The 72,089-nt window shown below is 39.0% G+C and overlaps 1 protein-coding gene across 9 annotated transcripts; it reads right to left on the bottom strand.

Annotated features, from left to right (window-relative positions):
• Positions 1-17,876: 17,876 nt before the first annotated feature.
• Positions 17,877-68,046, bottom strand: ABCB5 (ATP binding cassette subfamily B member 5). 9 transcript variants are annotated; one of them, XM_069007087.1, is made up of 30 exons: positions 67,922-68,011; positions 67,514-67,571; positions 51,666-51,732; positions 50,533-50,620; positions 50,339-50,387; positions 49,196-49,340; positions 48,685-48,751; positions 48,261-48,452; positions 46,968-47,139; positions 45,846-45,970; positions 43,329-43,503; positions 42,920-43,033; positions 41,943-42,053; positions 39,514-39,639; positions 38,058-38,261; positions 36,662-36,832; positions 34,008-34,169; positions 33,299-33,532; positions 31,204-31,350; positions 30,531-30,635; positions 29,636-29,713; positions 29,052-29,135; positions 26,968-27,171; positions 26,165-26,265; positions 24,747-24,887; positions 24,123-24,279; positions 21,674-21,871; positions 20,551-20,757; positions 19,444-19,590; positions 17,877-18,924 (listed from the first exon to the last, which is right to left on the bottom strand). In XM_069007087.1, the coding sequence occupies exons 2-30, from the start codon at positions 67,523-67,525 to the stop codon at positions 18,739-18,741; spliced, it is 3,969 nt and encodes a 1,322-aa protein (XP_068863188.1). In that variant the 5' UTR covers positions 67,526-67,571; positions 67,922-68,011; the 3' UTR covers positions 17,877-18,738. The 9 variants fall into 9 exon arrangements, 6 of the variants coding, with proteins under 6 accessions (XP_068863188.1, XP_068863190.1, XP_068863189.1 ...); XM_069007089.1 differs by lacking the exon at positions 29,052-29,135; XM_069007088.1 differs by lacking the exons at positions 50,533-50,620; positions 67,514-67,571 and having other exon boundaries at positions 67,922-68,041.
• Between the last annotated feature and the right edge of the window lie 4,043 nt (positions 68,047-72,089).

Raw genomic sequence — 72,089 nt, 5'->3', positions numbered from 1 at the left:
GTCCTTCCTACCCTTTTTGTAAACGGGCATCACATTGGCCAGTTTCCAGTCATCTGGAACCTCACCAGTGAGCCACGACTCTTGGTAGATGCAAGAGAGCAGTTTTACAGGCTCATCTGCCAGCTCCCTCATCACCCTGGGATGGATCCCATCTGGCTCCATTGATTTATGAATATCCAAGTGTCTCAGCAGTTCTCTGACTGCCTCTTCTTGGATAACTAGAGGACCATTCTGCTCTCTGACACCATCTGTCAACCCCTGAGGACAGTTGTCTAGAGGACAAGCTGTCTTCCCACTAAAGACTGAGGCAAAGAAGGCATTAAGCACTTCTGCCTTCTCCTCATCTTTAGTTACTAGGTTACCTGCCTCATCCAATAAGGAACAAAGGTTGGTCTTACCCTTCCTTTTACCATTAATATATTTGTAAAAACTTTTTTTTTAACACTCTTCTGAAAAATGTTTCTATTTGAACCATCCTGAAGTATTCAAAAATGTGTGGATATGGCACTTGAGGACATAATTTAATGGTGAACATGGTAGTGGCACTAGATTGACAGTTAGACTTGATGATCTTAAAAGTCTTTTCCAATCTTAATGATTCTATGATTCTATGAAAATTCTGTAAAATTACTTTATTTTTTTTGTATTTGAAATGATGAACCTACTTACACTTACACTTTTATGTCTTTGCAATTAAATAAATACTACTACAAATTCATGATATACTTTTATACATGTAATATATTAAAGGTACTAAATGCATCATTGCATGTGATATATATTTATACACCATGTATGTATTATAAAACTAATATTTTCTTCTGTCTGGAGATATATATACATGTGTTTCTCCAGAAAGAGTAGAGAGATTTGGGTCAGTATATGGTATTTTCTTAATGAATTAATTAAATGCTTGATTTTATATAGTATAAAGAGTATTACTTTCTTGAAATAAGAGCTGTGATCTATTTTTGATGTTGTGCTTACTGGCTTGCTTTTCACTAGTGAGCATTGTTGTCTTTTTGCACTCTTCCTTTAAAATACCAGCAAATTATTTTCTGAACAGATTCCACCCAGACCTTACCTTTCCTCAAGATTAATACTCCTGACTCCTAGAGCAATTCTGCCAACTCTCCAATTGATGTGTTGAAAGGGTTTTCTTATTAGTATCTTACTGGTGTTTCTTGGTGAGACATTTGAACCTGAGCATATAATCAGTAGTCTGCCAAAACATAAGTTCGGTGGGATATCTTCTTAATTTTGTACAGAAACTTTCTTGGATTCAAATTTTTCTTTTTTTCCCCTATGGATTAGTGAATTTATAAGAAAATTCTGATGGAAATAAATATTCCCCTGTGGACAAAAGTGAATACAAAGCTCATGACCAGGCACCATAAAAATAAGCTTCATACTTTAACAGTAAATTTGAGATGACGGAAGAAACATGCCTGAGGACAGCATGGAGCTTGGAGCAGGAAGATATTTTCTGAAACAGTACAATTATTTTTAAATGACAAGCCTTTTCTCTCCAGAATTGTGAAAGTTGCAGTATTTGGATTAAGGATAGATGTGATACATTTTGAAGAAGAGTTGTTATTTAGTACATTTCTCCTGCAATTTTCTTTCATCTTAGCAAGACACATGGGTGAGCGTGGCTAGAGGGGGACCCTGTATTTCAATCTTATAAAACATATTGGAAAAAACATACTGGAAAAATCAAAGCAACCAAAAAAATACAAGAAGTTGCATGTCCATCTCTTCTTGCAATAATGTCCATCTTCAAGCAACCAGAGTCCATTCCAGCTCTCCAAATTCATCACACATGTCAATACCTGTCAGGATTTCATTTTGGGGACAAAAACCTCAGATTAGGACTTCTTTCCCTGTCCAAGCTCAAACTAGTAATGGCAAGGTTGTGGGTTTGATCCTGTATGGGCCACTCACTTAAAAGTTGGACTCAGTGATCCTTGTGCATCCCTTCCAACTCAGAAAATTCTGTGATTCTGTGAGCAGTAGTTTTACACCCCAGGAAAAGACACCAAGTTAAATTGGAGCAAAGTAGAAAAGTTGTTGGACTACCCTTTTATTCTGTGGGTTTTTTTCTCCTCACATTTGTCTCCATGTTAATGTTTCTTTAATATTCATTTCACTGGCTGGTCCCCCTAATCCTCATGCTGGTGACAGGATGCTTTGCTTGATGGCTCCCCAAGCAATGCTGTGCTGGAAAACTTTATCAAGGAAGAATGTGTGTAAGAAAGAAGCCAAGGAGGAAACAAGAAGGGTGTTTCTGGATCCCAGAAAATTGTCTTTGCTGCCAGATTTTTCTGGTTTTGCTGCAGAAACTTTTAAAAGCCAAGCTCGCCTGTGTAATTGATGAAGAAAGTATTGCAATTTAATGAAAGTCTTATAAAGACTTTTTAAAGAAATATAGGTCATTAACAAGGTTCCTCGCTGACTCTGACTTCCCTTTGCTTTATAATGGTGGATCATCCAATCTGTGTGTGTCACTGCAGCTCCTAAAACAGTGACTCAATCTACAATCAGGATCAAGGGCCATATGTCTGGATTCACAAGTATAAGCAGCTATGAGATCTGTAGAAAGCACTCAGATAAAAGCAACATTTTAATTTTAATATGAAAAAGAAGAAGGGAATGAAGCTTTGCAAAAAACTGAATTTGCTCTCCCTTGCTTTTGGCTCTGGCTCCAGGGACTCCTTAGCAAGTTGCCACATAGAAGGATGACTACTCATGGAAAGAGGGAAAAACTTGTCACCCATGGGGTATTATCATGTCCTGCATGCATAGAACTGTTCACTCAGGACAGCTCTGATGCCACAGACAGCTCTGACTGCTCAGTGGGGGGTTTCTTGCATTGCTGCATAGGAAAGTCACTCTCTTCTTCTAAAGGAAGAATTTGTCTCTGCTTGTGCTCTTAGTCATTAGCAGTAAATGCATCAGTTAGTGCTTCTCCTGAGAAAACAGCAATGGAAATCCAGTCTCCTCGCTGTGACTGCCTTCTCTGCTTTTGATACAGAAGATTTCATGAAGTTCATGATGTGTGGTTGTACTCAGCTCAGGTTTCTTTACAGACAGCTGGCTTGGAAACCTAAAACTCATTCACACAATAAAGCTTGACAACACTTCATTAGCAGAAACAGGTAAAATACAAATTAATATCTACCTTAAAATTAATTTTATAAGAAATGTTCTCTTTTTTCCCAGTCTTTTCTGCTGACACAAGGAAAGCAAACCCATGTTTCTTTGTTACAGTATACCATCCTTTAAGTTTTCCTTACATCTCTTCAGAGCCATGTGGTGGTAGGTAAATCCCTTGTGAATGAAATAATCACAAAATAATTTCACTGAAAGAAGTCTTAAAAAACCCTAAAAACCCTAACAGAACAGGAGATTTAAACTGACTTAACAATGATCCTGAAATACTTAAGCACACTTTATTCCAGGAACTCAGTTTATGCTCTTGCATTGAACCCCACAGTTTAGATAAAATTATGGGAAAAAAGAGGAAAGGAAAGATCACCAGGAGTTAATAATAGCCATTAAATCACATACTCATCTAGAATCATTGTTTTGGTGACGCAGTAAGGAGGCAGCTTCAGCTGGAAGTAAACCTCAAAACACTCAAAGCATGACACCCTAAATCAGAAAATTTGAGACTACAATGATAAGAAAGGGAATAAAACCACCTGCTTATTGTCCACCGTCAGGCAAGGAGCAGCAGATAAACTCTCTTATGCCCACGTTAACTCTTACCTTGACTAAATCTCACTTGCCCTCTCAGTGCACAGGCTTACTGGCAAATAGATGTAGTACGGGAACTGACTGCAAAATTCCCTGGGACTCTTCCTCAGGAAAGTTACTCCTGTGGTGCAAATTTTGGTTTTTGAACATACGGGCATGGCAAGTCAAGTGATCTAAAACCACCAACCCAGGGCTTTCAAAACTCACAGGCTAACAATTGCCTCTTGGGGTGGGAAATCAAGAGGTTGAAGAACACTCTACTATCCTGAGGCTGGACTTACACACAGCCTCAAGACTTTAGGCTAAAGAGAGGAAATAGTTTTATTAGCAGTCTTGTTTCTAACTTCCTAGCCCTTGGAGAGGCACTAGGTTTCCAAGAGAGTGGAAACTTCTTGAAGTGAAGTCTTTCCCCAGAATAAAGCATGATACAATACAATGTTTTTGCTACAAATGGATGTTTACAGAAGTGGAAACATCTTTTAGAAAAAACGGGCCAAAAAGAGGGGGCCCACTGTGAGCGGGGGTTGCAGAAGCATGGACTGTGCAGTTCATATTGTGCAAAGGGAATAGGCCATTCACAGCCTAGACTGAGTTTTTCAGTCTAATGGCAAGTTATGCCAGAAACTCTTTACAGGGCAGCCTTGCTAGCTTGTGGAGCTGTGCCCTGGAGTGGCAGCGTGCTATTGCAACAACGTGGGGTATGCACTCATGGCACCGCGAACACGGATATATAAATACTGCTGCAGAATAAACAAGCAGAGATCAGTACACAGTTTGTTTTCCAGTAGATGTCAGTGTTGCATATCTTATGTAGCTTTACAGTTCTGGCAAATGCTAGCTCTGCTGGGAAAGATCTGTGTATGTGTCCTGTTTTGTTTCATGGACTGTTGTCTATGTTTTTTTATATCTAAGCCTGTCCATATGACAAAGAGCAAGTAAACTGGGGCATCTGCTGGCTAGTCCTTCATCAGTTAGATCGTTATAAATAAGTTTTATCTGTCAAATAACAGTAAAAGCAGACTTTTATCATTGATCTGATTGAATTTGCAGGCCAGACAATTAGCATTAGCATCTGCAATCCAGTTGCTAATCAGGCTTCAGACAGAGAAGAGAGGTGAAACAGAGGAGCCTCAGAGCTGCGCAGAGCAGCCCACAGCTGCTCCGATGGCTCTGTTGGTGCTGATAGTAGCTGCTCATGTGCTGAGTTGTTGTGGGCACATGTAACTGAGAGCAGGACTTGGAAAGTATTTTTGGCAACCCCTGGGTCTGACTCATGCTCTAAGAGAAATACCAGAGCACTCCTCTGCTAAAGCACTGGGAAAAGGTGCCTCTTCCGCACTGGACACATCAGCGGGAGACTCCACTATGCAGGAAGGAGAATTTTTCAGGGGTTTTTGTTCTCTCACCACTAGTTTGTTTTCCCTAGTTTGCCACATCATCTCTCCTGGCCAATTCCTTTCCCACTGCAGCCCCCACTCACTCTCCTCCATCTGTGGTTACATAGCAGGGGAATCACAGAAAATGTTACTATAATTACTGTGTCGCTATTGAGCACAGGCAGGATCCTGTCCTGCCTGTGTTCTCATTCTTGACTAGTGACTCAGCCCTTCTTTTATTCCCCCTTATGGCAATCAACACACATCAGTGCCTTTACCCCAAATGGAAATGTTTTTATTAAGGACAGCTAGCATACCCCTTGCTTGACAATGTCAGGTAGAACACAAGCAGTTTTGATATTACCACCACAGCAGAAAATCCAAAGACATTTTTCGGCCTCCCAAATTTCCTGCATCTCATTAGACTGTCCGGTGCACATCTGTAACAGCTCACAACCAGGCCTGTCAGCACACGGTTCATTAAAAAGCCAGGGCTGCCAGCTCCTTTTGGCTGAAGTCCTTGCCTTCAGCAGTAACACAAACACTGCTCTGTGCATTGCGTACCTTCCTGGGAGCTTGGAAGGAAGGAAAGCAATCTCTTATCTGACAGTTCACTTCTCTGTGGGGGGTCAGTGTGTGCTGATGTGCAATAGCCTCTGCTCTTCTCAGGAGTGGGGAAGTGGAAAATCCCCAAAGATGAGACTCTGACCTGAGGAATTTGCCTTGTATATTACACAGAAATGCCCAACGGGCGAGAGGTTTTGTTCTCCTGAATTTGTTGTTTGTTTTCATTTTCTCTCCTTCCCCAGTCATATCATATCTCATGCAACTCACAAGATATATACTTGAAAATAAAAAAAAGGAAAAAAAGAGTAGATGAGAATTAAAGTCAGGGCTGTTATTTCCAATTCTCCTTTTCTCTGTCCAAATTAAAAAACCTTTCTGGTAAAATATTAGAATTTAATTCTTGGTGCATGTGAGCTACTAAACTTACATCAGAAGACAGAATTCCTTAAACTTAAGCTGCCTTGAAACCTTTCTCATCCCAATAACAAAAGCTGGAGGTGCAGACTGAGTATCATCACCTTGCTCTGTTAGTACTGCTCTTCTTCAGGAATCTCAGATGTATCCTGCATTGGGGATCCAGAGAATTTCTTGTGAAGACCTATTTTGGCTAAAAACATTGATTTATGACAACTTAAATATATTTGGCTATCTGTTGAAGCATTAAAAGGCACTAAGAGTTTTTGGGCCTGTGTTAAGAAAGGAAGAACATGGTGCTTTATTAATACTGGGAAGCTGGGTGTTGGTTTCTTTTGATAGCAAAATTGTTACAATCAGACAATCAAATGAAATCAGGATGAAAACATAGATGACACCTTTCCTCATCCAGACCGAGTGGGCAAGGCTTACTCAGAAGGCCCATACAGGGCACTGCCAGCAGCCCTGGACCCCAGCGGTCTCCTGTGGGAGAAGGGAGGGGAAGGAGTGTCCCACCTTGGACAGCACTGCAAGGGTTCCCTGGGAGGGTGCAGGGGGTGGCTGTGCTGGCCAGGTTCAGAGTGGCACAGACATCCTCATCAGGACACACCGGTTTTTGTGGGGCGAGCACTGGGAGAGGCACACTGACAATGGGTAGTGGCAGCCAGCTATCACAGCCAGAGGTTGGGGCAGCACTGGACAAAGGACAGGGGACAGGAAGCTGAGGCTTCCTGTCATTGTCCTCCCTTTCCTCTTCCACAAATCTATCTCCATCTGTTTTCCATAAAAATTTCTTTACCATCCTGCCTGAGGAGCTTGGTGAATGTAGGTAGGGTGATCATCAGGGTGCAAGGTGCTCTGCAGCTCAACTTGACAAGAAGGGCTCTGCAAAATGCACAAGCTCTTCCTGAATCCAACTTTAGATGCTGTGGCCCCAGCCCCACCTCCCCAGGTCAATGGAGGCATTTCAAGCACTTTCCTCCCAGCCCAGGTTCTTAAGCCAAACCCTTTTCTGCCGATGACACAGGCACACCTAGGGACAGAGCAGTCTCACTCAGGAGGTGAGACAGCACTTTGTGATGTGCTGCAGAGCATAATCACCACATGAACACTTTGGTTTGGTTCAATTACTCTGGCTTTCTTCTCCTCAGCCAACCATCCCCGCTTGTCATAGGAGCCACCTGCCACAGTTACATCTCCAGTTGTTACAAACAGGACAGTGTGATCAGCTTTGGATGTATACTTTATTCAATAAATAGAGCAGCAGAGGTTAAGTAAAATTATTCACAACTAAATATGGAAAATGTTTTTACTAATGAACAATTGCTGAAGATGCTGAAGCTCTTCATTTCAACACATCTAGAACAAAATAAAAAGAGATTTTTATCTCTTAAAATTGTTTCTACCCAAGAATTTTAAAGCCAGAAACAAACCCTTCAGTTTCTGCTTGAATGAAATATGCAAAACATTTGGCCTAGATGAAATAATTTTTTAGTGATTGAATTTTCACTCTGGCTTTCCCCAAAATAGTTTGGGGGAGAATGTCTTTGCAATGGTTTTGAAATTACATTTTACTAGGGAAGAATTTCCTATGGAAGAATTAATGATGTCAGGTGAGACACTGAGTCAGTTTTGAAAACCTTCTGATGTGCTATCCTAGCACTGATCCCAGCATATCTGGGAAAGTAAATGGTCCTATAGACATAGACTGCCTCCCTGTAGTCTCCTCAAAGGTTTTGGTGTGGTATGGTAGATCCTCATATTTCCAAACCTGTGGCTGGATGGACAGATTTCTTATCTTGGCTACTGCTGGGTGGAGAAAATCCTATCTTGTGAATTGAGCAGAATGAGGTTTTTTAGAAAAACAGGACCTGTTACAATTTTCATGTGTTTAACGTGTTATTATTGTGTTTCTTGTGCTTGACAGTATTCTGACAGGACTGAAGCTGGATGGTGCCAGTCATTTCATACACCACTTGGGGAAATTCCGCCCCCTCTCTTGATATGTTTGCCATTTATTCTGAAGCAAGATAGGACAAGAGAATATGATGAGCTGAAAGAGGGAAGGCCATGTGAAAGATGGATGGCTAATGTCCTTGTAGAACATAATTTATGCCTCAAGCCTCATGAAATATTTCCAGAAAACAGCCACATCTGACTATCATTCAATTCAACCTTGAATGGTGTCCAAGTTTTTGAAAGGTTTAAAACAGTGCAGAGTCCTGAGAAAGATTTGGAGATGCTTCTTTTTGTGTGTATTTACCTATCCATGTACTTCAATGTTTAAGATTTGGGGTTTTTTCCTGTTTTCTTTTCGTTAGATTGATCTCATTTGGGACAGGATTTTCCTTGCCTCGTCAGAACAAGGCTGGCACATTTTAGAGGCAATTGTCCAAATAATAAATATGATAACAATTATAGAAGTCCCATCTGACTCTGATTTGCCATCAAACCAGGGTTACATGTGGTAACTCCATCTCAGTATTGGAAGTTCCCAGACATTTCCAGTTCTAAGAGTTTATCAGGATATCTTTATCTCCCTGCCCAGTAAAAGAAACACAGCAAGCCACTTGTTGTGTGCCTCTGTTTCCAGAGAGACATTATTTCAAGTAACATGGTCTCATTACGTGGTGCCTTGCTAGACTTAGTGAAGGATGAAGCTACCAGGATACCTTAATTTCTTTCTGCATGGCAGCTTTTGCAACTGAGATATTGACTAAAACCTGGGGAAATCTGAGAAGAAATGGTGGGGGTGAAGAAAATTCCCTCATATTTTGGGGAAAACAAACAGAACTACTGGTATAAAAAAACATATATATATAATGCAGTTGGTAGTTTTTAACAATGTTCTGTTATTTACAAATCTCTTGTAATCAAAGAACACAACCTTTTATACGCAACATTAAAAAAAATCAATGTCTGTTCTTCTGCTTTTGGGGTTTTTTTTATTAAAAACCTGAGATTCAGACAAAATATGACTAGTGTTAGCACAAGTCTATTATAAACACCTGTGAATGTTTATGTGAACGTGCCCCTCCTGGTGGCATTATGATTGAGTGTACTTAACATGAAAGAGGATAAAATGCAGTTTTATATGAACTATGCTCCCCATAAAGATGAAAACAAGCTAAAGAAGTCACAGCAAAAGCTGAACTTTAATGAAATGCATTTTAAATGTCACCACACAACACAGTTCTTCACTGCTGCTTGGCAATACTGTGTGATGATGACTAGGGTGGGGTAAGCTGTGCTGCTGTTGGCTTGACATAGTTTTTAAGGACACTCAGTGTGAGGGTGTTGGCCATGGTGGGTGGCACTTCTAGGCTCCTTTTGTGTTGAGCAGTTTCTAACATTGAGTGGGTCCTGAGCAGCAGCAGGGCACTTCTGTTCTCCATTTTTCCAAGAATGATGTGCAACTGTAGGATGGATGGGGGAAGAGGGGAAGAGTGAAATATGAAACCTTCACAGGAAAACGATGCTTTCTGGAAGAAAGGAAGCCTCTGGCAAAGCAGGGAGATGAGGAAAGGTTTAATTTTGCTGTAAGTATTTTCAGAAAAACTGTTTTAAGTTGTGTAGTTTTTATTATACCCTCTCTCAGGAAAGCTGGGGGCAGCTGGACAGGCCCACTGCTGCTTTCATAGACTGAGCTGTCTGGGCTTTTCAAGTGCAAGGAGTTTAACTGCTTTCTCAGGAGGTATGGCTAAAAGGCCTAGACATAAAACTAACTATGGTTTATCTACTGAAAAATAGAATAAAAATGTGTGACTCACTGGCATCATGCGGGCAAGAGCAGTATGTGAGTCAAGGGAGGGCTTAAGAGTCTGACTAAGCTGAAAAGAGAAATTGCATCATCAAAACTTGATGAGAGAGATTTTCAGGAGAAAAAGCTAGTTTTGACTCTGCAAAATTGAAGTAAAATTCTGACAGCAAATGGAATTTTCCCATGATTAATTTGAATTTTTTCTTGGATTCTTTTCAAACTTCTTGTCATGAAGCAATTGATGATGTTTATAAGTATACAGTACCATATATTTTATAAATACAGAACTATATAACCATTCAAGTATACCCTCCTATATATTTATTGAAAAATGTATGCTCTCCTCTTTTCTATACATGTGGCAGATTAGACATTTTCCTCTTAGAAAAAGCATATTCATAACTGTGTATAATTGTTAAAAAAAATTACGAAGTGATAGATCCAAAGATTAAATGATGGTGGTGGATGCAGACAAATTTATCAGAATCCATACACACTGTCACACTGTGCATTTAAACTTATGAGTGTAAAATAATTGCAATGAGGCACTAAGATATAGCCTAAAAAAAAAAAAAAAGAGAGAGAGAGAAAGAGAGAAAGAAAGCATTAAAACATAACACTGGAAGAGTCCCAAAAGAATTGGCATCAATTCATGGAAAAAGTTGTTCCAGGTCTCAAGGTATGTGTGAAATAAGAAATTGAAGAAAAGTGTGTAAGTATGTATTGGGAATCCTATTTGTTCCAACTAAAACTACATTACTGAATACTGAAAAGTAAATCACATTACAGATACCTCTTCATACTGCTCGAGAATAACAAAAGTGACTCATTATAATTTTGTTTCCATATTCAATGTTGCTGATATACACTTCATTTGTAGTAAATAAAACACATACAGTGGGTTTATAACCAAACCTTTAAGTGCTGTATAAAGTGATAGTTGTTTGGTTGAGTTTGCTTTGAAGAAAGACACACACTGCATTGTCAGGGATATGTTCATATGAGTGAAAATGGAAGTTCTACTTATCATTTTTAGTGTGATGTCATAAAAGACAGGCATTATATGTGGATGTTAGAGACATCAACTGTTTTGATTCCTGAAAATGTTAACTCCTTGTTTAAAATTTTCCTCATGCCATCCAAGAGGGAAAAAATCCAGATTCTCCTAATTCAGTCATGATTACAAGCTGGTCTGGGTGCTTCTGCAACCTGTTTATCTCTTTTCCATTTTTTGCACATTCAGGATAAATATTTCCTGTTTCCTGAATGTTTTTCCTTCACTCCAAAGCTTCTTGCGCTGCTGATATCTAGGTGAAGAAAACTGACCCTTGTTTGGTGCATAGGCCCTTCCTCTTCCTTGGCTGCAAGACTGGGCTCCCCAGTGCCTATCTGGAGATGTCTGGAGATCCCAGGTAAGGATGTCCAAGAAGTATTTGCAGGACTGATAAACTCACCTAGCGATCTCCTTAAGAAAGATGGAACATTCAGAGTGGAACTCCCTTCACCTGATGTAAATGTAAATGTAAATGTAAATGTAAATGTAAATGTAAATGTAAATGTATACTCTGACTAAAAACTGGTACTCTTCATTTCAATTTATGGTAGGAAATAGGCACTTCCTTGATGTAGTTCACTGTCTGTTCAGGCAGACATTTGGAAACAGAAGAGTCATGTCCAGTCAAGAGCACTTTAAAGGCAATCTGATTGACAGCTTCAGACCCAAATGTCTGCAGTTAAGTGGTAGGTGCCCCACAGCAGTGCCTCTTCCCCCTTGTTACCTTCTTGGTAGAATAACATGTGCATTCTCCAGGAATGCTGCTTGTGGTGGATAAAATACTGAGGATATCCTTTTTTTATTGGAATGAACTTGAACAATCATTTCCAGAAAAATAGCCATATTCATGTAGTCATTCTTTGAAACTTCAAGGATCATAAAAAAATGGACTATTCCAGTGGTGGTGGACTGCAAGGTGGTTTTGCTTTGGACAACACAGGAGAGAGAGGGCAGTAAAACACATTCTGTTCATAAGGATTAGAAAGAAATGAGAATGTTACTCCTATGGAAAGAGCAGCGCAATGAAAGGTATATTGGTCAATTCAAACAAGTCCACAAAATCTGTTTGTTGAGCTAACACGACTTTAAAATAACTTTCTGTGAAAGCATTCAGTAAAGATTGGCATCTTTAGGAGAATTACAGGAAGGCTTAGCAAGTTTGCTTTGGAGCTTGTGATACTGATGTCACTGAGCAGGCTGGGGATAACTCCAGCAGATGTGTGAGCTTCCCTGAGGGCACAACAAATTATTATTTCCAAATGGAAAGATATGCTTCAGAAAATAGTTTCTGGACTTAACTGCTGATGAACCAGGTAGGCAATAAAATGCTAAAATGAGATAATTGCTAGGGTGTCAGGTAGATGGGAGCTGCCTTCAGTCTGGATAACAAAGCACAGCACAGAGGTAGATGAAAGCAATCCAGTGTAAATTACTAATTTAGTAAATGAAGTGACCAGTTTTCTGCTGAGAAATTTCTGTTAATTTTAGAAAGTAATCCTTTAGCTTTTCTGTTGTTTTTGTCACTTCCCCTCTCACCTCTGTCTGCATTTTGCACCAGATCACATGGTGCAGCATCTGTTGTGTGTGCTAGGCAAGGTGCTTGAGGAGGAAAAGCAGTCCAGGCAACTGGAAGAGAACAGTCAGGCAGAGCCATAATCCTGGAAAATGTCAGGGCAATGGGCAATCTGTGGTGAAGCTTATACATAGGGCAGCTGGGGGGTGATAAAGGATAGCAAGGCAACTGGATTCTTCTACCTTTGCATCTAAAACTACCAGTCATTTACAAGTACCTAAGGATCAGGACTTAACAAATTAAGCCCTTCAAGTGCATTTTGTAAGAAGAAACTACACAGATGCTGTTTGTGACCTTGTTGCCCAGCTGTTTCTCTTCTTTACTTTGTTGATGATCTCAGAAACACCTTAAGGTCTCAGACATGGAGACCATGTGTTTTACAGAAGTCTGGTTTGTCTACATACAGCAGCAGGGATACACAAAAAGAGATCAAGCAAAGTACAGACTTTCATCCACTGTCCTGTCCAGTTTATTTGCAGTTTGGGTAGAGTTCTAGAGATTGCCAGATCACATTCCTCTAATATTATCCAAATCCATTAACAAACAGAAGAGCTTGGAAATACCTTGGAAAAGCTGCCACTGTGTTTCCTGCTTCAGCAAGACAAAACCACATCTCCAGACAAAATTTATGAATTTCTCTTCTCTCCACGGAATCGCAGGTTGGTTTGGGTTGGAAGGGGCATGAAAGACGACCTAGTCCCAGCCTCCCCACCATGGGCAGGGACACCTTCCACAGACCAGTTTGCTCAAAGCCCCATCCACCTTGGCCTTGAACACTTCCAGGAGTGGGGCATCCACTCTTCTCTGGGCAGCCAATGTCAGTGCTTTACTACCCCCATAGTAAAGAATTTCTTCCTAATATCTACTCTTAATCTACTCTCATTCAGTTTAAAGCCATCACCCCTTGTCCTATCACTGCAGGTCCTTGTAAAAAGACCATCTCCAGATTTCTTGTTGCTCTCTCTTAGGTAAGCTCTTTGTTTCTCCCTAGAGAAGTCACGTTCCCTTGTCAGAGTGCCTGTGGTAGCAGGCAGCTGGTGAGCCCTAAATGGGGGCCAAGCAGGAGCATTGCTGTAAAAAAATGCTTCTTCATGGAAGGGGAGGCACACGCCTCATCCAGAGAAGATACTTAACCCTTGAAATCCAAGCTCCATCAGCGGTAGGTTATCAGCTGTCCTACTGATATCAATATGTAGGATCTAGCAGAACAGGACCTGGATAGTTTTTAACCAGTGTTGCAGTGCAGCCATTTTCCTAGAACAGCCATAGTCCAGCAGAATATTTTCACTTCCAGCCCTCCAGCAATGTTAGGTAAGCAGACCTTAATGATCCTGTATATTTTCTTAACATTTCCCTCACTAATTAGGTGCGATCACTGACCATTAGCAAAGACATAAGTGAAGAGTCAGGAGTACAATGTGTACTGATGGTAGCCAACAGAGGACTGGGCAGGTATTGCCTGCTGCATACTGTTTAGTGGAATTTTGCAAACTCTTCAAATTTTATTGAAACTCATAAATCAAATTCAGGTACACATTGAAGTACTAGTGTGCAGGTTCTCGACCCCCACATGTCCTCCCCGGATGGGGGAGAAAGTCCTTGCCAGGAGTAAGAGACAAACGGGACTTTTGGATCTTCTCGGTCTTCAGATTGTTTATTATATCCTATCAGTAATTTACATGCTGGCAACACAGCATGAAGCAGAGCAGATACCAAAAAACAAAATTCAGGAAACTCAAGGACCTTTTAAACGTAAATCACCCAATTGTCCCCAAGAACGTCCATTATTTTGACTTTTCTACCAATGCCTATCCATTCATGTAGCTTGTACTGTGGCATTTCCTAATGAATGATTCTGTGCTACCAACACTGCAGAAAATGGAGTAGGTGAAGAAGAAGGAAGAGACCTGAAAAATGACAGGAGTCCTCTATCTTGTCTTCATCCACTTACCATATTAATAAACCTAAAACTCTAAATTTTTCACCCTGTAACAAACTATATATTATACTACCACCTAACTCACACCCTTGTAGATTCTAATTGATCCCAAAGCCTTGGCAGCCCTTTCCATGGACGAAGGTTAAAAACAGTGTTTCCCTGGGAGGATGGGCCCCTCAGGACGGTCAAAGAAACATTCCCTGCACTCTGGGTTCCAACATACTAGCTTTCCAGCTGACCCTAAAAAACCTCCAATTTGTCTTTTCTCTCCATGCTTTTCAAAAAAAAAAAAAGAAGAGAGTTACTAAAAGTACAAGGGTTGAGAATTGCAATTTTAATGAAAATTTTCCTACTTTCCATATAGCCAGCATTATTAAATAACCTCTTTACAAGGGTGTGCACTTTACAGATTTTAGATTAACATAAATTAGAATTTATAGGATGTAGAGCTAAGTAGACATTTGTTAAAAAAACCCATGGGATGATAAACATCATATTAATTTACTCATTTGCAAACAGCATTATTCCTGAATAGATGACAGGTATTTCAAACTGAAATAGCATGTCCAGGAATGGGAAACAGCCACACCTACAGGGACTGGTACACTCCATTGCCCATACAAACAAGAAGACAAATAACTCTTTGAGGCCATAAAGATAATCGGGTCCTGTGTCCTCTAGTTCAACTACTTATCCCCTTTCTGGTACTTCAGTCTGCATTCATAATTAACATTGTGACCAGAGTAACAACTGAAAAACTTTCACCAAATTTCACAGTCATGTAGGATACTACAATAGAGTCAAATGTTTAAACTCAGTGGTTAAGGAACTAAACAAGACTCTGGGAAGGAGAGACTATTTACTTTGGCAAACTTAAAGCAAGTGTCTGGGCTAAGTGCTTCTTGTCTTGTCACAAATGAGGCCTTTGGTGTTCCTTGACAAGCATGGGATGACCTGTTGCCTTCACATAATTATAAAATAGCATTTTTTAGTGGGAAAATTAGTGAAATTCTTCTGCTGTTGGGGGAGGTTAGATTTGGTTGATAATAAAGTTAGGTGCTTTCTAACTTTTGTTTTGTTATTAATACCACACAAATTCAAAATAAAAGTAAACATCCCTTCTCTAATTTAAAATACTTATTGGCAAGCCAGGAATAATGCTGTTTACAAAATGGTAAATTCATTTAATGATTTGTCTTGGTTTAGGAATGGTACTAACCAATTTAGTACTCCCATTGAGACTCTCCCAACCATGCTGCTGCTTGCTTCTCCCTTCCACGTTTTCTTCCCCACTGCGGTGGGCTGGAGAGGAGAATTGGAGGTAAAAAAGGTAAAGATCACAGGTTGAGATAGGAACAATTTACTGGAAACAGCAGGGATCAGAAAACAAACAATAAAAGTAGAAATATTAATAACAAAAGTGTACAAAAGAAAGAAAGTGATTCACATGCAGTATGTTCACTGCAGAGGCTGACCCAGCCATAGCCATCACAGCTGATAGCTTCCTCCTGCTCAAAACCGGAGCCACCTGGCTGCTCTGTCTAGCTCAGAATTGGAATTACCCCACCACTCCCACCACCACACTTACCTGACTGAAAAGATTCCCTTCTTCCCAGAAGAAGCTCTGTTTGCCCTGCCCCGGGCAGTGATGAGGTGGTCTAGAATAACTTCTGGGTCCTGGCCCCTCCTGGCTACTGCAAAAACTAACCTTGTCCTGTCCAGAACCAGGACATGTTTATAATTACATTTTTTCTGAAATGTTTGTTCTGTGCTGCTTTTTATCCCCAGTGTCAGAGTTAAAAGTCTCCTCTAACCCTGCATAAGCCTGTGCTGGTGTTCCCCAAATGCTCCCACAATATGGTGAGTCACTGCTGGTGTCACTGGGGACCTCACCCCTAAAGTGACTGCCACAAGGATAGGGGTGAAGGGAACACATTAGCCCATGCTTGTCAAAGAACACCAAAGGCCTTGTTTGTGAGTGTACAAGGAAGCACTTAGCTCAGATACTTGCTTAATGCCAGCACTGATTTTAAGTCTCCTATGGAATTATTAAGATATGACTTTCCAAAAAAGAGTGTAGAGTTCAGAGAAGATAGTCAGAGGGAAAAATTGAGTGTTTACTTGATAGAGCCAACTCTGCCCTCAAAATGTGTCCTTATAAGTTTTCTTGTCTGTCAGGGTGGATTCTTTTGAACTCTATATTATATAGGGCTTGGTGCTGAAAGAGGCACTTTTGACAGACATTTCTCTCTTAATTTAGGTCTGCTTTTAATCAGAGCATAGCCAGTTTGCAAGCTCTATGGGCATATCCAGCTGAGAAGGTGACTTGGATGGTCTGCAATAACTATCAGAGCATAGAGTTTACTATTAGTGCCTTCAAGCTGAACATACTCATTCATCTCTTTATATCTCATGGAGTCAGTAAAGTCATCCAGCTCAATTTGTATGCTAGCAGGCAGCAACTAGGTATGCTCTTTTGTCATTATTATGGATGGAATAATACAGAGGTTGAGGCCTAGTAAGAGCCTCAGAGTGAGGAGCTGTTTCCAAAGTCCATTACTAGAAAGCTCCAAAGAAATGGAGACTGGTAATGAGAAAGGGAATTGGGCAAAAATTACCTGCTGTTAAGGAAAGTAGTGGATATAGTACATGCTGAAGTTACTTTCCTTTTTTATTTTCAAAATAGAGAATGAAAATCCAGTGCTTGTAATTTCAACTCCAGTGCAGAAACAAAGCAGGGAAAAGGGAATTAATTGGAGCCCACATTAGATAATTGGGAATGTAGTAAGGGCAGCAGTTCCATAGTATGTATCTATCACAAGAAAATGAAGAGATCACACAAGAGGGGTGTCTGAATGAGTAAAAATTCCTCTTGAAACAGTCTGAGAAAAACTGTGAGGGAGAGCAACTGTATTTATTTTGGCAAACCTGAGACCAGATATTTTTCTTTTGTGTGTTTTATTCCCCTTGCAGATCCTGATGCCGGAAAATAATTGAAATGAGCAAAGGAGATCGTAATTACTGTAAGTTTGTCTGCTACAATCTGGAAATTATAAAGTACTGCAGGTTGCTCCAGGCTATAAATCCTAACCCAAAGCCACGTGCAAAGCCTTGGAAAATTAAAATGCTGCAATTGGGTTTAACCAGCCAAAAAACCCCAGCTGCTGAGTCACTCTGACTACACAGTACTTCAACTGTTAAAGGATGTATTGCAGCACCCTGAGGAATATATCAGAGGAATAACAAATTGTCAAAGCACATGTGTAAACAAGCTTTGCCAACACTTCAAAAAATCTTTGAAATTATTCATAGAATCATTTAGAATAGCAAAGACCCTTTAAATCATCGAGACCAAATGTTAGCCTAACACTATCATGTCCACTACAAAACCATATCCCTAAGTACCATGCTTATTAAAAATAAAGGAACTTACATTGAAAACAACTTTTCTTTTTTTCTTTATTTCAATGAAAAGCTGTTTACATGGATATAGAAGCCATCCTAGCTCCCCCACAAAACTTTTGAAATTATCCTGATGGATACAAAGCATGATTAAACTCTGTCAGGTCAGCATTTGAAAAATACTAAACAAAACAATGGTATCTTTTATGCAGTTTATCTTGATATGCAAAAGTTGTAACTATTACAGTTATTGTCTGAAATAGAATATTGAATTCCCAATAAATGTGTGAAGCACAGTAATATGAGAAATGTGGCATAAAGTAGGGAAAAAAAAAACCATGCATCAACATTCTTCTCTTTAACTTTAATGCAAGATTTTTTTTTTAATCTCAGTTTTCAGTAAGAATTGACAATCATCTTTAACTGAAGAAGAGTTTATGACTTCATCTGGCTGTTGAAGAAACCCAAAGAGCAACCACAAACACCAGCTTGCTGTTTATCCATGATGCTTAACTGCTGTCATACTCTATTATCACCTTGATCTATGGCAGCTGCTATGGGCCAGGCTTTGGGGGCACAGTGAGAGCAGGGTACCCACATGAGCTGTGGGTGAGACTGTCACCTTCCAGATCATGTCACACACCAAACTACTCAACACATTCAGTCCCTAGGACTCCTCTGTGCACCTTCTGTGACCCAGCACAGGGCATGCACTGCTCATCCCCATGAAAGTGTGGGCCAAGGGCTACACTGGATACAGCAGCCAGGCTGCAACACAGTTCCTGCTCAGTCAGCACACGCACAGCCCACAGTAATCCCCTGTAGAACTTTTCATATCTTCCCATAAAACAAAACAAAACAAAAACCCCTCAGCAAATAGTACTAATTAGAGACTTATGCATTTACAAGAGCATAGTAGTGCCCTTCCTTTGCCAGTAGCTGGCTGTGGGTGCCCTGCTCAACCACCCTGCCGTTCTGGATCACCACGATGATGTCAGCTGTCTGCACGGTGGACAGGCGATGAGCGATGACGATGCAGGTCCGACCTTGCCGGGCGTTATCCAGAGCTTGCTGGACAATCTGCATACAGATACCAGGAAAATGCTGTTAGCACCTCAAAAGGCTTCCCTTGTCCTAGGAACTACATTTGATTTCTCACTCTCTTATCACCTGAATACATCTCCCACAGATATACAAGTCAGTGCAACCAGAGACCTTTGCTCAACAGGATTTCTCACTGAGGTCAGTGAGCCTGATCAAACAAATGTGAGACATGGAGAAGTGGGTTCCTGAGCATCCAGCTTGCGTCAGAACACAAATTCAGTGTTTTCCATCTACTACATCTGATAGGAAGACAACTGAGGTGTATCAGATCAGTGTGGAGTTTTATACTTAAAGCTTCAGGTTTTTTTTATTTAGTAAATATAAACAGCTTCCTAGTATAGTTCAATTCAAACCTTTCAGGTGGAAAACCTACTGTGATACACCTAACTTGTTTCATAATTGAGCATTTGTAGCATGTGTACTTTCATTTTATACTACAAAATCAACTAGCCATGTACATAGGCATAAGTATTTCACATAATAATAATTATTCACCTTTTCGCTTTCTGTGTCAAGAGCAGAGGTAGCTTCATCCAGGAGCAGAACAGCAGGATTACGAACCAGAGCACGGGCAATTGCTATTCTTTGTTTTTGACCTCCAGAAAGTTGTGTTCCTTTCTCACCCACCCGGGTATTATATTTCTGGATGTTAAAAAATAAAAAAATCACCAGTGAATACTCTTAGAGAAGGAAGATTAGAAAAGTAAAATTTTATGCATGGCTATAAAAGCATTTTCATCTTGAAAGAAAGAATAGTGCAAGCAGTTTTAAGAAAGCTAAAGCTTTATAAACATCTCTAGTACAAGCAGTTATATATACAGCCCCAAACATACCCAGCCTGAAAATTTACTCCCTCAAAGACTGGAATATGCTTTAAATGGTACCAGCAATGAGGCATCTACAGAGTTTAAGATCATAAGATTAACTAACAATTTAATTCTAACTGACATATACATGAAGAATTTGATGCTGCAGTGCTTGTGAATTAAGAATCTCATACATCATTAGTAGTAATGAAGATGAAATATTTTTCAGCATTATTACCTCAGTTTCAGATACACAGAACTACAGTGAAAAGAAGCATTCAAAGTATTCTCCTTTGTTAGAACCAAACTCGTGTCAGGCATGAAGGTCAAATGCCACTTTTGATTTACTGCCCCTCTGTATTTAATAAGAAACACTCCCTGTGCATGTCCCTTCAATTAGAAATAGACTACTTTGTTTTACTAAATTTCTTTAGAAAAATAAAATGTCTTTATCAGAGTTTCTGCTGTCAAGGAAAAATATATTAAAAAGTTATTATGAGCGCTTACTTGTACATAGAACATTCTCTCATTTCCCTTTCCCCATCTCCCCCTCAACCCCCAAATATTCTGGGTTGTCCACCACTGTAATAATGGAAACATTGACTTTTTTTTTAACAAACAAAAAAGGATTTTAATCTTGAAACACACTAACATTTTGAAACATAAAGGCTATTATATTAGGGGAAACAAAAGTGCTTATTTTTAATTTGATCTGTGCAAGTGAGCACTACCTTGATTTCTCCATATCATTCCAAATACATGATCTCACTGTGAAGAGAACATCACTGTCTCTTACCTCTGGCAGTTTTTCAATGAAGGCATGAATATTTGCTGCTTTAGCTGCTTCTTCAATTTCCTCCTGACTAATAACCCTACTGTTGTCTCCATACTGGATATTTTCAGCAATGCTGCAGTCAAATAAAATGGGCTCCTGTGACACCAGGCCCAGCCGGGACCTCAGCCATTGTAAATGCAGAGATCTGGTATCAAATCCATCTGCTACCTAGAAAAAACAACAGAAACATGATGCCAAGCTGGCTACTGAGCTCATCCACACAGACCGGCTGTAAAAAGGAAACATGAATTCTAAGAGAAAGCCCATTATGTATTAGTTTCCCAGATGAAACCAAGTAAATTTTTTGCATGCAAAAATTGGAAAAGATCCGGCAGAATAGATAAAGTATTTTCCATCATTAGTTTTAAATTTTGCATTGTTTTGCTTCAATTTCCTAGCAGGCAGAAACAACATGCAGGTAAGAGGCTGTTCTTGCAGTCCTTCCAGCCCTACTGAAGCACCAGAAAGCTCATGGGAAAGCCTGTCCCTTAAGAAGCTGAACACAACAATAAATATTCTCAGCTGCAGGCCTTTCAATCTTACAACCTCCAAGGAGGTTTCTTTCAAATTTTATACCCATTAACAGAGGTTGTATCAAAAAGCCCATTTGAACCTCCTGATAGTGACACAATAACATCTATGTGAGATTGCATTTGTGTCACCTGAAACACATTATCTGTGTCCCTAATGCGTTAATTCACATCATCAAGAAAACTTGCACACTGACAAGCATCACTGACGTTACTGTTATGCCCCTGTCTGACCAGAGTGTGAAGAGCCTTGGGGAGGAAATGCAGTTGGACATGGTCATTCCTTTCCCAGGCAAGATCTGTGACCTGAGCAAGCACAGTGTGCTAACATGGATGCTGCTGCTGGTGCACATGGGCAAATGCACAGGGAAGGCAATGGCAAGGGTTTTGGGGTTGTCTACAGATCCACTGGAGGCACAGCCTCAGTAACTCACACCTCTAAAAAAGGCATCACAGCAGAGGGACTACCAGGCTTGTCAAATGCCTCTGAAACCTTGGCAGATAAAGTCCTGTAGATTTAATTACTTTTAATAGCCACCCAAGTCTATTTTTACCACTTGTCCTTCCACAGGGTCATAAAATCTCTCCAGGAGCTGAATGGATGTGCTTTTGCCACAGCCGCTGCTTCCTACTAATGCCAGAGTCTGTCCTTTGTTAACCTTCACGCTGAGTCCTTGCAAAACCTGAACTTCTGGCCTTGTTGGATATACAAAATGGATGTTTCTGAATTCAATGTTGCCTTCAAAATGGCTCTGAAAAGCAGTAGAGAGTTCACATGCTCATGTTAGCATTTATTATTTATTGTTATTAACTGTAACACTTGTTAAGACTTGGTTATTAAAGTGAGAGATCCAAGAAAGTTTGGGAGGGTGTTTCCAAAAGTGCTTTTGAAATTCTTTTAAGTGACATAACTGAGTATAGTATAGTCATAGGATGAACTGCAGATGCAAGTCACTACATCCTTTTGGAGAAGTCTTCTGCATCTCTTGTATCTATTTTTCAGCTCATCTTTGAAAAACTATCACAGAATAAGCTGAGGTAGAAGGGACTCTCTGGGATCAGAGTCCAGCTCCTGGCCCTGCACAGGACTATTCCCAAGAGTCACACCATGTCTTGAGAGTATTGTCCAAACACTTCTTGAACTCAGTCAGGCTTAGTGCTGTGATCACTTCCCTGGGGAGTCCATTCCAGTGCCTCACCACCCTCTTAAGAAAAATAGGCAATATCCATATTTTTCATTTCTAACATATTTGAGACATTTTTGCTTGTGATATAAACTGCATAATTTGCTTTCCTGATCTCACTCTGCAGGTAGCACACTTTGAACAAACGTAATACAAGGTCAAAATCAGAGATTAAGATAGCAGAGCTAAATTCTTCAGTAGGTTATTCACAGGCACAAAGGACAAGCTGTGTTTTAAAAAGCAGTGATAGTTGTTAATTAGCCATTCTGGCCAGGCTGATATTTAAGCACAAGTGGAAGAAAGGGGGAACATGCCAAGGCTGTTGCCTGTCCTGTTCTTTGGGGTATGAACCAGCTCCCTGTACATGCCAGCAGCACCACAAATATGATGCTCTCACAGCAGGTGATAACCTAATTTGATGGACTCAAAGCTTTTCTTTGTTAAGTCACAGGCATCACTGGTAGTTAAGTCCAGTCTATATTAGAAATGTTTTCACTTAAGTTTTATTTTACTGGAGACCTTCTGCTAAGTCTTTCAATGTCTGCGCCAGAGAACCCTGGTTCAAGAAAATATGCAAGTGTGCTCAGAGCTTTAAAGGCTAAAAATCCTGTCTGTAAAGCTTGAAGTTATAGAAAACTGGATTTATGGCTTCCTGAGTAGGAGCTACCTTCTAAACCTACATGAGAAGTTAATTTTAAATTTAGATGAACTTGGATGTGCCAGTGTAATCCTTCCAGAACATGCAAATTGAAAGCATTACATTCAGAAATTTGACAAATGCTGAGGTCAGCATCCTTAATGTCAATTTTGGTTTAGAGGCAAGGCTCTTTGGGAAATTTTTGAGTGTTTTTTGGTTTCTTAATTTTTATTGTTTTTTTCCTTGTTGTGTCTTTCCTCCCCCAAATTTAGAGAAATTATTCATTAAGTTCATTTTGACTTCACAAGAGCACATTTTTAATTGTAAGAGTTTCCACAGATGGAATAGGATGGCTTTTGGCAAAAGTGTCTGTCTCTTAAGGAATTAATCTTTCTTATTTATGAAATAATTAGAAAAATGCGTTAGTATTTTATTTCTCCTATAAACCCTTACAAAGACAACACAACTTTTATTAGAACTGACGCTATCAGTGTTTTCCTGAAGCCATTTAAGATGTTAGTCAGTAGAATGAAAAGCATTATTTTTCACTCATTTGTCTGAAACCCAGAAATTAAATGGTCCCTAAATAAGTCAGTACCACTATTTATATAGTGTCTGTCTTTGACAGAACCATAGAATGGTTTGGATTGGATGGGGCCTTTAAGAACATCTAGTTGCAACTCCCCTGCCATGGGCAGGGACACTTTTCACTAGACCAGGTTGCTCAGAGTCCCATCCAGCCTGGCCTTGAACACGTCCAGGGATGGCATATCCACAACTTCTCTGGGCAACCTCTTCCAGTGCCCCACCACCCTCACAGTAAAGAATTTTTACCTAATAGAAACCTACTCTCAATTTGAAGCCATTACCCCTTTTCTTGTCTTACATGCTCTTGTAACAAGTCCCTCACCATCTGCCTTGTAGGCTCCCTTCAGGTCACAATGAGGTCATCCTAATTCAGTCCCCTTTTGTGACACCCTAAGAAATATGAAACTGTGAATACAATTGCAGATAATACATCATTACTAATTTAGTTTATTACAACACTTTTTTTTCTGGATAAAAAAAAAACACTCCTTCAAAAAAACCCCCAAAAAACCCCAAAAACCAAAACAAAAAACCCAAAGAAACAAATCTCCAGTATCCCTCCACACCCCAATCCAAAATACCACCAACCCTTACCAATTTTTCACCTTCATCACTGTAACTGTCAATTAGAGGTTTTCTTTCCAAAAGTTTAAAGATTCTTTGGGCTGACATTCGAGCTTTGCCATAGTCTGGTGCCAGGGAAGCAGACTGACCAACATTCATAGCTGCAAATATGACAGAAGAGAAGACTCTAAAAAGCAAAGGACAAAGCATGATTCATTCCAGGTAGAACAATGCATTCTTTTCCTACTGTTTTCTAGCATCTTTCTGTTATGATATTTTTGGAGCTCCTCACACTCCAAAATGTCATCCAGTATTAGGAAGATCAACTTGTTCCCAAAGCTACTTTAGAGCTGAACAATAGTATCATATCACTTCTCTTTGTAACAGCCTCTGCCTGGAAGGGAAGTCAAAGGGCAAAAGCTTCTCCACAGTAGGTGTGTTGAGCTTGCTGCTCACTCTTGCTGTTTTCCCTGCCCAAATATGTACCCTTCCCCAAAACAGCCCTTATACCCAAAGAACACTCCCAACCAGACTAAATTCCTGAATTCCCATGCCCCATTGCCTCTGTAATTTGATGAATTAATTTGCATGCATTGAAATCACTATCCTGTTTACTGATTCTGATTTTTTTACTTTTTTATGAAGTATACTTACATAAATACATTTTCAAAGTTGGTCAGACAATTAGCAATGAGCCATGCCCCAAATCTGAAGACTGCTGCATTAATAAAGTACTCTGAACACTGAGCTATTCCATAGGTAAATCCATAGAAAGGGGCTTTTTTCAGAGATTTTCTGATAAAAGAAGAAACTTTCCATAAATGACTTGTAAAAGAGAGACAGCAGACACTGGCTGGGGGATAGCCAGACTTCTGGAATAAAATTTTCAAGGAATCCAGCTCACCCCCAAAAACACAACAAATTGGCCCACAACACACACATTCACAAACAACCCTTGCCAGACCCTAAGAGCCCCTGGCCTCATGACACAGAGCTGGCCTTAGGACAGAAAGCAATGAAATCCTTGATCCACAGTTATGTTAAATTGAATCCCCTTCCTTTGCTTTTATAGCAGGGCAGGTCACTAGAGCAGTTTGTTAAAATGAAATAAGTTAATAACTGCCCCATATGACCCATTTTATTAAGAAAACAAGCAGGATCCAGCCTGGCCTAAGAGCTGCCTGTGGGCTTCCCCCAGCTCATCCCAATTCAGAGAGGGGACCTATTGCTGAGTATCCCCACAGGGATTCAGACTGTGATGCTACTTCTCAATCTGTCCCTCTGGAAAGGTTTCATTTTGTGTTGCTAATTGAACACACATCGAATCAGAGTCTGGAGAACTCTCTGCCCTCATTGTTTAGGGTGCTCTCTGAGGAAGAGGAAATCTTTCTAGTCTGAGCTGTACATCAGACCTGTGACAGTCCAAGCAAGCGTCCTGCCCAAATCCGGGCTCTTAGCAGTTCACCAGACCTTGAATTTTAACATTATTTTGGCTGAGGACAGATAATGCAATACATAATTTTCAATTCTTTTACATTAAAAACAATTTAGATTTTGGGCTATTTTATTTAAGTAAAATGGAGCTAGAAAAATGTTGCAGCTGTGGTGGTTCAAATGAATTTCATTGGAGACAAGTCAGTGGGACGTAGTGGATCAAACAAGGGAAACATACAAAGTTCTTTTCCAAGTTTCAAAATCATATGAGAGGAATAAACCTGGTATATGTTATAAGGGTGTGGTGGAACTGTCAGTTCTTAAGTGGTATCAGTGCAATACACTGAAATGGAGTGAACATATATCCTATATCGTAGGCAAACAATATTGTTTAACACATGCAGAGAATGCAGTTTATAAAGTGTTTGCATAATAAAAGACAAATCCTGCAATGTTTTTTTCGCTCTCCACTTAATGTATATAAAAATATAGAGACATACAAATTTTAAAGTTATATGAACAGCTATTGATATTCTTCCCAGTCTTTTGGGTATTGGATATTCCAAGAAAGGTATTTACAGTAAATATGAAAGACTGAAGTGTACTAAGAAAGAATTACTAAAGAGAAAAAAACCCACCTATATGTACGATTCAAACTAGAAATATATCTTTCATAAAATATTTCTTCCCTGGTCAGTGAAGCTACAGTTCTTATGTTTTCAACTGATTCTGTTGAAATCTAAACAAAGAGATTAAACAAATAACAGGTGATCCCTTACAACTGCAATCTACAACATATCTCCTGAACACTTGATTTCTTTTCTAGCATTTATTATTTTAGATCAGAAAGTGCTTGCTTAAGAGTAGGGATCAAGGTAAAGGAAAGTCCTGAGCAATGAAATTATTCAGCAGCTGTGTCTTCCCTAACCCATAGGTTGTGGCCCTCATTAATTAAACCCAATTTAATAAAATGGGAACAAACACTAGTCCTCTGGACACAGCTTGCTCTTTTTGCATGGACTACTTCCATCTCCTGGACGACCACTACCAGGTGAAAGAAGGCTGAAATTCTTGAGCACATTAATGGCTTGCCTTTATGACAGAATAAAAAGAAATCAATGTTGCAACACTTCTGGCTGCAGCAGAGGAGTGCAGAGCCCCATTGCTTGCCCTAGGCACAAGGTGCACCAGGGCAGGGGCTGCTTCTGCTGCAGCTGCCACTGCCCAGAAATCCACTATGGAGGCTTTCAAATGCATTTTTATAGCCCAACTTGCAGATGCTTTGTGTTACCTGTGTTTTGCTTTTCTTGAAGATACATAAACATTCCCCTCAATGCCCTTCATTTATCTTGGATAATTGAGTCAGCTATAATATAACTACAATGTTGTCCTTAAAAGTTATTTCACACCAGAACTCTGTAGTTAAAATTGAAGAACTTACTCTTCCAGCCTCTTCCAAAGCTTTTTGGTCTTCTGCAGCATGACCAGACATAGAGCTAGCACTCACAGCATTTGCACCAACAATAAAAGGAATGCAGGCCAGGATAAGCAAAGTCAGCTGCCAGCCATATACAAATGCAATAATGATGGCAGTTGTGAGGGTAAAGACAGTCATAGTCATCAGTGCAAGTCGGCTTCCAGTTGCCTAACAAAACCCCAGAAACCCCCCAAATATATGTCATTAGATTTTTCTTTTTGTTGCTCAAATTACCACTTCAAATTACTGTAGTCAAGGCCAACGGTTTGGCTGGTAAATGAAACCAGGCATAATCATGTGCTTGGACATCATGCACCAACTTCTATAACCATTCCTAGAGATTCCTCATACCTGCCAGCATTCAGGCCTTCAAGAGGTGTTTAATGAGAGTCGGATGTGACAGTTGTTTAATGAAATGTATCTGGCACTTCACATACTCCCCAAGGTAGAGAAAATTGTGACCACTGTAGGGCAAATTGGCAGTCAGATGTCCAGCATTAGGCAAGGAGGCCTTGGTTCTCACAGCAGCCATCCACTGAGACCCACCACACTAAGATGGTGAAAAATATTTGTCCTCAGCTTCTCACACTGCTGCACTTGGGGTTGGGTTCTTAGAGAAAAGAAATCTGAATTTGGCCACCCTGCAGAAATGTTTTATCTCAGCGGGATAATGAGTAGGAAATATTAACTCTGACTGAAGAATTCTCACCTCCTCCCAGCCTGTATAACCTTTTCATCAAAAACTTTTTAAAATGAGAGTTGATTAACATCCAGCATCCGGGTGGGCTCTGATCTTCAGAAAAAACTTCTGCAAACAGCCCTATGGAAATAGTTCATCTTCCAGAACTTGGCGTGATGGTAAAAACAGAAATCCTTGGGTGGGAAGCAAATATTCTTCTTTCTTTTGCCAAAGACTTTCCTGCCCTTAAAGGACTTTTCTGGTTCAATAAATTTAAAATATTAATAATTAAACCAATGCCAAGGTGAATTGTTGCCATATGTTCTAGGGGTTGCACGTAAAGATGGATTTGGAAACTTCAACCAGTGCAGCATGGGCATGATACTGACTTACTGACAACTCTGGCTCTCCAGAGAATGCAATAGCACTGGAGACCCATTCATGCCCTTAGTTGTTTTTTGAAGTTAGGGAACTGTGTGCACCCCTCCTTTTTACTGCCCTGACAGTTCATTGCCACTGAAGCAAACAAACTTTAGAAGATGAAAATGACTCAATTTTGTCAAACACTATTTTATCCCTGCAAGCCCATAATGAAGGAGGGGCAGAAAGGAACAAAAACCTATGGAGACTGAAAAATGTAGGGTTTAAAGGATTAGTGATGTACAAACATGAAGGGACAAAAAAGACACTAGTAAACTTCTCCCCACAAGTCCTGCAGTGTTTTTTTTTTTTCCCCCACAAAGAGATGGGAAGAAACAGAAATGTTTGGCAGATTGTCAAGTTCTGCTGATGAGGTGAGCAGTTGGAAGAACTGTGTAGAATTTGCCATATTCTCTTGTCAGTGTCCAGCGGCCACCTCTCCCATACCAGCTTCTTAAGTAGATCCCTAGAGATTCCTCATAGGTCATTGCCCTATGTGGGGTTTTTTAATTATGCTGGTCTATTTCTTACTGTTTGTGAAGTATATTTTGTGGCAATGAGAAGAATTCTCTTCACTGAGGTCAGTAAGGTTTTACACCATAACAGGGTTTAAAAACCTGGGGCCCAATGACTATGGTCCAAGCATATATGCAGAATTCACTTTGCATGGTGAAATGACCTACCAATTATTATATATTTAGCTTAAAGATTTGCAGGGAGGGACATGAAAGGTACGTGAACATCTACTGGATTTTTGATAGCTCTTGTAAATTATCATCTGGGAAACCATTTCCGATGTATCTGTAGCATGCTATGTAAATGCATATGCCAGTATGTGGGATAGATTTACTACTTTGTTTTCTGAAATAATCTTGGAGTTCCTTGCCAGTTGCAATTAATATTTGTAAGGAAAAAGATATTTTAAAAACACATAAAAGGATCAACATACGCCTTTAACTTGGGAAGCATCTGTAGCAAGACGAGTTAACAGAACACCAACAGCATTTTTCTGGTCGTCATACCATCCAATCTCCTTCAAGAAAAGACATTGATTTTTGTTTCAAAAAATTACATGAAAGTCCAAAAAAGTATGGCTGAGTATTCTTTCTCTGTAGTCATCATTTCCAAGTAAACTAAAAGAAAAAGCCTAAAAAGCATTGTTCTTTTGTGGACATCTAGTTGTTCATAATCAAAGTGTTATTGGCCACGATGTTTTCCTGAACATGCCTATTTAGAAACTTTTATTATAACCCCCACTTACTTAAAAATTCCTCAGGCCTGAAAAGATTAACTATTCTCTTACAAATTACCTATTCCATCAGCTATAGAATATCCTGAGTTGGAAGGGACCCAAAAGGATTTGTACCTACAGAATGGAAAGGAAGACTTTTTATTGCAAAGGCTGTGGTAGGGTTCTTTTTTCTTCCAATCACCAATTTACTTTCTTCTAGTCCCTTTCAGGTGTTTCTATGGAGACACAGGTTATTGTCTACACCCATTGCTCTCTTGATATCCTAACTGCCTCATTAGTACCTGCTGAAGTAATGCTCTGAAGGACAAAGAGCGCAGTCTCATTGTTAGCGTTTCCCCAGACTTCCCAAACATGAATCCCTGGGGGAGGAAAAAGAGTCACATTTTCTCATCTGATGCTGTTATTCTGTTTATAAATCTGCACAACAAAAGCAGTCACACCTACAACCCCTCCCTACAGTGAATATATATATCTTGGGGAAAAGCATCGTTCACATTCCTGAACCTGAAACTCAATTTTCTCACATGGCAAAGAAGGCATCTATATATTACATACTTGTATCATGACCCAAGCAAAGGGAGATTAAACTTCTCTGGTCAACCTTGCACACACAGACAACGGCACTACAAGATAAATCAGCCTGTCTAGTGACTGGCCTCCCCCCGATTGTGACCAGAGACATTCACTCACAGCAGTCATACCAATGGATTTTATGACACGGATATCAATGGGCACTAAGTGTTTCCTGCAAGATTTAAAGCAGTCATATGAGGACAGCAAATGATGGAATTTACTTGATGGTATGAAAAGCTCCATCTGCAATGGAAAGAGCAAGTCTGCTTCATACTTATTTTGGCAAGAGCCTATAGACTCTTACAGTCAGTGAGAAATGTCAGTATTAACTTTGACTTTAAGGCCAGACCCTCAACTTTGATTTAAATCATGCTGAATTAACATTGCCTTCAGTGGATTATTTAAACCAAGAGCAAATGTAGACATACGTCTTTAGGTAAACATTAACATTAAACCCACATATCCCAGGAAGACCCTGGCACTTCTGCATATTTTTGTAAGCTCTGATTGGTGTTTTACTTCTCAGATTGTGTTGATATGAGTTATACCTGCAGCCTGCTGGAGAATTCAGGGCTTTTAAAATTTTAGTGTAGTGACACTTACTTGGATTATGTATGCTGCTAAAATAATCACTCCAAGTAAAAGAAATATTAAAGAAAGCAGAACAGTGTTTTTACTCCTTTTTTCTGGATCTCTTTCTTGAAAAGCCTATGAAAAGAAAAAAACCACAAAAATGAGTACATAGACAAGTATCCCTTACACAAGCCAGCCTTCATCTCAAGAAGCTTGTCTACTTTAATTTATTCTAGCAAGTATCCTGGATCCTAAAATCAGTCTGCAGTCAATTTTCTGCTGAGGACCCAGTGGACACTCCAGCTTTCCATTTAACCTACATTGCGTTAATTTGTTCTCCCATATCCATCCATATTCCTCCTTTCCTCTGCTAGTCAGATGCAGTTCCACCATGCTCTGCTTCCAGAGAGTCCCTTCAACATTTTTCACTGGATATGTGGAAGTCAATCCCACTGAGAAACTTACATGGGAAGAACTGACTTGAGTGGTTGATCATGAGGAAAGCTCAGGACTGCAACCTCCAGTTGCAAAACAAACAAACAAACAAACCCAAACAAAACAAAAAACCAAAGACCACTAAAAAACACCCCCAAAAACCAAAACCCACAAGCAAAACAAAAAAAAACAACCCAAAAAACCACCACACCCACCCACCCCCCACAAAAAAAAAAAAAAAAAAAGAAGGAAAGACCCAAAAACTTACACCAATGATTTTTCCAAATATAACAGCAAATGCAGGATGGACAGCACCTATGACAGCGGCAGCAATCACTCCCAGCAGTACATAGAACCACTCAGGTTTGTTCAGAGCCAGGATTTTTAAGTAAGGCACAGCAGGGAGATTTTCTTCCTACGGCAAAAAGTTGCAAGTTTTCCTTGGAAAGTTGCAAAACATAAAATTCCCCAGACAGTGGGTGTTCATTAGGCTTTAAGCAGTGAACTGTCTTGGTAAAGTGCTGAAAGCCCTCTCTGTGCACTCAGATGAGGCAAACATGCTGGAGATTTACTGCTTTGCTGTTTCATATTCTAGAACATCAACTGCACTGTGAAAATTTGGGGACAAACAACTTAATAAAAGGCTAAGTCTTGAGAGAAGGGCCAGGACAGTTCACTGAAGTCAGATAGGGCTGGTCACCATGAATGGCAGCTAACATTTCAATCATTATAAAGAACTAAAAGTCTCACTGTTCAGAGCACAGAAGAGATCCCTCCAGTTCAGGAAAATGCCAGTGGGCTGGCCATAGAACAATTGGGTAGAGAGGTCATTTTTCTCTTTGGCAAACTATATCCAGTAAATCATTACCAAAACCAGGAAAGAGGCATGTGTTAGAGTCAGTTAGACTGCTTCTGCTTTGAAAGCACAAAAAATGTTCTGTCCTGCTTTACCACTTAAATAAAGTGCCTGTGCCTCCAAAAGGATATTTCTGAGAAAACATCTAATGAAGACATTAGAAAGGAGACAAAATATTAGTCAGGATTACAAGCAAGTTGCTCTTGCTTCCTGGTTATTTTATCCTGTGTTTCAGATGCTAATGAGGGTGGCTAAGCCTCAACTATAGAAGTGGGCTGATTTCTCTGAAATAATTACATCTGCTGGATGTTCAGCTTCATTTTTTTCTGAATGGGATGAATATTGTATTCTTGAGCATGAACACCCACTACTTCCTCTAAGGTCTCAAACAGTATTAATATACAGCCAAAAAGTATCTTTTGAAGTTACATGACTTTTTTATATGATAGTGGGGATGAATCCAGTTCCTTTGTGCTATTTGAGTATTCATTAGATGGAAGATATATTTTAGTGAGGAGGACTATCTGTAGATAAAAAATATATTAAGGCTTTCATAAATACTTTAAATTGTCAGATTATTTATTACAGATGGTATCCTAGTTTCCATAGATTTAGAAGGATTCATGTTTTTACTTTGGAATTTATATTTCTTTACTTCAAGGGTCCTGAAATCAGGTAAAAACCCCAAACCTAAACAAAAACCCAAGCAACCTCAATATACCAAACAACTCTTCCAAAACGTTTCATGAAAAGAACCCAAAATCTGCAGTTAAAGTACTACAAAACAGAAAACAAAATCAAGTCCCTGTTGAGCTGCTTAGATAAAGTCTGATCCATAATGCACTACAACTCGGCTCTATTGCTACCAGCAAGTTTTACTCAACTTTGACAAAACAAACTCCTTTTTCTAAAACCTGAACTTCCTATGTGACTTTTATTGATGTATGACATGAGTCAACTAAGTTATTTTATCTGTAAAAACCCTGCAGAACTGAAGCACATACTAAAACAGAGAGAGCAATGGTGCTTTTAGTGGGAATGCTCTTCAAAATGTTCGGGTTTTGATTCTTTTTTCTTCTGCTTGACATAAATGTAGTATGATACTCCGAGGTGCCTTCAGTTTGGGTTTTCAGGGATTACATCATCCAGCAGTATTTGCAACAGTAAGTACCAGGAAGTAAAGAATCTTGCAAATGAAATCTCACAACTAGTTTTAGTTAGATAGAATTAAAACATCAACACTACTGAAATAATAATTGTACGAAGCATGACAAATCAATAGCAAAAGTTTTTTCCAGTTCCACACTGACTCAGTAGTGTTAAAATGAAGGTCTTTGTTAAGACAAATGATTATCCCCAGATGCTCAGTCTGGTGAGTACTGACTGCAGTGGCACCAGAGTAAAAGTTGCACGGCATCCAACTCTCTAAAAGTAATCCAGGTTATGTGTTTTTTGTTTATGCTTACATCTTATCGTTGAAATTCAAAACTGAAGTTCTAATACCAACCTCCACCTCCATTTTTTTCTTCTTTTTTCCAAAAGGATTTTTAGATGAACTCCTCTTGCTCTTATATCTGCTAGATCTTCTTCGAATGTTGCCTCTTCCTGAGATCACAGATCCTTCAAAATTATTTTGAAGAGTCAGCTCTTCCACAGGATTTATGTTTTCCTCATATTCCTCAGCTTCTGTGACTTCACTATCTTCTGATGTGCCATAATCTTGAACATCATTGCTACAACCCTAGTGAGAATTCAGGATATACAGTTAAGGCATTTTAAACAGAAAGAAGGAAAAGTAGTTCTTTTCCTCATGAATACTGCTGTTTCAGTTGTGTAACTACTGTTGTCTATAGACCATATATATTTCAGTCTGCAATGGCAGAACAGAAGAGTATTTGATTCTGATTTTTTCCCCTTTTTTCTTTAAAGAAGCCGATGGAATCCACCAGGAATCTAACACCTCTGTGGTTATGCCATAATTATACAGTCTGTGCCTTAAACTCACTTATGTTTTTGACATATTGGATTGCATAAATATGAAACACTTAAAGGTAAAACCCCCAAGGATTCCAAGCCTGTGTCTGTGCCCAGACTAGAATAACTGAGCAGCTGCCAGCTGGACAATATGCAGGAACCAGAGAGAGAAAATGGCTCCACCCACCATCATTTGACAACTCTGTGAAATGGAGAAAGAAAGTAAATAAATTTGCCCTTACCTGCTGCATTACAAGGGAATAGTAGACTCCTTTCTGCAACATCAGTTCACTGTGTGTCCCTTGTTCAACCACGATGCCTTTCTCAAATCCAGCAATAGTGTCAGCAGTCCTGATGGTAGACAGTCTGTGAGCAATCACAATGGTGGTACGTCCAGCCCGAGCCTTACAGAAACACACAAAACCCAGTTACAATTATTATGTGCAAGAAAATAGGACAGAAATAAAACAAAGTTATTCCAGTCATTTTTAACATGAAGTAAATCAAAACTTCAAAAATAATTCTCTTTTAAAAGCAAAGATGACTTTTTTTCCTGGTTTCATGTCCTTGTTTAGCAGTCCAAGGACAGTTTTGTCTGACTAATTTAGGTAGAGAAAGCCACATTAATCTTTTTAGACAAGCAACAGGTATTAAAGACCATAATGAAAGTTTATTTGTTATTTGACTTTTTATAAAACTTGAACTGTTTGAGCTAAAGTTGCAACAAAATGTTTCCTTGTGCATGCAAACACAAGGGGGAAATGCTGTGAGAATAGTTAGATCTTTCTGAAGGGAAAGCTAGGATAGCAAATATATAAAGAGCAGATTTTTTTCTTTATATACTGTAATTTTTGGAGGTACAGCATCAGCATAATTTCATACAAGACTTAACAGGAAAGAACAGAAGAGCAAACTGGCATCAAAAATGGATTTTGGCCACTCCCTTTTGAAACAAGCTGATTTGACAATAATCCTGCTGGGATTTGGCAGGAAGAGCTGCTGAAGTCTCAGTCGGCAGGTTATGTGTTCCACCCCTCTCCAGCTCCCTCATGCAGACCAGTGGCACACACAGCCCTCATGCAGCAAATGACCACAGGCCAGCCTGTGACTGCTGGAGAGGCTGGCTTCCCTCCTCCCTGATGCCTGGAGCAGATGGTGACTTGAAGGCAGGACAAGAGATCCAAGGGGACCTCATGCAACAAAGATGTTCTGTGGTCCTGGAACCTGCTGGAAGTTTCTTGCTACAGAAGCTGTGCATCGTATGGGCACAGGAACAGGGGCATGAAGAAGATGATGGCATCTGCAGTAGAGGACTGCTTCCATGGAGATTTGAACTCGTCCCCTACACCTGCCATTCAGTTCTCATGGACCTGATGCAAGTCACTCACGGCCTGTCACAGCAGGTCTGCCACAGTGTGGTTTTTATGCCTCTGTCCTAATGCACAAAGCCTTGACCAGTGTAGCTGGGAGCTGTGATCAGAACTAGCAAAATGCTTTAAAAGATGTAAAGTTATCTGAAAAACAGCTGGCTACAAGCAGCTGCACGTGAATGCCCAGAAACAGTGAGCATTCATGAGATTAGTATCTCTGCTCCTCAGCTGTAAAAATAATGAACAATATTAGCACCACTTTTTCCACTCAGGGATGTTAAAAAGCAAATTGGAAATCCCATTAGGGGACTACACTGATGGACATCAAAAAGCTGTGAAAAGATGACTAACTTATGATTCAGGGCTCATTTTGGTGTGTTCTGAGAACATGAAGAAGGATGAGAAAGAGTCCACTTAATTGAGTGACCTCCCTCTGTTATGCACTAAATGAAGCAACAACCTTCTGGAAAAGCTAAGTACTTCATTATAAAATTAAAAAAAAAACGACCAAAGACACAGAAGAAAGCTAAATTACATCTAAAGCAGCAATCTTTTAGGGTTTAAGTCTGTATCAATTATATGATTGATATAGAAATTAGATTATATGAATATTATTTTTGCATCTACATGTTACCTTAATACTAATATCACTAGAATGACATGAATATAATAAACAAGTGCACTTTACCTCAGATTTAAACTGACTAGCAAGTGAAGATGACAAAGTCTGTATTTCCCTTGAGCCATACTAGTAATTCATATCTCTCTGCATAACTACAGAAATGAAAGGCAGATTTTTTCACCTCATTCTAAAAAATACATTAAAATAGATATTAGACAAAAGAAAACACATTCAAGCCCAACCATGAAGTTCTTTTTCAATCAAAGCCTATGGGTTCCACTATATGTTGATGGAAACTGCTGATGAAGGTGGGCTGTGAGGAAGGTATTGTGTACTGATCACAGGCATGGGTACAAATTCTGACATCTCTGCTCTGCAGCAGTGCTCACCCTAGAGCTGTGGGGCTGCTAAAAGCAGGAAAAGAATGCAAATGGCTAAATCCCAAGAGCTTTCTGAAAATTATGAAGCAACTATTCAATAAGGAACAAATACTAGGAATATCAGTAAAAGAAACATACTTTTCTATTAATCTACCTGGGAAGGGCCATTTTGTCCTCATATCTTGCCTTGATAAGATGCAATCAATATTTGACCAGCAAATGAACAATTATGATTTGAGAAAGGGAGTGCAGGAGACCTAAGTTTCAGTTCCACATGTCTAAGTGTCTTCGTAATAAGTAATAATGCAAAACCAAAACCCGTAAACAAATAAACATGATTTTCAATTAAATTTTTGATAGTTCAAACTCCCTGTTAAAACATTGAAATTGAGCATCCATCCAAATTTTATGTTCCAATGTCCTTGATTCTGATGGAAACCTGCACTGAAAATTGTACGTTAATTTTTCTTAAGCACGTTTCACCTTTTCATGGAAGCTGCTAGCTTCATTAACATGAGTCTTACCTTATCAAGAGCTGCTTGCACTATGGATTCACTCTGAGTATCTAATGCAGATGTAGCTTCATCCAGAAGAAGAATCTTGGGATTTCTTGCTAGGGCACGGGCAATAGCTATTCGCTGCTTCTGTCCTCCACTCAGCTGAGCCCCTCTTTCACCCACCATGGTGTTAAATTTCTGAGAAAGGAGAGAACAGAACAGAAGCTGAGACATCTCAAATCCTCATTTCTCAGTGCAACCCTAACTACTCACCTTCTAGAAGATGTAGCTTCTTCCAGATGACTTGAGCACATGCAGAGCAAGCATGGAAGGACATCCATCCGACTGGCCCTTAGCCAAGCCCTCCCACCCCCACCACATATGGTACCTGCCAAACTTTGAACACATGGTTCTTTAAAGACTCAATCTTTACTGCTCACTCAGTGCTCCAAACCCTGGGGTTTCTCAAGACAAGCCTGTAACAGGCATCTCTATATTTTCTGATTATTGCCTACCTTTCCAAGAGGGTTGGAGTGATAGGAACACAGCAGAAATGTGCCTCCTCTGAATCTGAGACACCCCCCTTGGAGCCATGGTTTGGTTCCTACTGACTATATCACTTACTGCAAAGTGGCAAGTCTCAAAGTCCAGTGTAGTTTTTTATTAAACAGCTATATAAGAGTAAATATGATAAAATAACTCTTCCTGAGAAAAAGGAACCTTGGAACAGACTGACAAGCTAGAAATGGCACATTCTTGAGGGGTGGGGGTCAAGCTCTCTAAAGGAGTAAAAGGATTTGAAATCAAATCCCAGGTGGGCACTTTCCCCCATTTTTTTAACTTCAGGAAAGAAGGGAAGAACATACTATCCATTTATGAGGATGTGTTTAGAATGATTGACCTTGCTTCCCACACTCATCCTGAAAGGAGTAAGGCACCTACTGCTAAGAGAGGGCTCAAAGCCAGGAATCTCAGGCAGAGGGAGGGCTCAAGCTTCTAGCCGCTAAGAAGGGTCTTAGCTCAGGCCATACTTATTTCTTCCACTCCCCCCACTTCCTGTGAATGTACAGACAGCTTTGGATTTTGTACAAAGGGCTTTGGATTTCTCATTCTTCTTTTTAAAAGCCCAACTCTTCCCTGCCTCCTGAGATGGGTAAGAATGGCAATACAGCTGTGAAGCTTCCTTTCTCTTGAGTTAAGACGTTGACATTTTTTCCCAGACTTCAGCACAAGTCCTTTGAGAGCAACCAAAGGCACAATAATCTAGTTGAAAAACTCTCTAAACTGAAATCTGCTGGAGGCAATAAGTATATTTTGAGAAGTTGTAGTATAACTTGGATTCCCATGCTCTGCCTCTCAGAAACAGGACACCAGCCTAAATGGACCTTTCATTCTTACACTCAAAATAAGTTCATGAACTTACATCAGGGAGTCTAGATATAAAGTCAAAAGCATTGGCTTCCTTGGCTGCTCGCTCAATTTCAGCATCAGAGATGTCTTCTCTGCCATAGCGAATGTTCTCAGCTATTGTGGTTGCAAACAAAACAGGCTCTTGGCTCACAATGCCAATATTTTCCCGTAGCCACTTTGTGTTAAGGGTCCGAATATCCCGACCATCTAAGGTAATCTGAGAGGAAAAGAGTGTGTCAAAGAAGTCAAGGAAATGTACTCTGTTCATAATAAAGCAATTAATTACTATTACTTGACTGAAGTATCAGCTAGAAGGTCAAGAAAAAAAAAATTAGCCTCTTTAATAGAAAACTATGTTGGGGGAGAAGCTACAACAGCAGTTTTTCCATCCACTGCACAAGCTGGAAAATGATGAGGAGCAACATAAACAGAGAAGACATCATGGGCTTTTATTTTTTTGTGTTCCCCCAATAACCATCCTATCTGAGCTGGCTTAAGAATTTTCCAGCTTCCTTGGACACTTTTTATGTGATTCTCATGTCCTGATGCCAGTTTGCTGTCTTCACAGTTGTGGCTACACAATTGTCTCTGTGGCTGTGCTTTACACCAGATCAAAGAGAGTTCAATTTGACTAAGAGGAAAGGGAAAGTTATTTTTAACCTAGATAATTTGCAGTGTGGTCATATGAACATTGGCACTGACAGAGCAAAATGAGGTATGGGGGCAGGAATGAACAGCCACAGAAACATTAAGTTTAAGAAACTGTGTTGATAACAGCTGTCTTGATACCTTATATACTGATAGTTCAATTTTTAATATTTGAAATGTTTGCCTACTTTCAACTAGCAGTAGCAACTATTAAGTAGGATCCTTCAAATATCAAGAATAAAAAGCACATTTTCTTAAAAACACATTGTTTCTTTTGTCTCAATTTTTTGCTTTGGAAATTTCTGGTAGGAAGTATTTACCATTTACTAACTGGATTTAGTGTTTAGTGGTAAAACACATACAGTGTGTAACGATGGAAACTTTTGCTGTGGGTTAACAGTGAAAAACAAGCCAAGAAAACAACCATTTAAAAAAGGGAAACTCTCTCCAGGTTTTAGCTTACATTCAATGAAAAGGAAGTGAAATACAGCAGAACATTGTTGGGCTATGCTTTGCTTAAAAAGTTTAGAGAATTTTAAAAGCAAACTATTGATAACAATTATTTTAAATTCAGATCTTGCAGTATATTCAAAGACTTGTGGCATTTGCTATGTGTGACAGAGTACTGTAAGAAGGAACAGAATAGTGAAGTCAAACCAACAAGAGAGGATCATTCATCTGAAATTGAAATTGTGGAAATATGAACTATGCAGATATGTGCTCAAATTCAGTCAAGATAAAAACCAAGGCTCAGTCAATATGGGAAACTCATGCATGTTCTAATAGCTCTGACTGTTTACAGTTCTCTTTCAGACACTCACTTCTCCCTGGTCAGGATCATAGAATCTCTGCAGCAACTGAACAGTAGTGCTTTTTCCACAGCCACTGGCACCAACTAAAGCAATGGTCTTCCCAGTTTGAACTTTCAAGTTTAGACCTTTGAGGATCTGTGAATAAATAAAATATTTATACACCTTAGTTTAACAAGTTTGATTAGAGAACAGCCTGTCAAGGTAACTGTAGCTATTGCTACCAAGGCAGTAGTGAGGGCCACAGTCTGAAGGTATGGCAACATCAATAAGTTAATTGTACCTGGGAATATCCTGGAGCCCTGACAGGGAAAAGACTGCACCCTATGCTTGTGAAATGTATTAGCCTTCAAAACAGGATGGCTGCATGCAACCTGCCTTTTGGGAATGGTCCCTGGATCCTCCTGCCTACCAAACCAAGCCTGGGAATTTTTTGAGAAGATTGATAACTGGAACAGGCCAAGTTCATGCCAAGAAACATTTTAAGAGTTCCCTTGCATAGACCATTGCATTCCAGTGCCTGGGAAAATTCCCCAGCACACTCAAACTAATATAGACACAGGCACAGTACTCCAAACTTGATAGCTCATTTTCCCCAACTTGTGTGGTCTGGTAGCAGGCTTGGGGTCTTATATTCTGCTGCTGTCCTCCATTTTCCATGGCATAATTATGAATCTCACAGAAAATTATTTTTCAGGTGCTAAAGGATGTCACTAAGAAACAAGCCTGCTTTCTTCTATTTTTAAAATATAAATGGCTGTTTTGACAAGGTAAAACTGCTGGAAAGCCCTTAATAAACCCCATTCTTTATTGTTAACAGCCTCAGCAGCCTGGGGAGTAGTTATAGATTAATGATATCTTTGTTGCTATTTTCACATTTAGAGAACATTTTACCTCAAAAGATGTCCGTGCCATTACAAGTAATGCTGTGTAGTTGCCAAAATACTTGGCTGCTATGGGAACTCTCCTTGTTTATACCAGGCTGATTTATAAGTTTGCCTACACATGTTTTTGCAATGAGAGATTAAAATAGTTGCAATATTCTTCTCCTCTCCCTGTATTACATCCACCCAGTTTTATATCTCCAGGAAGCTGATATCCCGGTGCCTGCATTTTCAAGAATGAACTATATTCTAGATATCATAATACCTCCAGATACAAATAATCTTTACCACATACTAGGCTATTTCTAACTCTCTTTCATCAAGCAAGGTATTAAATCTAAAGATCAAAACTAACAATGACTATAGTCCTTAGGTCTCTTCGAATTGGTTTAACCTGAACAAGGAAGATTATGCTGTGTTGCATCAATTGCTTGAGAGATTCTGGGTAACTTCTACACAGCTTTGCTGAATTATTTTGGCTCTATTAAATAACATTGATGCTCTCAGTAGGGAGAGATGCTGACTCAGATTTGGGAAAGATGAGAAATATGTCTTTTTTCCCTGCCATTTGGTGTGCTGGCCCATAACACAACTCCTCAGCCTGAAAAGGATTTTTAGGAAGAAAGATAAAGACTCTGCTCTGTCCCTTCAGTGATAGAAGATACATTGTACAAAATTCAGTTAAGGAGAAAGCCCAGCTCTGAGTTTGCCCTCCAGCTGTCCCAATGTCCTGGAAACAGACTTGATGCACAGTGGGACAGACCTCAGATGTCTGAGTTGTGAAAAGCCACCTGAAGAAACAGCCATAGAGGAATAAACCTTCCCATTCTCACCACTAGATCAGCATGTCAAGCTGTTAATTGTTGACATTTGAAATATGTTTCTACCTTTTTCTTCAAGTAAGAAACAACAGCAGCAAATTACTTTTCCTTTTACCTTTATCAAGGTGTTCAAAAGATTATAAAAGAATATGGAAAAGAGGTCAAATCAGCTGTATCACCACAAAAGTAATCACCATAAAATGATGTATACAGGACACTAATGGAAACAAAACTAGCAAAGAACAGGGACAACAGTTTATTGAACAGCAATTTTAACATATGCCCAAAACAATGTTTGACTTCCAAATGTACATTTAGGATGATAAGTTTCAGTACATTTGATAGCATATTCTTGTAAAGTCTATCTCTGATAATTTTTCGCACAGGATATCAAAACTCCAAAGAGGCAAGAAACTGGAAAAAAGTAACTTTCTGGTTTAACTGCTTAAAGACTGGAAGCCTTAATGAAAGATTTTGAAAAATCTTATTTGATTTATCAAAGTTCTTGTTCACAGAAATTCAGACTAGGAGCAAGACATGTTAGATTTTTCCTGCAGAAGAGAACGAGATAGACCATGACAGTAGATCTAGAGCTTTGTCTTTGTGCATTACTGAAGGAAAAGCTATGCCACATCCCCCAAATTAGGAATGCATTTTGCAAAAAAGAATAACAAGATTAGACAATATGGACATAGGCTGAGGAATTTCAGTACAGTAATCCAAACAGAACACTTACTTTAACATCAGGTCTGGAAGGGTAACTGAAATGGATATTTCTGAATTCAATTTGTCCTATGAGTTTGTCTGGCTTGTAACCCTCCTTAGAACTGCTATCTATGAGCCGTTTCTGGAAAGAGGTTTGTAAAATAAATTGGTGGTTATTTCACTTTTGCAGCCATTATTTTTGCTACATATATTGTTCTTTACTTTCTCAGCTCCTGGTTTACACTGCAGTACATCATTGCAGAACTGCTGCATTTTACTTGCAGGATAGTGAATACAGGGGAGCATCAAACTGTGAATTCTACTTTGACAAATACAGTAGATTTTCAAATGCAACAAAATCCATAGCAGAAAATCTGTAATTTCAGAACTTAACTGCACTCTCTTGAAGCCAAAACAGTGGCCCTCAGTAATCTGCATAGGAGGATTTTATACTCACATTGAGAAGAATGAGGTAACCATTTCTCCATGAACTTTTTAGTCCTGCTTTAAAATATTTTATACACACAGATATACAATTGCTGCATAACACAGCAAGACCAGGAAAATAATGAGTAAAACCTTTTTTATAGCAACATCAGCATTACAGATTATTATAACTTTCAATAGCAATATTAATCCCCTCTTCACCAGCTCCCCCTCCCCAATAAACCCCATATCAGCTGAATTTGTGAATACATGCATTTTTAAAAATTAGAATAATGCCATACTACTTTCCCACTGGAGCTGAATGTCTAATATTAGAGAAAAACCTCAACCATATATCTCAGACACATCAGGTTTTCCAGCTTTCAGTGTAACAAATAAAGAGGCTGGGGTTTTTTTGATGAATGAAAATATTATGTGTTTCTGTGGTAAACATCTACAAAGTTGATGATTTGGGAGCTTTAGAGCACTTTTGTGACATTTCTCAAGGGGAAAAAAAAAAAGGAGGGGGAGTGCAAGTTAAGTTGGTTGAAAGGCTTCTATTCTATGTACTTAGATGTTTACCTTATTGATAATCTTATATACTTCATAGGCAGCCCCACGTGCATTAGCCACACTCTCCAGGTTGGGAGCTGCCTGGCCCAGGGAGAAAGCTCCAACAAGCACAGAGAAGAACACCTGTGGGAGATGGAGAGCAGCATTGCAATTAATGATTACAGTCACCAGCACCCACATGTGCTCTAGAAAGACTTCACCACCAGCTCTAGGTTATTCATCGCACCTTACAAAGAGTCCAAGACAATCAAACTTATTATATCAAAAGCTAGACAAGATGAGTACCTTTCTATTGTTTTATACTAAGTGAGTCTCTAACAGCTGATTTAGCAAGCACATGGCAGAAAACAGAGACACCACTTGCATAACTTTCCCTGAAGATACAGAACATTTTTCAAAGCTGCATTGCTGTACTTACAATTAACACACGGCCAATGTCATAATGTGGATCCTCAGCAGTGAGCTTGGTCCCATACCAAAATGCAAGGGCATAGGATCCAAAGATGAAAAATTGTGAAACACCTAGACATGTGTTAGTGGTAATGGATTTTTTCATTCCAACACGTTTAGCCATCTCTAAGTTAGCATCATATCTGAAAGTGGGTAAGGAAAGCATTAATTTGACAAGTACCACATGCCATTCTGGTTATTTCCCAGTTCCCTATTTTTAATTAACAGGATTTGTTTAAGCAAAACAACTAAAATCTGAAAGAGAATACAGATTTTTTTTTTTTTTTACAGAGGACTATTAGGGATGTAATTAATTTGAATAAATATGCTCTGACATATGCTGACAATATTGGCATACTGTTACGGAAGACATTCAGAAAACAATAACAATTAAGCATCATGATTTAGTTATCATAATGGAAGACACAACAGCACTCTTGAATCCATTGCTTCCATTAATCCTGAAAGGAAATCTTGAAAAGGTTTTAGCCACCTTGTCTACCAGAGGTAAAGTTTAGTCTTCCACATTTAAAAAAAGCAAGATCAGAATAAAAGCCCCAAACAACCCCAGGCACTAGGGAAGGAGATAAATGAGAGCTCCCTCTGACTGCAGAATTGTTCTCTTACTGTCCATTCTGGGATGTTAAATATCTTTCCCATAGGTCAGTTTACTGATTAACATATAGGAAACCAATGGACACAGATGGTCAGCGTAGAGACTGATGAGTTCAGTGAGAGAATTATTTCTTCTAAGGATGGTTCAAATTAATTAATTCATCTATAGTTTTCAGCAAATAGCTTTCATTTACTCAAGCTTACTATGCAAAGTGTAGCCTAGGAATAGTGTAGCTCTCTACTTGCAAGCAACATGGCCAGCAGCTTGCACTCTTTTTCCAAAGCATATTTTCTATAAAATACTACCCCATTGTATGAAGACATGCAATTCATTCAGCTGGGAAACAACCTTAAAAAACTGCATTAATTTTGTTCATGTAAATTTCTAAGATGCCACCAGTGCTGTATTTGTTAGTCAAAAATATTGAAATATTTTGACTTGATTGTGCTGTTAAAACCAAGCCCTATATCTGACTCAGCAGCATCATAGGTCTTCCAGGGAAAGGGGGTACTGGATTTAAGTAGTGTGATAAATACATATGATTACTCAAATACAGAGAAAAAGCCAACTCCCAGCCAGAAACTAAAGATGACTGAAGATCCCTTTCACAAATAAACTTTTGCAGTCAGTGGAGGCACTGTGCAGTGAAAGGATGCTTTTCCTTACCCTCGGTTCAGCATTCAAGAGCTGTGTAGGAGTCACAATCCGCTGTCTGAAAAATGCACTCCCTGGTAGGAGTTTGTCCCTAGTGGAAGATGTCCTAGGAAAGCCACTATGTTTGTGCGGGGTTTTTTACATGAAATAGAGGTAGAGCTGTGGAAGAGGCTGACTGGTCAGTCATAAAAAGGAAAGGCCTTACTCAGGTTTTAGTTATTTTGTCTTTAGACAAAGTAGTTTGAAACAGCTCCTGTCATTTAATTTTCAGACACTGGTAATTGTAGAAGATGGGGAGGAGGGGTGACAAATGATCTCGGTCATCTTAGGGCTTTTTTTGCCTTTACTGTGCAAGCAGTCTTAATACTGTTGTATCTTAAGAACAAATCCCAGTTTGTTCTATAAGATAGTCAGAGCTCAGTCCCTGGCAGCAAGTGGAGGAACAGGCTGTAGGACCCTAAGCTAGGGCTGACACCACCTTAAAAATTTTGCACAAGACCAAGGCAAATATGAGTTGAAAAAGATAGAGTTTCATGAAGCATATGAATCAGGTCATCTGGTTTGCCTTTCCCAACTGCATGGAATCAGCGACCCCTTGTATTTGTATACAAAAATTTATTTATGCTTGTTGAGTTATCTGACATGCATATCAATAAGTTTGTGGTGAGCTGCAATCCTTTCACCTTTTATGTGTGACTAGGGCCAACATTGGGCAACTACACGATAATTTGCAAATCATTAAAGTTGCAAATCACTGTAAAAGCCAATGGCACGATTCTACTCAAGGCTGCTATCCAGCGCAGTTTAAAAATAAGCTCAGTAATCAAAGATCAGAGCAGTAGCCCAAGTGCTCTAGAAGATAAGCAACTGATTGCATGCTTTGTTGCATCTGACTCATAGATGAAGATAACCTTCCCACCACTTTCACATTCAGTTCAACTCCAGATCTCAGTCAAAGGAGAAATTTTCATCTATGCTGCAGTGACAACACAAAGTAGCCTATATTTACTGATTAGGTCTATTTGTACATCTTTGTTTTCAGGTGTTTTGTCCACTTACAAAAAGACAAAATGACACTGAGGGGAAAGACAAAATGACACTAAGGAGAATCTCATCCCTCTGGCCCTCCAAAGCAAAAAATATCATCACAAAACAAATCCACAACTAAATCCCCTTTCCATATTTTAAATACAATTATTCATTTAAAAAACCTACTTCTCTAATGCCTTTTGCTGTCCATTGAAAGCCACAACAGTCCTGATTGCTGTCAAAATTTCTTCTGCCACAGCTCCTGCTTTTGCATAAGCAGACAGCTCTTTAGCAGTGAGGGATGCCAGGAGCTGAAAAGTTGAAAAACATCTGTTATTGCAGCCTACTGAAAGAATACACACACTGTCTTGGTGAATAAGAACAATCACACAAGGTGCACAAGATCAGACTTTAGTAAAATGGGGGTCAACTCCTCCCCATACCCTGAATTTCCCTCAAATAGACTTCAATTTATCATCATCTCCTTATTACGGTCAAAGGCTACACAAATATCAGGTGAACTTCCTGACCAATCCACTTTCCTCCCAAGCTGAGGACAGCCTACAAACTACACTAGGAAGAGTGGAAGGAGGTGTGCCATAGCTGCTCTGGAGAGTGTCTGAGGTGTTCAGACTGTAGAACACCAGCAGATACTGAAGTAAGAAAGTCAATCACATGGCAGCCTATAACATTATTTTTCTTAGCTTATTTGTAATGCTTCAGATAGCAAAAACCCCACAGAATCATATATAAATAGCCACTCAGGAGTATGAGCCACACATTAATGCAGCTAAACAGTGAATAAGGGGAAAAAGTTTTCCTATCTGAAAGGGAAACCTCTCCAGCCATTTCACTGATTTATATCACTTTGGTTTTCAGCAGCTGTATGTATCTGTATAGACCTCCTCTGTACACAGCATGAAACTCGGTAGATTACTTGCAAGATATGTGATATATGCATGTGCAGATGGAAAGAGGCTGAAAGGTATTTTTGCTAGGAGGGAAAAGCAAGGGCTTCCCCAATGCTTGCCATGAGGAAATTTCTGTGCCAGAAAGATGCTCTGATGCAGATTACCCTCCTGTCACATGGCATGAAGACAGGATATGCAGACAGAAGGAACATGACTTACAAGTGTGTGCTTGGGAACCCAAAGAAAGGCTACAGAAGGAGCAGAAATCAAAGTAAGCGTGCGGCCAACCCCCCAACTTAGAAACCACATTGGGTTTCTCCCATTCTCTCCCCCTTTCCTGTGCATAAGAGTTAAATGGTTTTCTGGTTTCTTTGTTTATGAATCCCCACACACTTACAGTTGACCAAACTGCTGTTGATGCAGCAAGAAGTGGGCTGACTGACATAACCACCAGTGTCAGCTTCCAGCCGTAGATGAATCCTATAATAAGCCCTGACACAAACGTGGAAAAAAACTGCAGGAATATACTGATCTTGTCTCCGATGCCTTCACGGATGGTGTTGATGTCACTTTAAATAACAATAATAAAAAAAAGACTTGTTAGCTTAAAATGCCTCTCCTTGTGAGTCCCTCCCCCTTCTTTTCGTGCTGTGTTTTCTCATGTCAGAAGCTTTGCCATTTCCTAACTGACACAGGGAAATTTCTAACCACAGCTACTGAACTGTACCATTAGGCTCTTCTGTGGCCAAAACACAGCAGAAACCTCCTATTTTTAAGGACTCATTTTCTGTATTCTCAACATTCTCTGCTGTTTCTATGCCACGTCACTAGGTCACAAATGACCTAGTTTCCTCATCTGGCATCCAAATGGAGCAATATAAGTAAACAATCAAGCAGCTTCTTCACCCAACATGACCATCTCTAAATGATTTCTTCTGCTCAGCTCTCTGATGCATTTTATGTTCTTAATTTTTGCTACTGGCTCAGATGAAGAACTACCTCCATTCCATCATTCTATTATTTGGAATAGCCTCCATTTTTCATACAAATTTTCTTCCCTATTTTCTCTTTCCAGAACATACAGATATTAGAGTTGATAGTGGTTTCATTTAAGCTTCTTGTACACATTTCAGCACAGAACTGTGTCCCTGTGTCCAAAGCTACTATAAAATCCAGAAAAAATATTTAAAAAAATATAGTGTTCACATATATGATCCCATAGCACATGGACATTACAGTCCTCATCCCTAGATCTATTTAAGTTTATGGAAAAACTCCAAAGACTTTAACTGGCTAGATAGAATACTGCCTGAGATTGGACTGGATGCAAGTACAAGCTCATTTCCATTTAATTGCTTTCAGTGTTCATAAATTAGGTGAAGACAGCAGAGCTGTTTATTTAACCCTGGCTGACAGGTACTTCATGGACTTTAGAAAGCCAATGTCAGGCAGTTCATGGAAAAAAAGACCCCTTCCAATGCACATGTCACAAACTGCACAAATGAAGCTGAAAAGGATAATGAATTTCTCACTCTGAGCTGTAATATTTCACACTTCAGATTTGGTGGAATTTTTTTTTTTTTGGCTTTTTAACTCTCATAGGCTATTCTGCTGAAATAAATGGCAGTTTTCTTTAAATGCCATCCTTGGTGGTGTGTGTATGTGTGTAAAAAAGGAGCAGAGCCCTCACTCTGTCAGTCTGGTGTTCAGTGTTCCTATTTGGGTAGTATCAAACCAAGCCATCTCCTGATGGAGCACTGCAAAAAAGAACTTCTGCCGAATCCTTGCTGTTTGCCTTGTAGCAGCAACCAAAAATGTCCACACTTGGATGATGCTCAGGATCAACACAGCAAAGCCAATTCCCACGTAGTAGTAAGCAAACCTGGGGTAAGGGAACAAAAGCACATGTGATCTCACTGTATCTTGTGAGAGAAGTTAGACACATAGAGCAGCAACCAGTCTTCATTAATGACACCAAAGTAAACACTGAAGACTGTGACGCATTATTGAGAAACCTTTTCGAGTAAGCAGACATTTGCCTTCAGCTGAAACAGATAACACAGTAAAAGAAACTCCTCCAATACTTTATTAACAGGATAACTACAGACTCTTACTTTGTCATTTCACCTTCTATATCCACACCTGGATCTGATGGGCAGCTGGAACTGTTTCCTGAAGTATCTGCGAAGGGGAAATAAGAAATAGGAATATTTATGAAAGTGTTCTATAAAAAAGTCGATTCATGGCAATATGGGGTCATCAGTTTTAGAATGTTTTTTATTTTGCAGGTGGGGTCTTGCAATATAAACTTAAATACAAAATTATTTGGCAAACACACATTTATTTTTAAGGAATTAGTGCCTGATAACTGAGGTTGGTCATGCTCCCTACTGTCTCAACAAAGTCAAAGTTCATTCATAAAGTGCACATCCAATGCTTTGGTTTTGCCCTGGTCTAGTCATTAAAGATTGATTGAAATGATTGGCTTATTTCCAGCAGGATGAGTGTTGCTCATAATATACTCCCTTAGATGTGTACCAGTGCACAGTTGGCAGGGGAAAGGAATCTTAGCCTCAGTAGCAAAGCACAGCCAATTTGTAGAGAAATCTAATTTTAGCTTTTTACCATTGGATTCCACGCCACTGAGCACAAAGCTGTTTGTCATCTCTCCAAAGATAATGATCATAAGTGGCATTCCAGTTCCATTTGCAGCTGCTGCTACCAAACCAACTACCATCAACAGGATATCCACCCCGTCAGCATAGCAAAACTATGTAAGCATTAAAAAAAAAAAAAAGAAAAAAGTGACATTACACCTGACAGTTCATAAAATTGCTACAGTACAGCAGACTTGCAGAACATGCTTCATCCATACATTCTAAGTAGCAACACTCCATCTGAAGGTAAACTCAGTACATAAGGATTTTGTAGTAGTCCAACACATCTTTAAATCAGTAGTCAGGCTGCTAAGAGAATACTGACAGGACACTGATTCTCAATTTGGAAAAAAATTACATGTTTGCAAGTGATTATGACCTTTGTAGAATGTATTGTATTTTGTGTTCCATTTAGTTACATATTTACTAAGGTAATGCCTCTAAAATGTAAACAGGAGTGAGTTATTGACCAGCACCTGGCTTATACCTACCAGTAGAAAATGTTTTCAGCAGAGATAGATTGTATCTTAAGACCTGTCTACCTCTGAAGCTTTGTTTGGTTTAAAGAAGGATGTGAATTTAAACTGCTGTAGATATGCCGGGATGTGGTTAATCTGAAATCAGAGCGTTTTATTCTTGACTGTCCTAACCATCTCAAAGTGTAAATACATGTGGAATAAACCAGAGAAGAATAAAACTTTTCTTGTTTCAGAGTAAGCAAGTCCACATGTAAGAGCTATTTTGGTTTGGGAATAGCTGTCCTATAGAAAACTGACACAAAACCATATCACTGGTTCTCAGAGAGCAGGTCCCTCAGGTGTCAAAGACAGGATAAGCCCTTTATGAACAGACCCAAGGCAAAGGTTTATGAAATAGATATGTCTTAAAACAGCCTCATCTTCCAACAGCACTAAGGTTGAACTGCTGTCCTTGCAGTCTTCCAAGGGGGGAAATGTGACATAATGGGGCAAAACTTTAAGAGGTCTAGAATCAGTAGGTCTCAGGCTTCTTCTCAGGTTTTTGATTGCCTGTTAACTGCAATTCATAAACAACTCACAATGCCAAATAAAGAAAAGAAAATATAAAGCAGACCATCAAACAGGACACTAACCAATTCAAGAATGCCAACCATTTGTTTCTCTGTCTTCTCATCTTCCTTCCTAGAGTAAAATACAAAAGACTAATTAAGATGAGGGTTTTTTTAGCAGAGCTGTATTAAGCTCTTCTCCTTCCCCTGCCCCTCTCACTTCCCCATACACCCAGTTACACCACAGGTCACTACGTTAAGTTAAAAAAAATTCCTACATTTTCCTCTTTGGCTTTAACTGGTCACTTTGTTCTACATGTTCTTCATGCTGGAAAGAAGGATCATCACACCCCTTGCTTCCAGATTCTATTGAAATAAAAAGAAGATTTGTTTTTTTAGCAAAATAATTCATCTATTGCACTATTTTCTTGTGTCTTTAACTGCTGATACTTTTGAATTTAAAGACTAATTTTTCCTTGTGTTCTCAGGAGGAGGTTTTCAAGAAAGCCTGGTGAATTTTTCTCTTCAGTTCATCTTTATTCCAGGAAAAAGCTTCCATGTCCATTTCTGAGATAGAAACAACTTCATTTTTATATTTAAAATGTATTTATACAGAAAGATTATCAAAGACTAAAAGAAAAAGAAAGAGTTAATTCTTCCTTCAAATACCTGCACAACTGAACGCAAATTAGGATAACGCCTAATGAAATGAGTGTAATTGCTTATAGCGAAGGTTATAACTGCTGTAGATAACATAGAATAGATGGCAATTAACTAGAGGATCATGTCCTTGCCTCTAATAACCATCTTAATTATTATCTTGCAGTAGGTGCTACATGTCCCACTTGCTTTGTGCTAGGAGCTTCAGAAAGGTATATGAAAGAGTAATCCTACCCAGCAAGCTTAGAGTTCTAAATGCATAAAATAAGATGCAATAAATATAGAAAGAAACTGACGAGTAACCACAGTGGGGAGCCAGCTGTAAAACAAGAGGAGAAAAGGTACTCCCCACACCAACCACTCCCAATTTACATTTACCTTAACTTCTGACTCACTATGAATAGAATTTTCTACATACTGCTTGAATTTTAGTCAGCCTATAATGATGGTTTTAGACAACCATTTGAAAGCAATAATGTGCTTCCAGCTTACTCATCTCAGCAAAATTTTCGTGCCTGGGCTAGGACCCTCCTTAACAGTTTTACCAATGTAAAAGAATTTTGTTGAACTTGATGGAATGAGTCACACAGAAAGTGTTTTATAGGTGTGGCTTTAATTCACTCACTCATAGGAAACTCATCACTTTACTTCCTACAAAACCACTACAGCAATCTGGAGAGTATTAAAGTGTTCTTTAGATTCAAGTCTGTGGAAAATAGTCTTCAAACACATATGTGGTATTCCTTCTTACCAGGATTGGAGAGATCCTGTTCTATGGAATTTTCCAAATCGTCCTTCATTGTTCTTTTTGTCGTATGCTAATGAGAGAGTTACATTAATTAGAACCTACAATAACCCCCACAACAAAACATTTTGATTTAGTAAATATACAAAGAGTTCACATCTGTGGATTTTTCTATGACTCATTACATTTTGGTCTCAACATCATTCTACTTAAATAGAAAAACTAAAAAGAAAAAAAAATAGGTAACAGTGTGAAAAAAGAACTACCACTAATGAGATATTAAGAACAGTCCACACTATTACAAGAGAACTGAGATCAGTAGCCTATTTTAGTAGTCTTTTATGCTAAATCCTGAGAGCCTTCATATAAAAATTACTGTGAACAATCTATAACAGAATAGATGATTTCCCTCATTACCTTATGCTTGATTAGAACTAATTGAGCAGTCATAGCATGGTCATGAGTACAATGATAAAGACATGCACTCCTTGTGCCATGTGGTACTAGGATACGTTTAGAGGCAGTAAATGACTGATGCTCTAAGTATCCAGAGACTTCTCTTCTTGATCTATCAAATATATTCGTTAAAAAACCAAACAACAACAACAAAATCCCAAGCAACAAGCCACATATGAAGCTGACAAATCCTAAAAAAACATTGACAAGAAAATGCCTACTCAACCTCAGATAAAGGGCGGGGGGGAAGGATAAAAAGAACGACCACCCTCTTTGCTCGGTTTCCGACTGTGCTTTTCCCCTCCCGTTATTTCGGCTCACCTTCCCGGCTCACCCCACGCTGCCGCCCGCGCAGTGGGTGCGGCCCCCGCCCTGGGCTTTATAGCGGCGGCACCGTCCGCCCTGGGCCCGCCCTCGGCTCGGGTTGCAGGTGAAGGTCGGTGCCGCAGCTGGGCAGAGCCGCCCAGGATAAGGGGCCTGCAGAGGGATGTCTGTCGGCTGCTGCCCGCTGCGGCCCCTCGGAAGCCGCCCGAGCGTCTCCGAGCCTGCAAAGCGAGCACGGAGAGCCCATCAGCCCCTTGCCGGAGCATCGCTTCCATCCCGAGTCGCACAGAAGGACTAATGTTAGAAGGAGACCACTGGATGTCATCCGACCCAACCTCCCTGCTCCAGCTGAGTCATCTAGAGCACATTACTTAGGATTGATCTGTACAAACAGATTTTGAATATTTTCAGCCAAGGAGGACTCCACAGCCTCTCTGGGAAACCTGTTAAGAGTGCTTGGTCACCTGCACAACAGAGAAATTCTTCCACATGTTCAGTCAGAACTTTCTGTGTTCCAGTTTCTTCTTGTTGCCCCTTGTCCTATTGCCTGGCATCACTGAGAAGAGGTGTTCTGTCCCTTTGGCACCAGATGCTCACAGGCATCGATAAGGTCCCTCTCAGGCTAAACAGGACCAGCTCCCCGAGGCTTTCCTCATAAGTGAGGTGCTCCAGTTCCCTCATCATCCTCATAGCCTTATGCTGGACGTGCTCCAGAAGCTCCATGTCTCTCTTATACTGAGAAGCCCAGAACCGGACACAGAGTCTCACCATTACTAAAACTAGATGAGTTTAGATCTAGAAAACTCAGCTGCTAAGCAGAAAAGAGGGGATATTTGAAGAGTTGCTTGTCCAGGGAAACATTCAGGCTTGGGAAAGCTATCTGAAGGTCTTGCCACATTTGGGAAGTTGCATCACTGTGCTTGGAGAATTTCAACTAAGAGTAAAGATATGCTGGTGAATTTCAGCTGAGAAATATTATTAAATAAAGGTTTTTGTGTTCCACTTCTAAATGATATGACAACTGAAACTAGCAAAATTCATAATTGTTTATTGAGAAGCTAAGCAAAATGTTTTGCTCATTTGGTTCCCACCTATTCCCCACAATTTGTGTGACATTTTGGTGGTTTTTTTTTTCAGAAATAAGACTGTTTCTTGTTTTGGGTTAGTTCACAGGGTGGTGGTTGGTTTTCTTGATGTGGTTTTTTTCTCCCCTGTCTGAAGAAATCAGGTAAACAAATTAGGTTTTCTGCACAAGCCTAAAAATAAGAGTCCTTCAGCTCCCCCACTGGCACATATTATAATCTATATAATTTGCTTTCAGCAATGCCTCTGGTGTTTATGATATATAAACTTCTAGTTGTTTTTCCATCTACTCAAATGCCAGTATCCCAAAGAAGAGTCCCAGATATTTAAACTAGCTACTCAGCTGACGTTCTTCTCAAGAAGGAAGTTCAAGACTTGGCCTAATTTAAGATTCCTTGTTCCGCCTTGCACTCAGTATTCAGATTATGTTTATGTTACACACATTGGTTATGATGCTCTGGAAGAACCTCAGAAGAGGCATTATTGGGTATTATTGTCTCCTGCCCACTGGAGTCCTGTATGTTCAGGTAGAGTCAAAATCCTGCATGTCAGACCTATGACTTTGTTAGTACTTATGTCATCAGCATTACCTAGGAGTTATATTATTTACTTATATTTTATATTACTTGTATGTATATATATGTAATTCATATCAGCCTGGAGAAAAGGAAGCTCAGGGAAGCCTTTTTTTTCTCTACAACTGCCTGAAAGGAGGTTATGGCAAGGTGTGTATCTACCTCTTCTCCCAAATAGCAAGTGACAGGATGAGGAAGTGGCCTTCAGTTGTGCTAGAGGAGCTTGAGTTTGGATATTATGAAGAAATGTCTTCACCAGTGTTGTCAAGCATCAGAATAGGTTGCCCAAGGAACTTGTTTTGTCACCATCCCTGAAAGCATTTAAGAAGTGTGCATCTGTGGCACTTAGCAACATGGTTTAGTGGTGGACTTGATAGTGCTGGGTTAATAGTCTGACTCAATGACCTCAGAGGTCTTTTCAAATCTAAATAGTTCTATGATTCTACAGCTCAGTGTTAAGACTGTATTATGCACATACACATCTGTTCTCTGTTTCAAAAAATTAAGAAGGGCTTTGGCTTCTGCTGCCATGAAGAATATGAATTTACAGAATTTTGGAAGAGACAGGACAGCAAGCTGAAATGACTTCACTGTTCCAGCCTCAGGCTTCACAATTTTATGCAGTATTTCCTTCACCAAAACTAACAGGTTTTCTTCTCAGTCATCTCAATGAGAATGAGAACATCTCCTTACCACACCTCAGTTTTTTGTTTAAACTGGTCAGAAACTGCTATTTTTAGAAGAAACTATCTTTACATATAAAATTTTAGACAGAGGGACATCCCACCTGGAAAGCAAACTCCTGGTGTGGGATTGAGAGCACATAGATAGCAAAGTACAAAAAACTCACTAAAAAGAACCCAAAAAAATCACTAGGACTAGATTTCAGAATTACAAAATACACATCATACTCAGCATCACTGGCAGCTAGGGAGTGTTTAATACCTCCAAAACACAGACACGTTCACTTTTCAAAGCTTTGTTTTCAGTTATTCACACACAGTAACAATGAAGTGTCGATCACAATTCAGATTCTTTGCTCTACACACCACAGGCCTGGCAAGAAAGACCCTCAGAGTTCCCCTGCCCAGAAAAGTCGGTCCAAAAAGGGTGTGAGAGGAGGGCAAAGAACCAATCATGCAGAGAAAATAATCACAGGGTGTTGAGCAGGAATTTGTTTCCTTCTCTCTCCCTCCTCTCCCCAGTTCTTCCTTTGGAAGGGATGCTCTGCTCTATAAGATAATGAGCATCTTCAAAGGGGGAAAAAACCCCACCCAACCTATAAACAAAGTGATTAAATAGAAAATGAACAAAAGAAGGAATAAGGAATGATCTCCTGGAAAAATATTCCCCATCAAACCTACTGAGAAACATGGGCTTATAGTCTAGTTACAGCTAAGCACTCTGTGCTTAAGTAAAAAAATAAATTAGTATATTCTGATATTTTTACAGAAGCAACAGTTCTGGACTAAAATACACGTGTAAAACAGAGACGACTCCCATTAATAGAAGGGAGAGCAGCAACACAAAAAATTGTAGTTTACAATCATGCCCTTTTAATTTTGGGGTGAAGACATTAAGATAGAAATATCATAATGCAATTTGGAGAAAAAATACTATTTCTTCCTTTATCCAAAAATATTTTCTATCTTTGGAAAATACTAGATTAATCTGAAAACTATTCTATTCCAAACAGCCAATATACACCATTTCCTCCATGTGTTTGGTTCATCTGTCCAAATGTTGTCACTGACTGGAAGAGAAACATTAAACACAGTCAAGTATCATTAATTAACACCAGCCATAATGGACTAGAAAATATATCTACTTTAAAAAACTGTTATTCATAAGCTCATTATTAAAACAAGCAAATGAAACACCCTCCCTGAAATAACCTGTAATACAAGCTGAAAATGAGAACTTGTTTCCCCAAGAAAACCATTAACCCTGAAAAGAATTCAATGCATGGTGTGCAAAACCAGGAGACACCCAGCTTTACTGGAACGTGTCCTTAAAATGACAGTCAAATATGAAGAAGGTGTACTGTATTTACAGGTATTGTACAGGCTCCTTACCACTTTTTTATTTCTCCAAAAATCCAGAAGAACACCAGGAAGACACCTCTCTGCCCTCAGAAACCACTTGTGGGAAGTCAGGGCTGGTATTTGACCCATTACCTTAATTATATCTGCTCACCTTCATATCTCGTGCTGGGTTGTAATTCACAGGGCGGAGGTATAAAAGACTGTGTTGAGCTTTGGTTTTTGTTGCTTTGTCACTTTTGCTTATGTAACCTGAGCTTCAGCCAGAAAAGACTTGACAATCACTTTAAGATAAGAAAGTCCTGGTTTCTCATTTATTTGTTGGCAGTCAGACTAAAAATGGAATTGCTGTTGTAGGGTTTGGGGGCCATCAGTTATAATCCACTCCCACATATCCACAGCAGTACAGTGACATATGTACTGTACTGAAGCTCAACAGTAATGCTATTAACAATCACTGGGAGTAGCCGTGGTCATGGCACAGTACTTGGAGTTAGGAGATTGAATTTTGGTGGGCATAAATGGAGTGGCTTAATAAAGGAAGCAGACAACTAAGTTGTTGTAATAGTTGTAATTGTCCAAACTGAAACAATATTACAGGTATTCTGCTATAACACTGGCAGCTGCAGAGCTATTGGAGATTTGGTGCAGTGAAGGGAGAAGTGACACTGACTGTGCCTTAATTATGCCTCCCCTGATAGGGGAGAATTTTAGAGTCTTTGCCAGGAGTCCAAGAGATGAACAGGACTATCAGCCTTCTGTGCTTTCAGATAGTTGTTTATTAAGTCTTATCAGAGAAATAGAGCCACTTAAGGTGACCCAGACATAGCACAGAGCAGAGAATGCAGGAGAATGCCAAATTATCAAGATTGCACAGCCTTTTTGAAGGTAAATTAACCAATGGTCCCTAAAAGCGTACATTATTTATACTTTTCCACCAATGTATAAGAAATCATCTAGTCACGTAGAAAGGAACTGAAGAATTCTTTATCCAATCATCCCAAACTACTTCTACTGCAGAATATGGAGTAGTAGAAGAAGAAGAAGAAGGTCTGGAGAACAGCAACAATCCTCCATTTTGAAGTTTTTTGCTTTTATCTATTTACTATATTGACAAACCCAAATCCTCTAAATTTTTCACCCTGTGACAATCTTACATAATATTCTATCACCTGGTTCACACCAGTGTAGATTCTAATTCTTCCCAGAGGGTAGGCAATTTTCTCCAAGGATGAAGGTCAAAAGCAGTGTTGTCCAGGGGGGTAGAACTCTTCAAAACAGGCAGAGAAATATTCTCTGCACTCTGAGTTCCTACAGAGAAGGTCTGGGTAGAGGTGAATGCTGGAAGAATTAAAAATCAGATAAAGAAATATGTCCCACCACTTCAACTTTCTGACAAAGACTGAGCTATGTTGTCCGAAAGTCCTGATGCTGTAACCAAACAAAACCATTGTTTGTGGTTTCCCAGAAACTAGAGAGTGGGAACACATCTGATCCCTTTAACTAAACAGTAATATCAAAGATAGCTATTTATTTACAACAGTTTTTAAACAGAAAATCTTGCAGGAATTCATTAACGCTGAAATAGTTTTACAAATTCTCTGTAGTACACATTTTCTCTAAGAATAAAAACAAGGCAATGCATTTCATTCTCCCCTGTGAAGTTTGCAGGTCTGCTTTAGGAGACACTTAAGTGATAATTGTGAAGAATTTGGCAGAATTACTATAATTCCTCTTGCCTTAGGAAAAAAATGTCAAGCCAATGTGGTTCATTGTTTTTTATAAAATAGAGATTTTTTTCTTCTTTTTTCCTTCTAAGTTGTAGAGTAAGATAAGTAGTAAGTTCATATCAAGCAGAGAAGGCAGTCATTCTGCTGAAAACTTTGTATGCCTGGAACAAGAAAATTGTGTACATAATGAAAATGGTGACTTAAAATGGTAAAGATCCATATAGTTCAGGGGACTGGATGTTGTTATACACATATTTCAGAAAGACAGAGAGGGAAGAAAGGGAAAGGGAGGAGGAACTGCCTTATGTAAGCAGGTTATTAGTTCTAGGACCTTCTGTATCGGAAGAAAGACAGAACAAAGAATTTTCGGCTATCAGTTCAGGAGTATTAAGTGGGCAACAGAGATGAGAAGTAAAAAATGCCCCTTAAATTCTTGGAAAGTGCCAGGAACAGAATTTTCTTTCAAGAGTCAAAAGAAGTAACTGAAGATGAGCTTTTCTACATTTTATCCTGAGAAATGGAATGAGATCAAGGAAGGAGATTTGCATAAAAGTGATGGTGATATTCTATAGTTCATGATTCTTTAGAGAAAAAGAGAGGAATGATAACAGAATAAAGAAAAATTTGAATATAGGATTATTTTTTCTCAATAGGATTATTGTTTCTCATGGAAATGCAGTCTAAGGGCAAAAGGGATAAAAAGTTGGTAATTAATAGAAACTTATTATGAACTTGAAACATAAATAGGAGAACAGTTCATGCAGAAGCACAAGATTCTTGTGGAGGAATAATCTATCAATAAATAGAAGCTGGGAAGGACTTTACAGGCAGCTTTTCTGCAAAATAGCATCTGGGAGATGTACTGGAAGGAAAACTGAACAGAAACCAACACTGTCAAACTGGAATAAAAAAAACAAAATTCACAAAAGCACACAAGAGTCACATGTGAAATATACGGAATAGTGTTTTCTCTCTGTAGCAAGTCCTCAGCTGGAATGCAGTGTCTAATTTTGGTTGTTTCAAGACAGATGTGCATGATAGGAATTAAGGAAGAAAGTGAAACTGAAGGCATATAAAAGATATGACCCTTGAGGAAAGACAGATGGAATTGGGTTTGGTATAGTGGAAATATGCAATAGATTCTAGAAAAATCTGAGAGACTGTTGCAAAACCAGTAGAATCCAGTGTCTTCATATCTACTGTGGCGCTAAATTACAATAAGAAAGAAAAAAATCAGAATGCTTTTAGCTGGGCCAGATAACTGATGAAACTCTTGATGTCTAGACTTTCAATTTATTTCTTTTTGGTATTTTTTTCTTTTAAAGTCAAGCAATTTTGTCTACAAGGAAAAGAATGGTATAGATGATTTTGCCTTGAAGTATGGGGAAAGATGAAATTGTCTTCTGAGATTTCATCAGCTCTATTTTCTCTGTTGTGCTGATAAATATAATGAAGAGTAAAACAAAATGAAAGTGGTTTAATCACAAACAACTTGTATTGTGATAAAAGACATGAGTTTAGTAATAAACTGAGTCTGTGGAACAGCTAGCAACACTTTTGGTGAAGCTTTCCACTGGTGAAAGATGGGAAAGAGGACAAATGGCAGTGACTTCACAACCTTGTCTGTACCCTGGGATGGGTCATTGACATGGCATTTTCATTAATTTTCAGGCTTCTTTTTGGAGTGCATCAGTTATTTCACTTTCAGATGAAAGTGAGGTTTGGTTTTGGGAATAGTTTATTTCTGAGTTTACTTCCAAGAGCTTATTTCTATAGAACACTTTTGATTCTTTCCATCTTTTGCAGTCCTGGAACAGTGTCCTTGTGGCTTCATTTCTGCACTGACATGATATATCTGGGAGCATGCAATGCATGTCCTTAACTTTGGCTTACACAAATATTTCTCTGTGTTTTTTCTTTCCATGTAACATGACTGTGACACAGCTCAGCACTCACTCAGCGTGACTGGAGAGTTGAAGGAAGCAAACAGTATGTCTTAGGGTTTTGGCTGTGCCACCATGGGATGCCAAGGAAACTCAGGTTAGGTGGTACTCCGTGGAAATGTGGCTGTGCAGAGGGGCTATTTCTGAGCAAAATGGATAAAAGCTGTTAAAACCATCAAGTCCATGGACCTCTTCTGCAGACAATGGATATATTTTTAGCAGTGTAGACATAACTCCTGATGCAATTTTTTCACTGATATAATGTCATAGTGTTTCATGAATATAACCCTGGGATGAACAAAACTGTGTGAAATAAAAAACCTTTCTGTTTCTGAAAGGTCTTATTCAAGCACTCCATTCCATTTCACATCAAAAAGTTAGGTGATAGTAAATTCATAATTCACAGTTCACAATAATAAAATGTGGAGAAAATATCAGATGTCTTTACTACAAGGATAGCACCAGCCAAGCTCCTGTCTTTGAACTGAACAAGATTTTGAATGTGCTGCATAGTGCTGGACAGGATGTTAGCAGCACAGAGAATTTCAGTTCACCTTTTAGTTTCAGAGTCTCAAAGGGAATTACCAAGTGACAATTATTTTCTTTTAAATATTTGTATTTCTCAACACAATGCCAAATCTTGAGTGCAAGGACCTCTCTCTTTCACTTTACTGTCTGACCCTCCAATAATATAGCATTTCGTACATATATATAATTTAAATAACATGACTGAATCAAATGGGTGTTATTCATACACGTAGCATGTGTTTAGTACTGGAGGATGTTCTGATTAAATGTTTATATGCTCCAAAGGGTCAGTGAATGTTGTAATTTTCATTTAAAGGAATCAGTGTAAACATCTCTCTGAAATGCACTTCATGACTCATGAGTACATCACTGAATCTTTCCGTTGTCTGGACAGGCCATGATAAAAATTAAGTTTTTTAAAAGGTTTTAAAGATGTGTGCAGACAGTGACATTCCACTCATAGTATTCCCTTTGTTTAAAAGTTCTCATTTCTTTTGGAATGCCTTAGGTTTTGAAAATCTTAGGTATCCCCTATCATCACATCTCATAGTCACCTCCAAGGTATATGATCCCTGAGGACATGAGTCCTAGGAAAAGGCATCCTAGGATTAATAAGAAATTGTCTCAGAACAGAGGAGATGGGGAAAATTTATGAAGGCGGTTGCCTTGTACTACTTGCATGCAAATAACAATTGATCACCAAAATAAATTACCCTGGTTATAGAGTCAGCTTAGATCTTCAGATTAGAGAAGTTGTGGCTTCTGCTCATAAAGCTGTGTTCTGTGGTCACAATATTGTTTTGCCTTGGGGCAGTTAGGTTTTTTCCATGACAGGCCATTCACATTTACTTGGCTGTGTTCTCTTCTGATGAAAAATATTTTGGCATTTCAGACAAAAGCAGTAGGATTCTGCCAGCTGGTGGCTCCTGCCTTTCAGACTGCATTGTCTGGTGGCTAGTCTTGATGCTGGCTACCATGGCACTGAGTTCTGGTTCAGAGGTAACAAGACTGACAGGGCTGAGGGGAGGAACAAAGTGTCACACCCATTTGTTGCACAGGTAGATGAATTGTGGTGAGAGGAAGAGTGAAAACTCCATGTCCCAAAGCTGACTTAGTCAAACTCCAGTGCTTAAAAGGAAGATGCTGGCATCTTCTAAATTTCCTTCCATTTTGAGTAGGTAGTCTCTCAGGTATCACTACAATCTCCCTTTCCTACTTCTTCCCCCTTCCACTTTGAGAAGTAACAGTATTCACTGACCTGCATACTCTGCAGACTGGGATCTAAAACTACATCTTTTTCCCATAAGTTCCTGACCCAGTCCTTCAGCTGACAGGTGAATGGAGTTTAGGAGCATGTTTTGTCCAGTGTAATCTTTAACAATTCACACTCCCAAGAGTGAAGGAAGCCCTTCACATGGACTGAGGAGTCCTCAGGCAACTAAAGAGGCTAGTGAAATACAGATCCTGGGTTTTGTTGTGATGTAAACCCTCGATCAGGACTCTCTGTACTGTTTTCATGCAGGGCTGAACTTCTAGCTCTAGCTGTGTTTGCAATATTAAACTAGTTATGTAAGTGTACACTTCTGTACGCATCACTGCACAGCCATGCCTGGGCTCTCACCAAACTTTCCTTCTGTTGTACCACTTTCTAAACAGACTACAAGAACTCTAAAGAACTTCTGGTTGGACCGAAATTAACATGGCTGGCAAAAAGGTCTGATGAAAGATACTTCCTTTTAAGTAGAATTTGATTCTTCCAAGGTATGCACAAGGACATGCCTGAATAGCTCTTAAAGATTTGGGAAATGGTTTACCTTTTCAAATTAGCAACAGCATGCCAAAAAAGATTAGGTTACCAGAGACTAGTTTTTGAAATATACTGATAAAGAGAAAGGATAGGAACACTGAAAAACAATGGTAACTGTTTTTTAATTCCTCTTTATTCTTTTCAAAAGGCTGTCAGATTATCTCTGCTATACTACCAGAAGCTATTTGAAGATCTTGAATGGTCTCACAATTGCCTAATGAATGATTTAGTACAGGAATAAACTCAGGTAGTGCATCACTTAATTAACTGGCTCATAAAATAACTGCATTCAGAGAAGTAATACTTCATTTTAAGGGATCTTTAGTAGCATTGCAGAATGATAGTAAAATAGATATTCTAAAAAGTAACTATTTGGAATCAGCGTCACTAAAAGTAAACTCAAAGAACAAGAAGAAATTTGATTTTAATATGGTTGCTACTCAAATACTGCTTTGATTTATTAAGGATACAAATTTGTTTAGGTAAACAAAACAAAACAAAAAAGACTTTTCCCTCCTGTTCCTCCTTATAACAATCTGTGTCGTTCACCATGACCTAGTTGTACTATCCTGATGAACTGATACTTATGGAAATAATTAGAAGAGCCCAGCTGTACTACCCATGACCAAATATCCTTGAAGTCCATATGCACTGTGTGTTTCCCTTTATAATGTCATTCAGAAAAGCTTTTAATGAATTGCAAGTAAATTCTTACCATATGTCCAAGAGAGCAATCAGGAGGAGCTTTCAGCTAGAATCACTGTAAAAGCATTGGATTTTTTTTTTTGCTGTTTATATTGGATGCTATCCTATAACCAATAAGAAGACACAATCTGAACATTTATCACTTTTACACATCCAAGGCATTTATACTGTAATGCCATGGAATACAGCATTCTGCAGTGTTGCCCTAGCTATAAACCTGATAAAAATGAATAAGCTCAAAACCCAGCTATTTCTCTGAAGAACTTAGAGATTTATGTATTTTTTAATCAAGAAAACTATTATTGTGTCTTTTCCAGCCAAAGACCCCAGAATAACCTATCATAGCCTTAACCAGAATCCAACAGGGAATAATCCCTCTCTTTCCAAAAGCACATGGAACAAGACAAAGCCAAAATTTACTGAAGTGCTAAAAACAATCAAAAGTGAGGGCAAGAAGCTCTTATCCACCAGCAGCTCAGCATTCTGTGGAATGCACAACATTTAAATTGCTACTCTGCTGGATGTGGATCACGACTGTGGTTCTGAGTCTCCCAGAAGAAAAGGGTGCCCCAGTGCCAGGATGCAAGTCCGACTGCTGCAGGAGAGGGGAGATGCAGCCATGCTGGTGGGATGTCCAATACGTGGTAGGGTGCTTTGAGGCCTGGTTTTGGTCCAGTTAATGTTATCCAATTATGTACACAGCACGAAGAGGTTTTACAGGCAAGGTTAGATGCCTGGTGATAGGCAAATTCTCCTTGCTAGTGAGGGACAATTAGAATCCTCTACGTAAAATTGGCTCTTCCCTACTCTGGGAATGGAATTCAGCTGACAGACTCAAATACATTTATGTGACCACATGTTTATGCCTGCCCATGAACTGTATGTCCAAATTCAACAGAGTCTAGTCAACAACGCAGCCATCTACTTTAAGGTGATCTGACCAGTTCCCTGCACTCTGGATATCTCACTTGATGGACTACATCTTCATTGACAATAATGGGAGTAGGACATCTCTACAAGAAGACATCTGAAATGATGTGTCTGAAGGTGGGAACAGTGTCTCACATTGAATGTAAGTGAACATCACTGTGTTTTTGCAAATGTTAACACAATTTTCCCCAGGGGAAAGCCTGGGAAGATGATGGTTCATGATGGTCAAAACTTGCAGTAACCATGTTTTTTGTTTAAATAAACCAAGTCCATTAGCCATTCAGCTCTACCATCCCCCTGAAATGTTACACTGGAGGAATCACAGTAGTCTTAGCTGTTGTTCTCTTGGAGAGCAAAAAGTTAAGTTGATCTTAGGATAACTGTCTCTTGCTGTCTTAGATTCAGTACATAAGGCTCACTCTTTCAGAAACAAGAACATCTGACTTGCTTAAACCTTGCATTATGAAAAGCTGTGCTTATGGATGTTTCCTTCTGATGATTTTCATCTTATGTGCAAACATGTGTTTTGAAAATAATATGAGTTTAAAGTAACCAACAACATTGAAAAAGACTTGTGACATCAGTAAATATTGTGGACTTCCATTCAGTGATTTGAGTATTTAAATGCAGGAAAATAATGTGGCTTGTTGTGAGAATGGTCATAGACATGAAAAGAGATTAGCCAAATCCACAGTTTTAAAAAAATATGTCAAATTCTCCTGCTTTGAAGGACTCTTTTATAAAAAGCCAGAAATGTTACTGTTTTGGATAAAATTTGCTGTTACTGATGTCTTCCATAAAATATCCTCATTAAAAAGAAAGACTGCAGTATTACAGTCAAGACTTATCCTACCCATTAAGGTAGATTTAACATAAGAAATCAAATAATGACATTTATCTACGCCAGTATAGCATAATATCACCACTGTAACTGCCAAGGAAGAGTTACTGGTTGAGTAGAGTCAGGGAGAGTGGTATATCTTGCTTTTCTCTGCTTTATTTCTAGGTATTACAGGGACAGTATAAAGCATGATGTAACTTTTAAATTCCATGCAGGTGAGTGGTAGGAGTGAGAATCCATGAAGTGTTTCTAAAATGATGCTGTCATGACAAACACAATATTTCTATGGCATTGAATAGTGTTCAGGTTATTTCCTGATGGTTGTCACTTTTTGAAGAAGGAGTCTCTTCCTATGGATTTTGGTCAGAAGAGCAGCTTGCACTAAATTCAGAATTCAGGGAAGTTTTCAAAACATATTTAAAATTATTTTGTGGGCAAATTAATTTTTTATATAGCTACAAAAAGGCAATTAAAAAAAAAATTCTCCAAGTGGCTATGTTATCTTTATGCTCTTCAAATTACCCTATCCCAAAAGCTTTCCTAAAAATATTGCAAAAAAAAGGTTCAAAGTAGCTTCCTTAAGATAGTATTTTAAACTTTGGATACCGAGGATACATGAACATGGAAATTAAGAAGTGTTATTTTATTACCAACCAACTGCTTTTATGTGCATATTCTGAATTAAATTAAATTTCTTTCACCATGAAGCCAGAAGGTTCACAGGAGAGGCAAATCAGACATTGGAGTGATCGAATGAACCTTGTATCAAGGAAGCTTATGTGGGGAGTTAAACTGGAATTCCACACAAAACTTTCCTTATGTTATATCCCTTATTCCTGTAATGATATAACTTCCCTGGGCTTCTAACAATAAGAACTTTGCTCTAAATATTTAAGAAAATAATTTTAGACATGAGATAGTCCAGAAAGTGGTGATTTGTTTACTTTTTTAGCTCTTCAGCCTCTAATTTGTGTGATCTTGGGCAGATAATTTTCTCCTATTTAAAATAAAAGAGAGAGGATTTTCTGACTTTTTAAGATATTTATATATTCATGAAGTGGAATTTGTGAAAGACAACTTTCCTGATCCACAGAAGTGCTGTGAGAACACAGAGAAAGGGTGAAACGCCAAGATTCTACAGACAGAAAAGTCAGATATGTACATGGTACTAAATGTAGTAGTCAGCAAATGAAAAACAAAATCCAGTAAAATTTTATTTTCTTCTGAGAGGATGAACTGTGTGGGTTAGAGCTCAGAAATACAGGTTTTTAATTGGGAATGGCAATTTCCCCCAAGAGAGGAGCTAGAATTTCTCTGGTGTTAGCAGGCATGTTAAAGCCAATTTTGCAGAAGAGCTTAATATGAGTCACACCTGTTCAAATTTTGCTTAATGTTATGGTGTATGAAAGAAACTTTTGACCTTTCTTAAGGAAGCACAGAACTTTACCAGGCTGGTCAGGAAATCTTGGCAAATCTGGAAGGCTACAGCAGGACATACCTTCTGTTTAACGTTCAGATATTTTGTAAAGCATTGTGTAGGCTGTAAACTGCAGAAGAGCTACTACTGTTTTTTTTTAGAATGTCACCCTCTATCTTTCATTTACTCTCCCACATGATTTATCTGAAAAAGAGAAAAATATCTCAGTAGCTGAAGCTGTTTCTTAGCTCAGTAACAACCCAAACAGTAAGGACACAACAGTGCGAAGATTGTGAGAGAAAGCTGAAGAAGCTGGTGAATTATCAGTATGCAGGGTCATGCACATGTACAAGCCTGCTCAGCCAGCATTTGCAGGCTGGGCTCTTGCTGAAACACGTGATAAAAAAGTGAAGGGCAATCTAATTAAAAACTAGAAACGCTGCACTGAGGCCATTCCTGTTTACCTCCCACTATAAAAGACGTGCCCTCTGTTGCATGCTACATAGTAATAAACAACCCTATAGAAAGGCACTGTGGCAAACAGAATACCTCCTGCTCTAGTTCCCAGGGCTGTTCTTTCCCCCCTCTGTCCTTGACCTCAAATGACTCCTCCTTTCCTCCACCACTGGCCTCACCAGCCCTCCTGGGCACTCCTGGCCAGGCTCAGCTGTGCTCGTCCCAAAGGTCACCAAGGACAGGTGCCCTGCTGCTGCTTGTGGGCTGCCAGTGAGTAAAGGCAGTCGGAGTCCCAGTCCTGGCTCTGTACGAGCTTGCAGAACAGAATGAAGAGTCCCTGGGCATCAAATCAAAATCCAGATGTTCCCCTCCCATCTCTGGTCATATTTAGGATTCACTTATTACCACCTCACAGCAAGAGCAATTTCATTCTTTGAGCAGTTATTACTTAACACCCCAAAATTAGTAATATCTTGAGTTTGATAATAACTGTCATCTGAGACTAAGGATGTTTTGCAACAATATTACAGTATTGACTGGATTTCAACTAGTGAAACAGCATAACCTTTTATCTCTCTTTTTTTTTTTAATTAAAAAAATGGGAGACTTATTTGTGTAAATAATCAGTTAAGTTAAGCATAGTAAAGTAAATCTAGTCAAGACAGGCTGAGTGTTAGCACTGAGTTCCAGCTACAAAACCAGGCACTAAAATCTGGAACTTTGTAGTAAAAACATAATTTCTAAGAGATAAGTGAAATGTTGGAACATGGTGTCTCTCCCACCACAAGGCCTTTGAGATGTCATAGATGAGATATAATAAGTGACTAGTTCAACCAAATTTTAGTTTGAACTTTGCTACTAAATCTGGTCTCCATTTAATGTAATGGCTATCAGAATCAAATTGCACTTAAAACTTTTGGTAACAAATGACTAGCAAATAGACCAGAGATCTATGCAGTGGGAAGCAGATGACTGAATATAACCACAATCAGAGAGAGATAAAATGCCTTCACTCACCAAAGGGTCCATAAATAGACAGGAAGCACTACTGATTTGTTGGATGGGTCAGAAAATGCTGAAATAAAAACACCAGTTCCCGTTACGTCTTATCACTTAGGATTTGCAATTATTCAAGAGCTGTAGTACCCTCACGCCTTCAGCTGGTTCCTGTTCTTCTCTCCCACACAGACCGATTTTGTATGCAGGGAGCAGGAAATTCCCTTGAGCCAGAGGGGAAACTTCAAGTCAAGTTTCTTAACTGCCTTATGTGTTTTACAACTCCTTTACAAAATGCATAATCGCTGCTTATCAGAGGGTGGTTTATATTTAATATTTTCAAAGAGATAAAAGGTTATGAACCAGGAACCTGGCCCTGATGTTCATGCAAGGTGACAGAAACAGGGAGTGAGGTTCATTGCTGCTTACCTTTAAGTACAGAAAAGCCGCCTCTTGCCATGCACATGATTGTGATGAGTAGGACACATCTCTTTGTCCTGTTAGCTGGTTAATTCAAACAAACATCACTGGCAGAGGGCAATCTGCTCAGCTGCTTTGCTGTGCAGAAGGTAAGAGCTGCCTTGGTGCAAAAGATCAATATTTAGAAACCAGTCATTGCTGGGTACAGCTCAGTAGATCTTTTATTATACCAGGTTAATGTGTGCTAGCAGGCAGAGCACCAAAAGAACAATCTCCACATTGTGTTGGATTTTTCTGTACGGTAATTCAGCCCAGTGAAAGTCCAGTTTCTGCCTTGTGAGCAGAAGGGAGTCTGTAATATCACAGCAGGGTCATGTAAGGGTGCAAGAGGTGACAGAGGGAGAAATTTACAGGTGTATGTTTTTCTATTGTCTCAGTTTTTTCTTTCCAAGAAGAATTTTTAGACACTTTTCTAAATATGTGCCCATCAGGCCCCAAAGTTTTAGCTGTCACAGACACAGTCTTGTCCAGCAACAGGCAAACGGACATGCTTTGGGAGGTGGGGAGATCAACATTTTGGTTAGAACTTTTGGAAATTGGTATAACTTGTTAAAAATAAAACAAAAACTCTAAAGCTACCGGTGAAAAAGGATGACTTTTTTCTTACCAAAATCATGTTTTTTTTCAGGAAGGTCATACATGATATTGTAAAGTTGCCATCCATTTCATGTGAAAAAAATTAATTTTCCATACAATATGGAATATTTCCAGCTTTAGTAATAGTGTGTGAGTGGTTTTTTGGGCAGAAATGACATGACTATTTAGGAAATCAGAGTCTGAAGTACATAGTAAAAATGAATTTTCTATAATTTCCTCCAGCACCTGGGAAAACCACTCCCAGGAAAGCAGGAATTGTTCCATGTTTCCCTGGAAAAGATCCACAAATCTGTGTCTTCCATGCTTTAAAAAAAAAAAAAAATCAGTTCCCACTTGCCCTATCTTCTTTGAACAAGATTCCAGTCAAATTTGACATCTGCTGTATAACAACTGAAACATTTTTCCTATCAGAGTGGCACTTCATCTGGAATTTTCCAAAACACATTTACATTTTTTAAATTCCTATCTCAAATTATCCCCATGGCTAATTTCCTTGATATTTCCAGTGTCTGGGCTGGCAAGATCTTACCTCTAGGGCAATAAGGTTTACTTTAGTTTCAAAACAACTTTAAAATGACAGAGCTTCTAGACATAGGATTTCTGAAATGCATGCCACTTCCTGAAAAAAAAAATAATATCAACAAGGGTAAATTTACTATTTTCACCTGATAGAATTTAGATGTTTTCAAAAAAGTCTATCAGCCACTGAGATCTCTTTTATTCCATTTCATATATATATTATTTCAATTATTCTATGACATGTATTTCAGATCTTTCTTCAGAGGCATGCAAGAACCACTCCTTTAATATTTGCTTTTTATAGAACATGTAGTGATGAAAGGCATAAAGAAGAGGAAGACAACTGAAGGCTGTGAAGGAGTTTGCACAGGTCTCACAGACAAATGTTTGTTAGAACCAGTTTATACTGTGGGGTTATATGACCTTTAAATACAACTTTGGCAAAGGGAAAGCATAAAAAAACCTCAATGAGATATTTCTAAAATTAATGGCTTTTATTGATTAGACCACTGATATCTTATGTGAGGAACATGCATTAATTCCAGTGTACCTGCCATTCCTTAATGCATTTGCTCACTACATGAGAAATGCAAGTAAAACTGAAGCGAGTTTGCACAAATATTATGAAGCAAACACTGGCCAAGCACAGGGGATCAGTATGAAGCTTTGTCCAAAGGAAAAAGTCTAATGTGAAGTGAAAATTTTCTCCAGGATCTGTTTTGCTTTGTGGAGGAGGCTGTTCCCCAAAACTGTTATCCTGCCCTAAACAGAGCAGGTTTGCAAATTGACTTTACCTAAGGTTGACTTTACATCACACGAAGCTTGGGTGACCCTGCTGGTCAGAAACTTTCTTACACTTCAAGATCCCTTTCCAGATGGATCTTTATGCTCTAAAGCAAAATTCTTACAGATAACTGTGACTGTAGCTGTAACCCGTAGCAGTAGTTATTGGATGCCCTGTGACAGATCTGTACATAAGTGCTACTTAGAAACTCAATCACCTCCTGATCCCGCTTACTGCATTAATGGAGGTGGCCTTTATATGTAAATGAAACAGAATTGTCCAGCTTTTTAGGTAAGCTTGAAACTCATGTATTTGACTTCAACTACAGCAGGACTGTATGCCTTTTTCTCTCCCACATATGTAGTTTACTTAAATTTTGTCCATAAGCTCTTATCAGTAATTGGCATTAGTGTATTTATCAGTTTCAATATATCAACCAAAAATAATAAAATATTCATTTACCCTCAGGGAAACAAAGCAGAACCAAGCATTCATATAAAGCATTAAGCCATGATTTGCTTCATTTACTCTGGGCAGTTCCTGTCTTGTGGAACATTTGTTTCTTAGTATTTCATGCTCTGCTCGGTGGGTTAATCACATGAGACCTCACTGTCACTGCAAAAATCATAAGACTCTCTAACTTTGTATTTATTATATGTTTAATACCTGAAAGAAGATAAAAAATGTGGAAAACAGACTCCATGGTGTAAGTCACGTGATGGAAAGATGATCAATTCAGAGAACTTGCAGACACACTGCACATTTTCAGGAAACTAATTAAAAACATTCATATCCAAGGAACGGGAAAAAGCCCTACCCAAATCAAAACCAATGGCCAAGAAATGTTAAAGCAGATGGTGCTTTTCCTAAAAGTAAGCTATTTACTGCTGTTACCTTCACTGAAATGCTGATTTCCTTCTGATGCACCAATCAAATGTTAGATAATGGAACTGGATGACAGAAAAGAATGTATTTGGGTTTATCCCAAACTCACTATCCAGTATTTTTGGAGGTTTGCTCAAGTTGGCTCTGTTTTTAGCAACATTTATTTTTTGTATCTGCTTATCTCAAATTTGAAAGACCCAGCTGGGACTACAAGTAGAAAAGCCAAAATACTGTTGGAAAAATTTTGCTTATAGTATTTCTATATCACTGAGCAATTAACTCTCTGAAGAAAGATTGTTTTGGAAAAGTGTAGCCTCTGTTGTCAACCTGATGATGTCCATTTACAAGTGCTTTCCAGCTTTCATCACAGCTAGGGGTAAATTTCGGTAATAATATTATTTCTGAGAGATTTTTCCTTATGGTGACATTAATTGAAGTGGAACAGAAAAATATAGACTATTCTTTAGGAAAAAAAAAAGTCTTCCTTCATAATTCCAATGATCCAAGATTCTAAAGTCCATTGAATAGCACATTTCAGGCAAATCCCAATGTCTCCTACAATACTGGAGGAAAAACTGTTGAACCTACTTGAACCTGCTTGCACCTGCAGAGTGGTCCAGCTGACAGAAGTTGAGGTATTAGGGGACACTGTGCCCTATGTAATTAATTAATGAGGCTGAGTTTATTAATACAGTGGAAAATATTCTATTAGGTAATGAGCATACGTGAAAATTTCATGAGAACTTTGTCATATTTGGACTGACACTTCTGTAAATGATTTTTTTTTTGAGCTGTTTTTAAAAAGACAGACCACACACATAATCCAGAAATGCTATAGAAAGCTAGTACCAGGAAAAGGTGGGAGTTACAGCTCATTACAGAAAGAGGAGTGGAGCACTGCTGGTGGGCAGAGAGTAGAGCTGCAGAGCTTCAGGGGTGGTGGCTGGTGGTTGGTGTGGCAGCTCTGTTGGGGCTGCCTTTCCATATGAGTAGTTTTGTTAGGTCATGCATTTCCCATTGCAGGCAAAGAATGCTTGGGATGCTTCACCTCATTTTTGTGTAACTTGAGCAGTTCCAAATACACACTTCATAGATTTTTTTGTTACACTTTTGAAATTCCATTAAAATGACAAATAAAAACCCCAACCAAAACCAAGATCCGATGGCTTTCATACCTTGCTTAGATCGCGATGATATTTACTCCACGCTATCTGATCTGATCAGCACTAAATGAGGAAAAAAAGTACAGACTGCTTTTAATTAGGTGTTACAGTATGAAAGTATTTAAACAAAGAATCATCATTTGGTCAAAGTAGTTTGTCTAATACCAGC

This window comes from Aphelocoma coerulescens, chromosome 2 (assembly GCF_041296385.1).
Source record: "Aphelocoma coerulescens isolate FSJ_1873_10779 chromosome 2, UR_Acoe_1.0, whole genome shotgun sequence".
Lineage (NCBI taxonomy): Eukaryota > Metazoa > Chordata > Aves > Passeriformes > Corvidae > Aphelocoma > Aphelocoma coerulescens.
The sequence above is the reverse complement of the archived record's forward strand: the minus strand, read 5'-3'. Positions and strand labels throughout refer to the sequence as shown.

Excerpts from the sequence above, each read along its gene's own strand:
- ABCB5 (XM_069007087.1), bottom strand. Across the intron at positions 43,504-45,845 it reads CAGCAAAAGGCATTAGAGAA|ATATGATGCTAACTTAGAGA; the intron begins GTAGGTTTTTTA and ends ACCCACTTTCAG. Across the intron at positions 33,533-34,007 it reads ATTCCCTTGTAATGCAGCAG|GGTTGTAGCAATGATGTTCA; the intron begins GTAAGGGCAAAT and ends AATTCTCACTAG.